Raw genomic sequence first — 53970 nt, forward strand, 5'->3', positions numbered from 1 at the left:
ATTTACAGTCACTGGTGTTAATGAGAAAAGATGGGGGAAACTTCGTGCCTGGTGAGGACTGGGTGCCCAGAATGGCCACGTGCTATTCAGGCACTGACTCTTCAGGGTCTCTCTAGGCTGGTGAGGGGTGACGCAGGGGGCAGGAAGTCCCCCCGCACTGTGGCCAAGTACCTCCGCCCCAGAGAACCAGTTCCTCTTTGAGTCCCCTGGACTGCAGACATCTGTGGTGAGAGCTTGCAAGGTCCCTTTCAGTTTGTATTTTGGTTGGTTCTGCAGGGGGCGGGTGTGTATATCCTGGGTCTTGAAAGGGGAGTTTGAGGAGTAGGCGATGGGGACGGGGAGGGGCCCATCTCAGGGGGAGGCACCAGCCCAGAGGGTGTCAGGGCTTCCAAACAAAGTCGGGGGTGAGCGTCCAAGGGATCAGCCTTCCCCGCCAGACCCTCCAGGACTCACTCCTCCCCTCAACCCCAGACATTGCCTAGTCCTGTTGGTCTCACCTCCTCTCTCAGCTCCCACCTCACCTGGCCCAGCCACCCTCACCTCTTCCCCGCATCACTATCCCAGCCGGTTAGGGATGTGCTAGGCCTGGCAGGTGTTTAGGTGTTTAGCGCTGATTAGGTACCAGGCAGAAGCCCTGCCTCGTGGGGGACGGAGGACCAACAAGGAAATGTAAGTGTATCATATGACGGAGCTGGGAGAAAAACAAAGGGAACAGGGGGAGGGGTCGCCTGAAAACTTCCCTAGGTCCTCAGGTGGGTCGGTGGCTCCAGGCCCCTCCGGGGAGGCCGGCCGTGAGGCAGCGGCCCACCCCCACCCCCCACCCACTGGCTCCTGGAGGGATCTGATCACCGAGGCTGGCAGCCCTATTGAAAGCTCCAGCCACAGTGGTGAGAGAGCCAACGCGGTGTGGCCTCAGGACAGGGGGCTTCCCAGGGGGCTAAAGAATCTGCCTGCAATGCGGGGGACCTGGGTTTGATCCCTGGGTCGGGAAGATACCTTGGAGAAGGGAATGGCAACCCACTCCAGTATTCTTGCCTGGAGAATCCCAGGCACAGAAGGGCCTGGAGGGCTATAGTCCAGGGGGTCGCAAAGAATCAGACGCAACTGAGTGCCTAACACTTTCAAGGGCAGGGGGAATCTCAGGAAAGCGACACATCCAAGGCCACACGCTTAGAGGGTGTGCCCTTGCCACTGGGCCCAGGCCGGATCCCTCTTGGCCATCACATGACTTGGTGTGGCTGCCTGACCTTGGGCAAGTCAAGGTCCAGGTTCTGAGCCTGAGAGTCCCCAGCTGTAGGATGGGCCCAGGGTTGGTAGGCAGAATCGCTGCAGGGACCCGGCAAGGTCTGAATCTTCCAGGGAGGCTGGTGGGGTACAGCCTAGGGAGGGATGAGTGACTGTCATCCCAGCCCAATTTAGAAGCAGCTCCTCTCCCCGCTCTGGAGCTGGAGACGTTGAAATCTCACGGTTGTTTGCAAACACAAACGTAGGACGTCTGTCCTGCTCCCTGCTCCCATCAGATTTCGCTGTGGGAGAAGTCCTGGGAACGGATGCCCCCACCTGCAGCCTCAGGGTCTGCCATGTGACCATCAGTGCCTCCTCCTGCCCCCAGATCCTGAGAGGCCTGGGAAATGGAGGCAAACAGCTGGGAAGGCTGGAGGCTGGCTTGGCATTGCTGGCCCTGGGCCTTCCAAGCCTCTCCCAGCCTCAGTTTCCACATCTGTAAAGTGAAGCTGGTCCCTCCCCAGGTGACAGGAAGAACAGATCCTGATAAGTAAACCATCCTCTGCCATTGTCTTGCGGGCGGGCGGAGTGGTGGTCCCCAGAAATGGGGTGTGGGGGGAATCCCAGTCCATGAGGCCACCCCAGTCCTCCTTTTGGCCTCAGAGGAACCATTTCCCCCGGGCTGCCGAGAGTTCGACCAGGAAGCTAAGGACTGGGTGCAATTCCAGGCCTGGCTCCGTCTCATTCCCGCTGTGTGATGTGGGCAGGTCACTCCCCAATCTCTGGGCCTCTGTTTTCTCTCTGGGGGCTGGTCTTGAAGGTAGCATGGGGCAGCCCTCTAAGCACCGGCCCCAGGACCTGGCTGCTTTGCACACCCTCTGCACTCCTGCCCAGGGCGAATAACGAGGTCTGCTTCAGTGCTCCTGGCACCCGCCCAGTCTCCTTCCTGCACAGGGATGACCCACAAATAAAATATGTGGGGACATGGCGAGACCGCGGGGGGTGAGCCGTGCACCTGTCCAGGCCCACGGGAAGGAGCGGTGGGGGATGGGGAGGGCAAAGCCGGGCATGAGGGTCGGCGTGGCCCCCCCAGTGGGGGACAGGTACGTACAGACAGATGGTCCCACAGTGGCCTCGGCACCCTCAGCCCCAAGTAGACAAAGACTCATCTCTTTCTCAAGGCTCCCCCTACACAAACCCCTCCTGTGCAGAAACGTGGTCCGACAGTCCCACCGGGGCGGGCTGAGCACCCTGTTTCTGGCAGTTTCTCAGACAGGAGACCCTGGGAAGAGCTGGTGGGTGAGGGGAGGAAAGCCTGGCACTAGGGGAGCACGCGGGCTGGGCACTGCCCTTTTGCTGTGTGTCCTGTGGACTCAAAGTCCCCCACCCAGGGCCCCTTCCGCTCAGCCCTCCATACCTGGCCTCACCCAAGGGACCCTGGGCTGCAGGGGTCTGGTGGGATGAGCAGAGGGGTGACGACGGATGGCCTTCTGCTGACCCTGAGGAGCCTGGGCAGGGACCAGTGGCTCATCTCCATTTCTCCCAGACAGGAAAGGACTTGGGGGTGGGGACGGAGGACAGGCAGAGGGCCACAGGCCTGAGTGGAGTCAGGGAGTCACCTTGCCTTTCGGCCTCACTCTCTCCTTCTCTCACCTGGGGCTCCATCGTATGCCTCACAGGATGGTTGGATGCTCCCAAGCAATGGTGTACCTATGTAGACGTGGTGCCTAGTTGGTCCCTGAAGCCATAGCCTTGGAGAGCGTCCTGGTGTCTCCAGGTCCCTGGAGACTTCGGCCAGCTTGAGAGAGTTGCCTGATTCAGTCCTGGAGACCTTTGTAATTCAAAAGACCCTAGGGACTTCCTGGTGGTCCAGCGGCTAGGACTCTATGTTCCCAGTGCAGGGGGCCCTGGGTTCAATTCCTGGTTGGGGAACTAGACCCCACACCCCCCAAGTAAAGATGCTGGGTGTCGCAAGGAAGATCAAAGATCCCATCTGGTATAGTTAAGACCTGGTGCAGCCAAATAAATACAAATAAATATTTTTTAAAAAGACCCAAACTCCAGAAGTCTGGTGACTTCCTGAGATGGAGGAAGAAAATGACCCTCTATACCCTCCGCTCCAGACTCCTCAGCAGGTTGGATGGAAACAGCAGTGCCCACCACACTGCTGCCAGAAAGAGATGGGGAGGGACCATCGTCCTGCGTGGCAGGGCTGTTAGCCCAGGGAGCCCCACTTCCACCCTGGGAAGCAGGAGTAGACGAGACTCCACAGCTCATGTTTCTCCAACACAACCTCTGGGCCAGCCTCACTCTGCCTCCTCACTCTAGGCCACATGGTGCTACTGTTATCCTTGCTGGGGAGGAACCAAGACCCAGAGAGGTATTGTTAACTGGTTCAGGCCACCAGAGGAAGCAGGACTTGAACCCAGTGGGATTGACATGTTGCTGAGATCTTGAGATTTCGGGGCCTTAAGATTGATGACTAGAAGTGTATCGGCTGTCTACTGCTGCATAACAAACATGCCCCAAACCTAAGTGTCTCAAAGCAACCACCAGCATGGATCTGCTCACTACTCTGCAGTTTGGTATGTCCAGGTATGGACCGCTTGGCTCTGCTGTGGCAGCCTGGCCGGCCTCCCTCACATGTCTGGTGCTCTAGGGCTTCTCAGAGCAGAGTAGCCTCTCTCTAGGAAGGGAATCCAATTTCCTTAAATGGCTTCCGGCTCCCAAGCTGAGAAAATGGGTGCTTCAGGGCCTCTGGAGGCCTAGGCCTGGAATGTTATCCCATTAGTCACAGCAAGTGGTACACAGGCCACCCAAATTCCAGGGTAGAGGAGAGGGTGGGTCTCACAGCCAAGTTACAGGGTTGGGAGCAATTGCTGGCAGCTATCTTGGCGGACTTGCTTCCATCCAAAGGACTTGGCCTGAAGGCGACTGCTACCGGCTGACAGGCTCCTGTGCGGAAGAGGGTGGGAGACAGGATGGAGAGCCATGAGTATGCGGACAGGGGAGAGCCAGGAAGCTGGAGGCTCAGCAGGGGGAGACAAGAAGGACAGGCTGGCCCTGGCCAGGTCCAAGGGGACCAAAGACCCCTGAGCCCTCTCTCTCCAGGCTTCTGGGTCTTTCCTCCACTGCGCCCCGATGGCCCTGCCCCTGAGGAGAGAGGCGGATGAGCCCCAGTGGGGAATGAAGCCAGGCCTGCTCGTCCTGTGGGTGACAACACTCTGCACCCTGCCTCGGCCCTACGGGGGGTGTCCTTGCTGGCAGGGAGCAATGCTGTGGCCCTGCCTGCCACTTGCCACCCACCCTGCCCTGCCCCTGGGCCTCCCTGATTCTGAGAAACTTTCTTCCAGGAGCTCCACCTCAGCCCCACCCCAGCCTCACAGGTTCTGAGGAAGTGCTGTCCCCAGACAGTGACTGTGCAAACCCTTCCCCAACCACCAGCCCCCCCGAGGACCTCAGGAAGCGCACAGCGGCCGTGGATTCAGTCCCGACTCTGATGCTCATTAGGTCTAGGATCTTGGGAAAGTTACCTCTCTGTGCCTCAGTTTCCTTATCTGAAAAATGGGGAGAAGAGAGGACAAAACATAACCAGGCCCTGTTCTCAGCACTTTACATCAAGCAGCTCATTTAACCCTCCCAGTGACTCTATGTGGGCTGAGGGCAGGGCACTCTGTTATTAGTCTCACTTTACAGATAAGGAGATGAAAGCCCAGAGAGGTCAAGCAACTAGCATGGGGTCACACAGTCATCATTCTGGAGTCTACGCTTCATCACTGCTGCAGTGTCTGCTCCCCATCTCCTAATCCGTTCTCTTTTTTTATTATGGAAAAATATACATAGCAAGTCAAGGCTGTGGTTTTTTCGGTAGTCATGTGTGGATGTGAGAGTTGGACTATAAAGAAAGGTGAGCACTGAAGAATTGATGCTTTTGAACTATGTTGTTGGATAAGACTCTTGAGAGTCCCTTGGACTGCAAGGAGATCCAACCAGTCCATCCTAAAGGAAATCAGTCCTGAGTGTTCATTGGAAGGACTGATGTTGAAGCTGAAACTCCAATACTTTGGCCACGTGATGCAAAGAACTGACTCACTGGAAAAGACCTTGATGCTGGGAAAGATTGAAGGCAGGAGGAGAAGGGGACAACAGAGCATGAGATGGCTGGATGGCATCACCGACTCAATGGACATGAGTTTGAGTAAACTCTGGGAGTTGGTGATGGACAGGGAGGCCTGGCGTGCTGCAGTCCATGGGGTCGCAAAGAGCTGGACACGACTGAGTGAATGGAACTGATACATAACAAAACTTACCATTTTAGCCATTTTCAAAAATTATTTATTTTGGCTGTGCGGGGTCTTTGCTGCTGAGCGGACTCTCTCTGGTTACGCAAAGGGGCTGCTCTCTAGCTGCTGCACTCTGGCTTGCGGTTGCCGTGCCTTCTCCTGCTGCAGCCCATGGGCTCTAGATCTCAGTAGCTGCGGTGCATCCGCTTAGCTGCCCTGCAGCACGTGAAGTCTTCCCGGACCAGACATAGAACCCGTGTCCGCTGTACTGGCAGGCAGATTCTTAACCACTGGCCCACCAGAGAAGTCCATATTCACTATTTTAAATTGCATAATCCGGCGGCATTGTTGTACAACCATCACCACCATCCATCTCCAGGACGTTTTTCTTCTTCCCAAACTGAAACTACCCACTAAACAGTAACTGCCCATTTCCTGGCAACTGCCATCCTGTGTCTATGAATTTGGCTCCTCATAGAACTACAATCATATGCTGTTTGTCCTTTTGAGACTGGTTCGTTTCACTTAAATGACTCAATGCACATGAGTTTGGGCAAACTCCGGGAAATGGTGAAGGACAGGGAAGCCTGGCGTGCTGCCGTCCATGGGGTCACAAAGAGTCCGACACGCCTGAGTGACTGAACAACAGCAACATTTCACTTAAAATGCCTTCAAGTTTCACTCATATTGTAGAATCTGTCAGAGCTTTTTTCCATTTTTTGGCTTTGGAATCTTAGTCCCCCAACCAGAGATGGAACTCGGGCCCTCAGCAGTGAAAGTGAAGGCCTAACCACTGGACCGCCAAGGAATTCTCTAAGAATTTCCTTCTTTTTCAAGGCTGAATAATATTCCATGGCATACTTTCACCATGTTTTTGCTTATCCATTTATTCCTCAATGGACGCCTGAATTGCTTCTACATTTGGCTATTGTGATTAAAGAGGCTGTGAACATGGACGCACAATGATCTGTTCAAGTCCCAGCTTTCCGCGCTTTGGGGTACGTACCTAGAGGATAAATTGCTGGGTCATAGGGCAATTCTCTGTGTAATTTTTTGAGGAGCTGTTGTGCTGTTTTCCATGGCAGCTGCACCATTTTACATTCCCACCAGCAAGGCACAAGGGTTTCTGATTCCTCTTTGCAATCGTCCAAGCCCAGGGAATGCTGGCAGCCCCACTGGGCACCGGGTAGGGCTGGGTAAGATGCTGGCAGAGATTGTCCAGCAGCTCCTAAGTGAGGAATGTGTGGGGTGGGGCAGTGATGCCGGCCCTTTGGGCAGGCACCGGGGGAGCCTGTCGTGCCGGCATCCTCACCCATGGATGCCAAGCCCTGGGTTCAGTCCTCTGGCTCTGACCTTTCCTGACCCCGACCTTTCCTGACCCCGCTCTGCCAGGCCACCTTAGACCAGGGCAAAGGGCATGAGAGGGGCCAGCATTGGGGACCCTGGCAGGCTTAAAGCCATGGCACAGTCAAACCCTGGGGCAGAAGGGTCCCTGCTCAGCAGGACCTCACCCTGCCCTGCCACACCCCTCATTCTGCCATCACCCCTCCCTGGCCTCAGTTACCTCTTCTGCTTTGTAGGGGCAAGCATGAGAACCAACTTGTGACCCAGGAGATGCCAGGCTCCCTTTAGGAATTCCCAAGACCAAGCCCCTCACTGGGCAGGTGAGTCAAGGCGGGGTGGGTGTTCTAGAACCCTGGCTCCAGGCTCCCACCCTGGCTCTCTCCACACCCTGCCCAGGCTGCTAGCATCTTCCAAGAGGGGTGAGGCGATCAGGTCCTTGAAAGTCTGAGCTCATTGAAGGCTCTGGTCCCAGGCTGAGGGTGGGTGCTCTGCCCTCCAGAGAAGATGTCAGAAACAGAGCCTCTTCAGGTCCTCTTCCTGTCTCCTCACTGGTGTAATGGGGTTAGACTGGGACTCAGTAGCCTTTAAAGGCCCTCCCATCTAGAAGATTCCATGACCCTAAACCTTCAGAAGAGGAGGAGAAGTCACTGAGGAGGGTGGCTGCAGTTTCTGGACCACATGCATGCTAAGTCGCTTCAGTCATGTCTGACTCTTTGAGACCCTGTAGACTGTAGCCCACCAGGCTCCTCTGTCCATGGGATTCTCCAGGCAAGAATACTGGAGTGGGTTGCTATGCTCTCCTCCAGGTGATCTTCCCCACCCAGGGATCGAAACCGCAACTCTTGCGGCTCCTGCTTTGCAGGTGGATTCTCTACTGCTGAGTCACAGGGAAGCCCTTCTGGACAGTAACCATCTGCAAACAGGAACAATGGCACTAGCTGCGTTTTCTAAGCATTTTGACATGTATAAACTCATTCCATCCTTACAACAACCCTATGCACAAGATACGAGTCTTATTCCTATTTTACAAAAGAGGAAACTTAACTGCAGGTAGCAGCTAGCAGGAAGTGTATAAGAGAGGCCAGAAACCTGACCGCAAAAACAGGCCACACAGAGCTCAGGGTTGGCCTGTCAGGGGAGGGAGAGGCCCTCGGGCTGTACTAGTCACGTCGTGTCTGGGGAAAGGCAGGGGCAAGTGGGAGAAAGGCCGGGATGGAAAGTTCTGACAACCCTGCATTGGAGGAGCCACTAAAGCTCCTGGGAGAAGTGGTGCAGGGACTCCAACCAGTTTCTGAAGGATGGTGGTGCCAGTGAAGAAGCTGACAGGCTTGGACCAACTCCAGGCAGTGGGATCTAGGATTTCTAGTAGCTGAAGCTGTCCCACTGAAAAGAGCTGTCAAGGGAGACAGGAGCAGCACATCACAGGAGGCATGTAAGCAGAGCCACGTGGGACAGAGGTCAGAGGAGATGATCTTGAGCGTGAGGCTCAGTCGAGCCACATCTAGGCAGCCCTGGCAGCCTCACGGTGCACATGGCCTCAAGGTTAGCAGCTGAACCCTTGGGGCTGGCTCAGGTCCCCAGGTGGAGTGCCAGCCCCGCCCGGGGCCTTTTCTGCGGCCAACCCACAGACATATTTCTGGGTGAATTTTTCTGTTCTTCCACTCCCACCCAGCAACCCGGCTCCAGCTGGACAGCCCAGGCTCCCCGCAGCACCCACATTATTTACATTTTTGGTCATCAAAAGGACCAGAAACCTTGCTGACCCAAAGGACCTCTGAGACCCATCAAGGACCACCTGTGGGCCCAGGGTGTACAGGCTCAGACAGGGAAACCAGTCTGGACATCCTGAGGTTGCCTTCCAGGTTGGGGAGAGGTGACCAAGGGGGTGTGGGCCAGGTGGTGGCTCAGCAGCTGTGAGGCTGGAACCTCGCTGATGGCCCAGGAGCGGAAGCTGCCGGCGGTGGACAGGCCGTGAGTCAGCAAGGTGGGCTGGTGGCCCCACCTCTGTTTCTGGAGTTTCGAGGCACCCTACTTCGAGGGTAGGTGCGGGGGCCGCGGATGGGAGCAGCGGCCACAGGCCGGAGGGGCCTCCAGGTGGGCCCAGCCCAGTCCTGGCCTCCCGGCTGAGAATGGAAGGCATGTTGTCATGTGAGTTTGTGGGGAGCGCCCAGTAGGGTTTTGAGGGTTGCAGAGTGTGTGTCCTCTGTGAGTGTACAAGGGGTGTGTCCGTGGGTCTCTGTGTCCAAGGCTGAGTGAGTATGTGTAAGCGGCCCTGAATGGGAAGTCTCCTGGTGGGCATGACCTGCTCCAAGCAGGTGCCAGGCATAAGCACACAGGTGTGGTTGTGTACCTCTCTCTGCTGGTAGGACCACTGATGTGACCCAGAGCCATGCCCTCGGGGACCCAGCCCGGGGCCTCCCTCCAGCAGGCCACCCTCCTGGGCTGCCATCTGCCACAGGGGGTGTCCCTAGCTCAGCCGGTGACTTAGCCCAGTGTTCAGCATCTCTGGTGTCTTTGGAGCTTGTGGAGACCCTCGGGTTGACTCATTCCTGCTTGTCCCCTGCACGCTTTCTGGCTCTAACTAGTCCCTTCCCTGTCCAGCCTTGTATTGGATGCCCATCTCCAAATCTGCCCCAGCCTTCGAGGCCTGGCTGAGATGCTGCCTTTACCTTCCCAGCCCCTGGGGGCCTGGGGCTGTCTCCTGTTGTGTTTCGGTCTTGTCCTCGGCACCCCACTGGCCCAGCTTCTCCTGGGGGCAGGGATGAGTCTGACTGCTCTAGCCCAGGGCCTGACGTACAGTAGGTGCTCCATCTGTGAACAGATGTAACCCTGCCCTCCCCCTGCCCCACGTGATCGCCTTCCTCTCTGGATGGGGTCAGCTGTGAGGATGAGAGGACTCGGGGAGGGACCCGGGCCCTGGTCACTGGAGCCTTGCCCCTGGGCTTGCGTCCTGGCTCTGCTCTCAGCTGTCGGGTTGGGGGGCTCTGTCAATCAGTTTCCTCGATGGGGGATCCAGTGTGCAAGGCTTGGGGGCCTCCAGGGAAGGCAAACGTGGTGGAGAGGGAACGGGCTCCCGAGTTTCTAGGCGAGGTTGCCAGGGTCCAGCTAAGTGTGCGGTTCATGGCACAAGACGTGACTGGGCTGCTGGGTCGTGTTGGTTTACAACCACACAGCAGCCTTGGCCCCAGTGGGGGGAGTCTTCCAGTCCAGAGGTCTTCCCTTGCCCGGAAGGGTGGCACTTCTCTCTCTGGGCTCCCAGCAGTCTTCAAGCCCCACACAAAATACATTTGCAGATGACGTGTGCACGCATGCTCAGTCGTGTCCTACTCTTTTCTGACCCCGTGGACTGTAGCCCTCCAGGCTCCTCTGTCCATAGGATTTCCCAGGCAAGAATACTGGAGTGGGTTGTCATTTCCTCCCCAGGGGATCTTCCCCACCCAGGGATCAAACCCATGTCTCTGTGTCTCCTGCTTTGTAGGCACGTTCTTTACTAATGGCGCCACCTGGGAATTTCAGGGGTGACCCTCAAACACACACGGTGGGGGGCGGGAGGGAGGCTTCCTTCCTATGAACAGAGATTACCAAGCCGCTGCTGTGTGCCAGGCTTGTGGGTACTGAAGAACCAATAGCTGGGTCAGGACAAATATCACTGCGCTGCTAAGGGTTATGTCTAGTGGGGGAGACAAGCAAAAGGACAGGACACAGGAAATTACCTAGTATGGTGAAGGTGAAAAGTTCTAAGAAAAAAGAAGAGAAGGCAGAGTGATCAGGAAGCCTGCACCTAAACAGGGTGCTTGGGGAGCCCTGAGTCTGCACCGAGACTGGGAGGAGGAGCCATGTGGTATCTGGGGAAGAGCATCCGGAGGAGAGAACAGCCCACCCCAAGGAGGCAGATGCGCTCACGGAGCATGGAGGGGATGGGGCGGGGGGCAGCAGGCGGGCCCTTGTGGCTCCTGAAGGACTCTGGCCTCATGCTGGGTGAGATGGGAGCCACCGCAGGATTTGAGCAGTGGATCTGCCTTGTTGCTTTCTAGAAACACACTGACTGCCCTATAGGGTGGAGCAGACACACCAGGGGCAAAGCTATGGCAAGCATGCCAGTGAAGGACTTCCTTGGTGGTCTCGTGGTTTAGACGCTGCGCTTTCACTTCGGGGGTGCACAGGGTCGATCCCTGGTCGGGGATCTAGGAGCAGCCAAAAATAAATAGAGCAACAACAGCTATTTAAAACAAAAAGGAATGCAGGTGAGAGCCTGGCACATAGCAGCGGCTTGGAAATCTCTATTCATAGGAGGAGAGGACTGGGGAGCCCACAGGACCCTCTGCTGTGGGAAGAGCATGGGAGAATTGGGGGAGGGGCCTCTGAAGGGCCAGGGGAGCCCAGGAACCCCTCAGCTGGTCCCCAATCCTTTGAGGACTCAGTAACACCCATGGGCCCACTTCCACAAAAGCACACAGGTGCGCATGCACACGCCCACAGGCCACGTGCGCTCATACACATTCACACGCACAAGCACAAAACCACATCCTCACACGGGTATACTCACACCATGTTTACCCACATATGTGCACACTCACAAACACACACCATGCCACAGGAAATGTTAGGAGATTCCTGGACCCCCTGACCTCCCAGGTAATGGACTCCTGTCCAATCTATCCCCTCCGCTTGACAAGTATGGAAACTGAGGTTTGCAGAGAGAAAGGGGACTTATCCAAAGTCACCCAGGCAAAGAGGGTCTGACCAGCAGCATTTGGCCCAGACAAGACTAGACTCCCTGCCTTGGGGCTCTCTGTCCCCCTGTACTGAGCAGGGTGACCCATCTCATTTTTATGCCTTAAGAGCTCACCAGGATGCACGGTGATGACCCAGAGAGATGTTATGGGGAGGGAGGTGGGAGGGGGAGTTCATGTTTGGGAACTCATGTACACCCGTGGTGGATTCATGTCAATGTATGGCAAAACCAATACAGTATTGTAAATTAAAATAAAGTTAAAAACAAACAAACAAACAAAAAGAAAGAGCTCACCAGGAGGCCAGTCATGGAGGTCAGAATATCAGACAGGAAGTGCTGAGGGGCCTAAGAGGGCCCTGGACACAAGTAGTGGGCCATGAAGGTGAACTTCAGGAAGGGGAAGTCAGAGAAGATTCCACAGAGAGGAGGCATGTGCAACCTCACCCTGGAGGACTGGATGGGTGGAATAAATACTTAGAGATGAGGCTGGGGAGGGCATTGCAGGCAGAGTCTTGTAGCACCAGAGGCCTTGAGGTGGAAACTCTCCAAATCAGACATGAGCAAGGCCTCTGTTAGGGGTTACGTGGGTTGGGTCTTGAAGGACGAGTAGGAGTTTTTTCAGAAAAGCTCTCTGGGCAGGACTATTATATGTCAAGGCGCAGAGACAAGGAAGGCTGGAGAAACTGCAAGCATTTCAGAGAGCTGCTTGCTGTGTGCTTGGGAGATGAGCTCAGTAATGAATGAATGAATGAATGGGGTGCATGTAGGGGAGGGCAGGAGAGCCAGTCTGGTGACTTCATGTGGCAGGTGATGAGGAAGGAAGGGGACTAACATCCTGCTGCTGCTGCCAACCCACAGGCTCTCAGGCGGCCACCTCATGCCCATTACACAGATGAATAAGCTGAAGCTTCTTTTTTCTTTGGCTGCACCACTGTGAGGCTTGCAGGCTCAGTCCCAACCACCGGACAGCCAGGGAATTCCCTAAGCCATAGCTTTGAGCCAGCTCACACTGCCTGTGGCATCACAAGGCTCCTGGCCCCTGAGGAGCCTTGGCAAGGCAGGTGTTCGGGCCTCATCACGGCTCAGGGGACTTCTCACCTGGAGACCTAGGGCCAAGTGAAGGAGGTGGGGAGTATGGCTCCCACCGGTCAGGCAGCAGCTGCCAAAAGGGATAACAGACCTAGCAATTGTTCCCAGAGCCAAACAGGCCCCAGGTGAAAGGGGACAGCAGATCTGTAAGGCGACACCTGTCTTGGGGTAGATAATCTTGTACCTGGACCTCTCTCAGCCCCAGGCTCCCACAGCCTCCTTGTCAGGTGGCCTGGCCCCACGGGAAGGGTGGGGAGGGAGGAGCACTTCCCAAGCCTCTGCCTCTCCCACACCCCGTTGGATGGTGTGGAGACAGGAGAGGAAGTAAGCAAGTGGGAGGGAGAGGATGGAACTGTCCCGGTTCCACTGATATCAGTGTGATGACTGGGCAGCGATCATTCCCATTTTCTGGATGAGGACTTAGTGCAGCGACATGAGTATAACAGGCAGAGAAGCTGATTAGAGCCCAGGCCTCTTTTATTTATTTATTTGGCTGCACTAGGTCTTAGTTGCAGCATGTGGGATCTTTGATATTCATTGCAGCATGCGTGATCTTTTTTAAAACCATTTTTTAGTTTTGGTTGTGCTTGGTTTTCGTTGCTGCATGTGGGCTTTCTCTAACTGTGGCAAGCCGGGGCTACTCTGGGTTGTGCGGGCTTCTCATTGTGGTGGCATGTCTTGTTTCGGATCACGCTTTGGTGGTTCTGGCTCCCAGGCTCTAGAGCACAGGAACAGTAGTTGTGGTCCGTGGGCTTAGCTGCTCCACGGCATGTGGGAATCTTCCTGCACCAGGGATTGAACCTGTGTCTCCTGCATTGGCAGGCAGATTCTTTACCACTGAGACATCAGGGAAGCCCCTTTGAGTGGCCTTATGAAGGAAACTTCCTTATTCCCATTTTACAGATGAGGAAACTGAGGTTTAAGTCATTGACACAAAAACTCAGACTGAAGCCAGATGTCTCTGGCTTCTGAACCCAGTTACCAACATGCAGCGACCTGCCCACACCCTTATCTCTCACTCAGCCCCACGGGGAGGGCCTGGGGGCTCAGTGATAGACGACCACATCTATTTTGCACATCGTTAAAAAAAAAACAAAAAGGAGTCAAGCTACAAGTGTGATGAATTAGTTTTTAGGTCACAGCAAAATGGCTTCACATCAAATGAGCTGCATCAAAAAAAAAAAAAGTGTCACAAGGGTAAAATCCTTACATAGAGGGGATCTGGGAGGGCTGGGCTGGGACTAGGAAGCTTCCTTTCCACTGGCCACCCTTCAATAATTTTCAGATTTGCACTGTGTGGAATTATTCTCTACCCACCCAAATCAATCAAATGATTTCAAAGGACAAAAGGCATATTTGTGGCTCAGGCCTTGATTTGGAATTGTGGGGCTCGTGGTCTTGCGGGGCACCAGCGCTTGTCAGGGGCTGAAAGAGCACACATTAAGCGACACATGACGGCTGTGGACCACCCACCAGGAGCATCCTGGCAAAGAGAGTGAAAACTGAGAAAGCCCCATAAACCTGAACTTGAGCCCGGGGCTCGTCACTTTACCTCCTCCCCTTTGCTGGGAGCTGTGAAAAGCGAGGGATGTGATATTTTGTGCCCAGCTTGGTGCTGGGCCAGCATCCAGGTTTCTGGACAAGTTCGCTAGGGGAGTCAGACCTGCAACAGAGCTTCTCTTTTGGGCCGAGGGACGTCCACAGTGTTGCAGGAGGTCTGTGGGAGAAGATTCTCCTGCGGAACATGGCCAGGCAAGGAAAAGTGTCTCTGAGAGGGTCCTATCCAGATGGCAGGAATCCCCAGGCAGAGGTGGAGTGATGGCTACGGCAAGGTGGAGGTGAGTGTGTGTGAACAGTGGTGAGGATTCTGTAGGGGTTGAGCAACAAGGGAGGAGTGTCTGCTAGCAAGGCAAGTCGGGGAGAAGCGGAGGCTGACATTTTTTTTTAGATTACTTAGTTGTCACTTGTTGCAATGCACTTTATTTATTTGACCTGGTCTTAGTTGCAGCATGTGGGATCTTCGCTTGCAGCATGAGAACTCATTTGTGAAATGTGGAATCTAGTTCCCTGACCTGGAATCGAACCTCGGTTCCCTGCATTCGGAACACAGAGTATTAGCCAATGAACTAACAGAGAAGTCTCAAGACATATTTTCAGGGTAGAATAGTTGGGGTCCGGGGGAAGGGCTAGTGACAGAGTAACTGAAGCAGGTGAGTCATGGAGATGATACGTAAGGCATAGTATGGCTTCCCTGATGCCTCAGCAGGTAAAGAATCCGCCTGCAGTGCAGGAGACACAGGAGACTCGCGTTTGATCTCTGGGTCAGGAAGATCCCCTGGAGGAGGGCATGATGACCCACTCCACTATTCTTGCCTGGGAAATCCGAAGGACAGAGGAGCCCGGTTACAGTCCACGGGGTCATAAAGAGTTGGACAAGACTGATTGACTAAAGTTTCTTTCTTTTTTTTTTTTTTTTAAGAGTAGTGCCAGCTAGGAATGGTTTTTACATTTCCAAGTGGTTGGAGTAAAAAATCAAAAGAATAATGGTTTACCTTGAGTGTCCCTAAATAAAGTTTTCTTAGAACACAGTCATACTCATTTCTGTATACAATATCTATGGTTGATTTTATGCATTAATGGCAGAGTAGAGTAGTTGAGACAGAGACCCTATGAGCAACAAAGCCTAAAATATTTACTATCTCGCCCTTGCAGACAATAGTTTGCTCATTTTGGGCTTAGACGGAACTAACCAGCAGAGATAAATAGCAGAGGGTCTAGGTCACGAAGGCCTCCTTTTCTGCCCAAGAACTGAGCTTAAGCTGAAAGCAAGTGGGAGCCATCAGGTGTTCAAGGAGGAGAGTGTCCTACTCAAGTAAATGTTGGAGAAGATTGACTGGCTGCTTAGCAAGAATAGACAAAGATGGGCGAGGAGCACCTGAACCAGGAAGAACAACAGCAGGAGAGGGCTCTAAAGGCCCTCTGCAAAGGCTCCAAAGGCTGCTCTTGAGCAGCCTAGCTGGGAGGCAGCTCACTGCCCTCCTGGTGCCTTCGCCACTGGTCCACAGCGAGGCTGCTGCATACCCGGACCCGCTTACACGCATACCCGGACCCGCTTACACGCATACCCGGACCCGCTTACACACATAGGCGGAAGTGATTGCTAGAGGGGCTCACATGAGCGGAAGCCGGAAGCCCACAGCCCTAAAATGGCGGGAAGGACGCGGAGGCAGCCTCGAGCCCAGTGCAAAAGCATGAGACAAGGTGTGAAATGGTGGGCGCTTGGAGAACCGCGGCTGGTTGTGCAGCAGAAGAGGAGACGCAGGAGGTGGGCAGGACCGTCGGGCTTTGAGTGCCCGCGGAAGGGGACGGATTAGGGGTGGGGAGCAAAGGTCTCCACCAGGTGTCAGTGGGCCAGGCCTGGAATAGAGGGAGCACAGAATTGCATTGGTCATATGCCTGGATGGAGGGGGTCAGAAGGATACAGGCGGGCCAAGGCCCAAGGCCCACAGGCCAGTGTACATCGGCGATCTTCACAAACACACAGACATGTGTAGAAGCGGTCACAGGCCCGCAGCGATACACACACCACAATACCTGGCCCTTTGCACACGGTCACAGCAGCGTGTACACATCATCTCAGCCGACCAGGCGCGCACACAACACAAGACCCAGAGGCCTCTCTGCATAGTCACAGATGTGTGCACACAAACACGCAGGCACAGCGGCTGGGATCCACGCCCGTGTACACACAGGAACAGACTCGGGTACACGCCGCAGGTCACCCAGACCCATACATACGTCAAAACAGACACATGCATCCACGCGCAACAGAATCGGACACGCAGATGCATGCACATGCCAGACACGCACACGCTCTGACCCGCTGCGCCTCTCATCTCGTACACACACACACAACCGCACAGGACGCACCGGGCCGTGGGTCGGCGCACGCACGGTCACAGGCAGGATCGCGCGCTCCCAGGCACGCGCGCGCGCGCGCGCGCACGGACACACACACACACACACACACACACACACACACACACATTTGATCGCACACGCGGGAGGCGCAGAGCAGCGGCGGCCTGAGACTGCGGTCCTAGGCGTCCCCGGCCCCGCGCGGCGAGCGGAGCCCGGCTGGCGGCGGAGGGAAGGGGGCGCTGGTGGGGGCGGGGCGGGGGCCGGAGCCGCCCGAGCCCGGCGGGAGCTGCCCCTCTGCGCGCCGCGCTCGGGCCTCGCCTCCGCACCCCCCGCCTGCCTCCCGTGGGGCCCTCCCCCGCCGGGGTCCGCTCGCCGGGTCCCCGCCGCGGCCCCCGGGTGCAGACAGGCGGCCGCGCCGGGCCCGTGGGACGGGTTGGAGGTGGGGGCGGGGGCGGCGGGGCGGGGATCGGGGCCGGGCCGGGGCCGCGCTGCCTGCGATGCCGGGCGCCCGCCGCAGCCGCCGCCGCCGGAGCCCGGGATGGGGCGAGAGGTTGCGGCGAACGCCAGCATCTCCCCGCCGGGGGCCCCGGGGGCCGCGGAGCCGCCGCCGCCGCTGCTGCTGCCGCCGCTGCTGAGACCCGGCGGGCGATGGGTGAGTTGACCCTGGCGTCCTGGGGGCCCGCGTCGCAGCCCCCCGCATCCCGGCACTCCCGGCCCTGCGCCTCCTCCGCGCTCGCTGCGCCCCCCGCCCCCGTCACAGCTCCTACGGCCCCCCTCCCCGAGCGTGACCTTTGGGGCGGGGGCGGGAGCACTAGGCTTGGGGGTCTGGGTGGGGGCCGAGATTGGGGGCGGATGCTGGGGCGGCTACTCAGCTCTGGCACCCCCTCCCCCAACCTGGCTGCTCAGCTGAGCTTTTTGTGGCCCGGGAGGGCAAAGCCTCATTCCCTCGACCCCCCCACTTCCCCGACCCCCGGCCTGGGCAGGGGGCGTCCCTGAGGCGCGGGTTTTGAGCTAGGCTTTGTGCACCGCGCCCCCGACAAACCTCCCGCGCGCCGCGAGGCTGGGGGTGGGAGGCCTCGGCTCCCGCCTTCCCCTACCCCCCGACCCCGGGCTGCGGCGCGGCCGCGGCCGAGGCCCTGGCGCTGTCGGGGTGCTGGGCGGATGCGGAGGCCGGGATCAGACCGAGGGAGGTGGAGAAAGAACCCCAACCCTCTCTGGTGGGGGGGCTCCCGCTCTTTCCACCGCACTGCCCAGGGCGGGGGAGGGAACCTGGCTGGGGGAGGGTGCTATAAATATCTGCAAATAGTGAGTTCTGGAACTGGGGGTGGGGAGGGGACTGCACCTGGGTTGTATTGGGGAGGGGGGGTCTGTGCCTGAGCTGGAGTGCCAGAGGGGCAGAGATGGGTCTCAGCCAGCCCTAGTGACCTGAGGTCGGGTGACTCTCTAGGCTCCAGGAGACTTCCTAGAAGTGGGCAGGACCACTGCCCCAGTGAGCTCTCTGGTCCCCCAGCCCGGCTCTCTCTGGGTTCACATAGCACTCCACTCCTGGGCCACCAGCTCAGATCTGCCTCGATGGGGAAGACTTGTGTCACCTCCCGGGCAGTTACTAAAAATCCAGGCAATGGGCCAAGCCTGGGGATGGAAGGAAGAGCAAGACAAGTTCCTCCCCCCACCCCACCCCACTTCCCCCAAAGCCCCACCGGCAGGAGCTGACCATTCCGCGGAGTTATCAGTATTCCTGCCAGCTGAAGAGATAGACACAGGGTCCTGGGAAAGTTTGAAAAAGGGGCCCCCAGCATCGCCCCCACCCCTGCTGCCCCCGGAGGAGAGGGAACTTGCTGGAAGACGTAAAAGGAAGCTAGAAGGGTTTGCTTGGGAGAGAAAGTGGGAAGGGTATTCTGGGCGGAGGGATGGATAAGGCAAGGCTCCAAGATGTGCTGAGTGTATGCGAGAGCTGGAGATGGGGGACAGCCAAAGCCCTGCTGGGGGCTGACAGGAGAAGCCACTGAAGAGAGGGGAGCTGAAGCTGGAGGAAAAGGAAGGCCAGGTGGAGGCGAGGTGGTGGGCCACCCCAGGGAGCTGGCATGAGGACAGCAAGGAGACCGGCTGGGATGGCACCGGCTGGCCCGGCTGACCCCTTGCTGTGGGTCTGCCTAGCGCCCTTGATGTGGTCAGGGCTGCTTGATCCACATCGCTGATCACTTTCACTGAGATAGCCGGACCACCTCGGCTGGACAGCCTTCTGAACCTCAGTTGCCATGGCTGACAAATGGGGAGGTCCCTTCCCTAAGCTGTGGCAAGGACTGCATGGCATGCTGCATCTACGTGTACAGGTACGCCCAGCACCTGAGAAGCACCGAGGAAACGGCCGGCGGCTCCATGGGTATTTTGACCTGTGTAACAGGGACGCTGATACCGGCTGGCAGGCCATGTCCACTTCATGGTGAGGATCCTGTGAGGGCTGGTTGTGACCAGGAGGAAACTGAGGCTTGGGGGAGCTGAGTGTCCCTGTCCTCCTTCTCGGAGGAGACAAAAGTAGCAGTGAAGAGTGACCCGGGCAGGGTGGTCTGCATGGACAGCCTCCTCTTGCCTGTGTAGACACCCACCACCTTCTGGCCCCCGGCTGTGTCGAGCAGGGGACTCTGCTCTGCTCCCCAAGGCCAATTTTTGTTCCCTATGCTGCCGCACAGCGCAGGACACCCCTTCCCAGCCAGCTCTCTCATCTACCACATGGGACTAGGGCTCCCTTCCAGAAGTTTCTTCAGATATTCTGGCCAACAGCATGATGTCCTCCTGTGAGGGGCGCTTTGCTGGGCAGCCTGGTGGAGAGGATACAGGCCTTGCCCGCCAGAGATTCAAATTGAGTTGGGCAGCAGATACCCCCGGGCACGTGGGCGCAGATACCCATGGTCTGCCTAGCTCTGTGCTGGCTGCTGGCAGGTAGGGAGCAGTCTCAATAATTGTGCCATGAGGCAGTCAAGTGCAGAAAGAGCAAGAATTTCAGATCCAGTGGCCCAGGTTCAGATTCCGACCCTGTCGCTTCTTATTTCGTGACAGTAGGCTAGTGACTCTCCCTGTGCCTCAGTTTCCTTGTCTCTAATGTGGGGAGATGCACAGTATTGCTCTTTGAAGAGCTCCATTCAGTTTCCAGTGGGCGTTCGCTGCCCCCCTTCCAGAATGAGTCTCCCTATTCGCCCAGCCTGCCACAGTCGATGTGTGGTTCACTTTCTTGTTGTCTTCCCCTCTGTCTGTGAGTCCCCATGGGCTGGGTCCTCCCTCTCTGTACCCATTTCTTGGGCAGGGGGGGCAGTGGTCTGCTGGTTCGCCGATGAGCAGTGGTGGCCAGTTTCCGTGGTGTAAATCTTCCCAGCAGGACTGATTTCAAGCTGCCAACCATTTAACAGTCTCACAATGGGAGCTGGTACAGCACCCAGGCATTCAGTAGGTGGTTAATAAACAGTAGAACAAGGAGGAAAGTCCCCGGGAGCTGTTGGTCAGATAGACTTGGGAAGCGGCCACCTGATTCTGGAGCTGCGGAGGGCTTGTTGGAGAGCGCTGGCTAGGCAGAGGGTGGGGCGAGAGACTACCCTGAGTAAGCATCCACAGGGAGGAGGGGAGAGGGAACGGCGGCTGTCTCCTTCCCTCCACACCTCTGAGCCTGCCTCTCTCCTCTCTAACCCCTCTCCTCCCAGGGGCTCCCCTTGACCTTGGCCTGGGCCTTAGCGTAGAATGGCCCAGCTGGACCCCATGCTTTAGCCAAACAGAGCTCTGAGATGTGGTCCCACAGGCCCCAAACCTCAGATTCTATTCCTTTGCCTATGCCGTTCTCACCACCCGAATGTCTGTTCTGCCTTCTGTCCCCTGGCACTCTGGCTCTCACCAGAAGCCTCCGTGTGATGCCAGCGTGTTTGTTATTGTGTGTTTAGCCCCGTGGACCTACAGGAGCACGAATGAATGAGTGAATGAGTGAATGAGTGATTCTCAGCCAGGGGAACATCCCTGCTCTTCCTTCCACCTCCTCCTCCCTCCCTGACCAAGGACACTGAAGCTCCAGTGGGCAGCCTCACTTGCAGCAGAATGGTCACAGGGACCTTGCTTGTCCCCATTTCCCAGAAAGGGAAAGAGGCTTCAGGAAAGGGTAAGAACTTCCCAAGGGCTAGAAGGAGGCCTGGGGGGGTGGAAGAGTAGTGGACCACCCTCGCATGGTCTAGAATAGGCTGACAAGGGTTCCAAGACCTTGCTTATAATCCAGAAAGTTAACAGGGAATACTTTTCCTTGCATTGCTGAAATTCTCCTGTTGGCTCACTTCTTTTCATCTTTTCTATAAAAGTAAAATCGGAACAATAGGAATCATTCACACACCTAATTACTCTGTTGTCTTATGAGTTTAGAGCTTATTTGGCTAAGACTTTGGTTCCCACTGAAGTGGGAATCCCGGGGGTGGGGTGGGGTGGGGTGCGGGGTGAAGGCCAGGACAGGAGGTAGGAGTCTGTGCTGATGCTGGGGTCTCCTGAGGGCCCAGCCTCTGGCTACCCCTCTAGGCAGGCCAGGAATTTCCCAGAAGGAGCAGGCCCGGAGGTCTGAGGTCTGAGTGAGGGAGGGTGGCCAGAGGCCATCTCTGAGAGTCTGGATGCCAGAGACCCGCAATGAAGAACTTTGCAGTCATAATAATTTGCAGCTATTTATCGAGCACTTACTATGTGCTGGGCGCTGGGCCAAAGCACTTTGTCTGCATTATCTCAGAGACACCTCCTAACTTCCCACGAGGTAGGTACTATTATTATCCCATTTGGCAATGCGAAGGGGCTGGGGACCCAAGGCCGGGAAGTGGCAGGGCTGGGATCCATTATATCCAGCCTGTAAGTCCCCAGCCTGTAGGATGGGGCTGCTTGTCCAGACCCTTCCATCACCCAGAGATGACTGCTGTCTGTGGCTCATATGCCTTGGAGTGCCGCCTCCCCCCACCCCGCCCTCCAGAGGGCCCTGGGGCTGCCTGCTTCCTTCTCATAGGCCTGGGACCCTGTTTCAGGAAGGCCTGCTCAGCCTTGCCTGGGCAGCAGGGGGTTAGTATGGATTTTCCGGGCTCCCCTCCCCGCCCCACCGAGTCAGAATCCCATCCTGGGAGGGAGGGTTGGAAATCTATAGTTTCGAATCCCCTGGAGATTCTGAGGCCTGTGGACTCCAGGAACCACTGCTTGGCCCCACGAATTCCATGCTGCCTTACGAGACCCCTTCAGCCTCTGTGACTCAGCTGCTTCCTGTGTTCTCTCTGCTCCCCCAGCTCTGCAACAACCACACTGTCCCACCCCTCCCATCCCTCCCTTCCCAAGCCCATTGCTTTTATCTCAGCACCTGCTGCCACCACCTCCTCCAGGGATCAGATCCCAGGCTGACTGTGGACCCCCCAGAGCTTGCTTACCACTTTGGACAAGCCCCTTGTGGCCGCCCTCCTCTTTTACTGGGGGCCTGGCACGCGGTCTGGGTGAATCGAGGTGACTGGGGAAGAAGGACCGGGGGGAAGCTGCCCATTAAGTGAGGGCACTGGTTCCTGAGCTGGGCACACGGGCACTCTCTGGGGGGCTGGCACCTTGCCTCACACGAGGAGGCACTTGAGCAGTATTTGAGTGTTTGCTGAATGGTGATTTTGAGAATGGCGGGTGAGGGCCACTTCCGGAAACAAGGCAGATTAGCCGGCTTAGGTGAAAGGTGGAGAAGGCGCCTTCCCAACCATCACCTGGGACTGCGGGTGTCACAGTTCATGTTTATGGCGTGAATGGGAAGGAGACGCTGGTGCTTTACGGCGTGATTTCATTTCAGCACCTCAGGGCCGCTGCACCAGCTCTCCCCCCGACCCAGACAAGCAGCTCTGGGGCCGGCTCCCCCTGCGGCCTGTCCTGGTGCTGTCCCTCTGTCTGCAAGTGCCCTTCCTCTCCTCTCCTGACTCATCTGTCCTGTAAGACTCTTCCAGGAAGCCATGCGGCGTTCGTACTACCCCACATTCCTGTCTGTCTGCCTGGGAGGAGAGCCTTGTGCAGGGAGGTCTTGTCGAGGGCCTGGTTGGAGGGGAGGGTGCCAGTGGTCGGGGGACTGGGGAGGAGGTCACCAGGGCCAGCCATGGGGCTTGCTCTGCTGTTCGTTGTGTCCAAGTGGCAAAGGGAGGGGGTTACAGGAAGGGTCAAGGGGCCTCCTGGCACGGCTCCTGGAAGCAACTGTGAAGCGCAGTCCAGCCAGGTGACAGTCACCTCAGCCTAGAGAGGGGGCCAGACTGAGGCCACCCATTTCACAGAGGGGACGTTGAGTCCCGGGGTGCTTGGCACTGACCCAGAGCTTTGCGGTCTGTAGGAGGCCCAGTACTGTGGGTTTGTGCCCCGCCCCCATTCCTCTCCCACGCTGGAGTGTTTCTCAGTGGGGTCCTGGTCGGGGGGTGGATGAGAAGGAGGCCAGGAGAGCAGAGTCCCCAGGGCTCAGGCCTGCCCTTGGGTCCTCTGGCTTGGAGACAGTGCTCCTCAGGAAAACTGCGTGTTGCCCCAACCTGGCAGGAAGCTCAGGAAAAAGTCTACAAGAACTTAGGCTACAATGTTAGGCCAGGGGTGGCAGGTTGATGAGTGGTATCATCCTGTCTCTTTCGCTGTGATGTCCAGATTTCCCAGAATGTATGAGAAACCTTTAGAACCAGAAGATGAAGTTAGGTTCTAAGAGAAGAAAAGGGGCCATGAGAACAGCCAGCTCCCCATTTGTTGGATTCTGGGGTCCCTGCTCATGAGTAGCCTCCAGGGAGGCTGGCTGTGGGGTCTCAGGGTGGGAGTTGCCCGGCCCCAGGGACATCCCCCAGCACAGGTGCACCGGGGCACACAGCTTTCCTCTCCCTCATCCCTGGAAACTGGGTCAGTGAGAGTCCAGGCCAGGGGGTACTGGGATGCCGCGCCCCGAGAATTCTGTCCACACCTCCGACCTCCTTCCTGTGGCCCCAGTCCGGCCTCTGCACCTCTTCCCCTGTGCACCCCACGTTCCTGCCTTGGGGCCATTACTGTGCTGGACTCTTCATCTGGAAAGCCAGCCACCTCCACCCAGGTGTTGCCATTCACCGAGGAAGCCACCTCTGCCTCTTCCAACCAGAGGCGCCCCTAGGGCTGTTGACATTACTGCCCCCCCTAACCCCTGTGCCCAGTGGATTGGCTGTCTTCCTGACTGACCCTGTCTCTGAGCGCATTTCCGGCAGTCCTGAGCCATAGTCAAGTTCTCACCTGTGGTCACGGGCTTCCTAATGACAGCTGAGCCCCGATCAGCTGGGGACTTGATCTCTGTCTCCACCACGGCCCCCTCTGTCCTTGGTACAGAGCACTTGTTCATCCACTTAGTACTTGATCACTGGGTGTCTTCTCTGTACCGGAGGCTGGGCTATGTGCCAGGGCAGGGTGTGATCATGTCTGTGATTGTGTGCTTTTTTTTTTTTTTTTTTTTTGCGAGTTACCTAGCACACACAGCAGGAGCACCTCCATCATACGAATGCATGTCCCTTAGGCTGTGCCCATGTGTAATCCTGCCAGTCCCGAACACGCCTAGCTAATTCATTCAGCAAGCGTTTATTCAGTGCCCACAAGGAGGTGCCAAACCATGACCCAGAAGCTGAGTGCCCCAAGGTCCCTGCCCTTGTGAAGTGCCTGTCTCGTGGGGCCATTATAGAGCAGGCTGGTGGGGAAGGGGGGCCAGCAGGCATGGGGGGTGGTCAAGATGGCATCCTGGGGTGACAAGGAGAGGGGTGGGGAGGGGCACTCCTGCCGGGGCTGTGGGTGTGCTCTGCGATCCCATCCCTGGGAGCCCGAGCGGGCCCTCCTTGCTGGTTTTGCTGCTCTAGGACCACGGAGCCCTGGGCTGTGAGTGCCGCCGCTGGTGCTAGGAGGAGGGCACGGTGCCCTGAAGAGGGAGTGTGTTGGTTGGAGAGCCTGGGCTGCAGAACTTTCTCCTTTTTTGTTGTTTGAATTAGTTTATTTATTTATTTTTGGCTGCACCGGTCTTCGTTGCTGCAGGGGTGTTCTCTAGTCGGGGCGCATGGGCTTCCCGTTGCGGAGCACGGCCTCTGGGCGCGCTGGCTGCAGAGTTGCAGCACTCAGGTTCAGTAGCTGTGCCGCACGGGCTTGGCTGCTCCACGGCCTGTGGAATCTTCCTGGACCGGGGATCGAACCCTTGTCCCCTGTGTTGGCAGGTGGGTTCTTATCCACTGTACCACCCGGGAAAGTCCCTCCAGCTATAGAACTTTCTATGAGAGGCGATCCTTGGAACTAGAACCCAGAACACAGCACCCGGAAAGTAGAAACCTCCCCCTGCCAAATTCAGACCAGAGAAACTGGAAGATAGTACTTGGAGAGGGAACATTAAGCAGCAAACCTAGAACTTGGCCTGTTGGAACGTGGAGTGTTGATGCGGGTCAAGCTGGAAGGTCATGTCTGCGCCCCCAGGGGTCAGTGGGAAACTGAGGTCCAGAGAGGATGGGGCGGCCCTTGCCTTGGGGAGCAGCAGTGGGCATGTGTGTGGTCTCCACTGAGCCAGTCCCTTCCCACGGCCTCCTTGGATGAGGCACGTCCCCTCTCTAGGCCTCGGTTTCCCCGTCTGTGAAGTGGGCTTGAGCAGATGGGCTAGGGTGAAGCGCACCGCCTGGGAAGGGGACGCTGCTGCTGGTGCCCAGGGTCTCCCGGGAGGTTAGCTGAATTGCTGGGGCCTGGACCCCAGCCCCCTGGCCCCTTCTCACCTGTGCTGACGGTTCTGTCTCTACTATTTCATCTTTTGTCTCCTGCCCTCTGATCAGTGGGAAATCTGAGCGCCTGCCGGCCTGTTCCAGAATGCTCTGTGGATCCAGCAGGCGGGAAGGACTAAGTCATTACCGGTGAGACCAGATTGGTAGCACCCGTGAAATTAAGGAGCAGGGGCCCAGTGCCGGCAGCCCTGTGTGATATCCCCTCCAGTGGTGAGGGCTCATGGAGAGCGCCTGGTGGGGACAGTCAGGTCCTGACCCAGGGATGCTGTAGGTCCTTGCAGGCCGGGTCGGACAGTGAAAAATCAAGGAGGGAAAAGAGAAAAGGCTCATTGTTCAGCCTTGAGGAGGCTCACCTCTGCCCAGAGCTGCAGAGCCAACCAGCTGTGTACCTGCTCAGGACTGCACCCAGCAGGAGGTTAATTATGCTGCTCAGGTTCCCGGGTGGCATGAGCCGCTGCCTTTGGGCCAGGTGCAGCCCCCAAACCCTCCTGGGAGCCTGCAGGCGGCGTTACCAGCCTCCCTTTCACGCCGCAGACAAGCCTGGAGAGAGTGGGAGTTTTGCTTGGGGTCGCAGAGTTTGGGGTAGCAGAGCCAGGCTCAAGCCCGTTTCCTCCCTCAGCAGCAGCTGCTTGAGCACCTACTGTGTGCCAGGCCTGGATCTGGGCACTGAACACACAGTGGTGAGCCATGGTGGGGAGGATCCTAACCTGCTCGAAGCGGTTGCTTCACTTTCCACCTTCCTGTCCCTCCTCGCGGCCATCAGGCATCACTTTGCTCCGAGCTCCCTGAGGATGGAGTTGTGCCCTGTGTCTCTCTTTACTACCAGCTCATTGGAAGGGACCCTTAGGATGCGTGCAGACGAGCCCCTTCACTGGGGCGTCCTGAGCCCGAGGTCACATGGCAGACAGAGCTAGGACTTGCAGCCACCTTGCCAAGCCCCGGACCAGGCCTGAGAGCCCAGCGGCACTCACTGAAAAGTAGTATGTGGATTTGGGGGCGGGGTCTTTCATTCATTCATTCTCCAAGCCTCTCTATCAGATGCTGGGCTGAAGCTGGGGACCCCGGGGTATTGGGGGGTTGGGCAGGCCAGGGTTGAGACGGCTTGGCTCTGTCCACAGGCCAGGGTCAGAGAGGCCTGGAGGAAGTCAAGTCCAATTCAGCTGAACCCTCTGAGCTCGGCGTGGGGCCGGGGAGTGTAAGATTACACAGAAACTTGGAGCCTCCTGAGAGATCTGGACTTTATCCTGAGGGCCAGGCTGGAAGGGGCAGCGTCAGATGTGGCTTCTGCCTGGCTCCAGGGCACCTGGCTGGGGCCCCCCTTAGGAAGGCCACAGCTGTTGTCCAGGTGAGCACTGGCAGTGGCACAGCCAGCGGGGAACGGGGCACAGGGCGAAGGGTGGGGCTTGAGAGGTTTCAGGGCACTCGGAATAGACCCGTCTTGGTGACGGGTGTGTAGGGTCAGCGAAAGGGAGGCTTTAGGGTGGCTCCTGGGGTCCTGGCATGGGCTCCCAGGTGGCAGCTCACGTCACTGGCGGGGCGCAGAAGGAGGCAAGTTGGTAACGGCCGCAGTTGTCCCCCTGTCCTGGGTGCCAGGCTCAGGTCACGGGTCATCGGCTCAGATTGTTAGAACAACCGTTGGAGCGAGTTCTTTGCTCCCTGTCTTGCGGCTGAGGGTGGCAGGCAGGCATGATGGGAATTGACTGTAAAGCCCAGGTGCCTGCCCTCCCTGCGGCCCATCCGGGATCCCGTGGAGCCTGCCCATCTGTGTCCCTCAGCCCAGCCCGTGCTCAGGCCTCCCGCTTGCACACGTGCACCCTGCCCCACCCCCCGCCCCCCCGTACACGTGGGGAGGTGCCCGTGGGAGGCCTTCCACTCCCACTGCCTAGGAACACGGGGACCAACCTCTGCCTCTGTCCTGTGCCTTGGCACCCCCACCACCCTGGGCATAGGCACCCTCTCGCCCCCCCGCCCCCCCAGCACAGGCACTCTCCCACCCCAACCTGCCAGGGTGCAACGCCTGGGACAAAGTTCCTCCAGCTGCAGCTTGACTCTTGCCCACCCAGCCTGAGCAAGAGAAAGCACCGTGAGGACAGAGAAGGGGTGGGGCGGACCCTCCCCTCCCCTCCCCTCCCCTCCCCTCCTCCCCTCCCCTCCCCTCCCCTCCCCTCCCCTCCCTTCCCCCACTCTCAGGCCTTCTGGGCTGGAGATGGAGCTGAAGTGGCCCTTTGTACATTGTCCCTGGAGGATGGGCGAGCCTGAGCGGGAGGGGCTGGCACTGCCGGGGCTGCCTGCCTGGGAAGGATGGCGCTGATCTCAGCGGGGAGGGGGCAGGGGGCTTTCTCAGCGCAGCGGAGAGCATCCTGCTAGGAGTGGATTCTGTGCTCACTCAGCAGCTGTTTGTGGAGCTCCTGCTCCGGGGTGGGCTTTCCCTTAGGGAGTGGGGGGCAGCAGGGACCTGCGACTGTGGCCCATGGTGACCCTGCTCTCCTGCTGTTGACATTCCAAGTGAGCAGGGTGTGGGTGGGGGAGACCGACCACCAACACGTAAACAAGGAGACGGATCGCTTCCGCAGTGGAGTGAGGAGCCCATGACGGGGAGGGGACCGCTGCTTTAGCTGGCTTTAGCTGGTTGGTCAGGAAGGCCCCTCTGAGCAGCAGCTGGCATGTGGAGATCCGAGGGAAGGGCATTCCAGGTGGAGGGAACAGCCAGGGTGAGGACTGTGAGACAGGTGAGCCTGGGGTGTGGAAGGGACGGGAGGCAGGGACTGTGGCTGGAGTCACGTGGACGAGGGACATGAGGTCAGCAAAGATGCAGGGACCAGATGGCCAGGGCCTGTGGGTACAGAAAGGAGTTGGGATTTTATTCTGAGTGTGATGAGGGTTCAGAGCAGGGGGATGTGGCCCAACGGGGCCTTTGCAGTGACAGAACTGGTGGGGCTCAATGCCAAAGGAAAATGTAGGGCCCTTGGTTCAAAAATCGAGAATTTCAAGTGGTTAGGACTCTACGCTTTCACTGTAGCGGGGCATGGGTTCAATCCCTGGCTAGGAAACTAAGATCCCACTTGTCTGGAGGTGGCAAAAAAAAAAAAAAAAAATTCAAGACGGAAAAAGATACAGGCAAGAGGGAGACCAGTGAGGAGGAAGAGGAGGAGGGGCCTTTTGGAGGGAAGTGCCAACTGGCCTACCAACATCCCTGCCAGGCCATCCAGGCACACGGAGGGCATGTGGAAAGCAGGCATTGACCCTAGCCTGGAAGCTCGGCGGACTGGTCTCTCTCTTTAGGTGTTATCCTGTTTAATCCTCCTGGGGTGAGGGGCTAGGGCGGTCCCACATTGCAGATGGGGGACTCTGAGTTTCAGGGATATTAAGTGACCTGCCCAGGATCGCACAGGAGTGCAAAGGCATGGGGGCAGGATTTGAGAACAGTGCCTCTGGATTCTGGATCCCGGGCAGCTGCTGCCCGAATTGCAGTGCCCTGCCCACCTCCTGAGAGATGGGGCTGGGGGCATCTCCTACTGTGCTGGGCCTAGAAATGAGTTGCCTCTCTGTCTCTCATAGAGGCAGAAGGTGCTCAGCCCCAGCCTGACCGGCCTTGCTTCTCCTCGCTGTGAGCCTAATCTCTGTTCCACAGACATGGACACTGAGGCAGGGCAGGGCCATCTGCTCTGGCCACCCTCTTGTCCTGCTGGGCCAGAGTGGGTCGTTTGGGTCTGGAAGGATGAGTGGCTGGGAGGTGGGCCAAGAGCTGCAGGCCCAAGATGCAGGGGTCTCTGGGGAAGTCTCCTCCCCACTGGCTTTGGTGGGCTCCATAAAGATATGGGTAAACTCCGGGAGTTGGTGATGGACAGGGAGGTTTGGCATGCTGCAGTCCATGGGGTCGCAAAGAGTCGGACACGACTGAGTGACTGAAGTGAACTGATAAAGATGTGAGCAATACGTGAACTATGAACTTCCAGATGTTCAAGCTGGTTTTAGAAAAGGCAGAGGAACCAGAGATCAAATTGCCAACATCCGCTGCATCATGGAAAAAGCAAGAGAGTTCCAGAAAAACATCTATTTCTGCTTTATTGACTATGCCAAAGCCTTTGACTGTGTGGATCACAATCAACTGTGGAAAATTCTGAAAGAGATGGGAATACCAGACCACCTTTGACCTGCCTCTTGAGAAACCTGTATGCAGGTCAGGAGCAACAGTTAGAACTGGACATGGAACAACAGACTGGTTCCAAATGGGAAAAGGAGTACGTCAAGGCTGTATATTGTCACCCTGCTTATTTGACGTATATGCAGAGTACATCATGAGAAACACTGGGCTGAAAGAAACACAAGCTGGAATCAAGATTGCCGGGAGAAATATCAATACCACCCTTATGGCAGAAAGTGAAGAGGAACTAAAAAGCCTCTTGCTGAAAGTGAAAGAGGAGAGTGAAAAAGTTGGCTTAAAGCTCAACATTCAGAAAACGAAGATCATGGCATCTGGTCCCATTACTTAATGGGAAATAGATGGGGACACAGTGGAAACAGTGTCAGACTTTATTTTTTGGGGCTCCAAAATCACTGCAGATGGTGATTGCAGCCATGAAATGAAAAGATGCTTACTCCTTAGAAGGAAAGTTATGACCAACCTAGATAGCATATTGAAAAGCAGAGACATTACTTTGCCAACAAAGGTCTGTCTAGTCAAGGCTATGGTTTTCCAGTGGTCATGTATGGATGTGAGAGTTGGACTGTGAAGAAAGCTGAGCGCCGAAGAATTGATGCTTTTGAACTGTGATGTTGGAGAAGACTCTTGAGAGTCCCTTGGACTGCAAGAAGATCCAACCAGTCCATTCTGAAGGAGATCAGCCCTGGGATTTCTTTGGAAGGAATGATGCTAAAGCTGAAACTCCAGTACTTTGGCCACCTCACGCTAAGAGTTGACTCATTGGAAAAGACTCTGATGCTGGGAGGGATTGGGGGCAGGAGGAGGAGGGGACGACAGAGGATGAGATGGCTGGATGGCATCACCTATGCGATGGACAAGAGTTTGAACAGGCTCTAGGAGTTGGTGATGGACAGGGAGGCCTGGTGGGCTGCGATTCATGGGGTCGCAAAGAGTCGGACATGACTGAGCGACTGAACTGAACTGAACTGAACTGAGATGAGGAGACTGAGGCCTGGACAAGTGGGAGGAGGTGGAGCCAGGAAGCCAGGCCCTGTGAAGGGCAGAGCTGGCGCCAGGCCAGGCCGAGGCCAGCTCATCAGGTAGCCACCTACCTGCGGCCTGCGCTCGGCCTGGGGGGTGGGGAACCGCCCTCAGGGAGGAAGGAAGCAGCTGCTGTCCTGCCGTGTGGGCCGGGGACTGGGTCGGGCAGCGCCTTGCAGCAGCTGGGACAGGACGCTGCCTCACCTGTGGCTTGCCACCCCGGGGTCCGAGGCAGGTACCGGATTGGGTGAGGGGAGGGTGGGCCTGGGGGCTCTAGGGAGGGGCCAGGCAGAGAGCAAGGTGGGGGGGTGATGGCGGGGAGTGGGAAGCCCCAGGGTCTAGGTCAGACACTCTGCCGCTGCTTAGAGGGTGGGTCAGGCTGGGCACTCTGACCCTGAGCCTCCTTCCTCACCTGTGATGGCACTGGCAGCCAATGAAAGGATCAGATTGTAACAAAAATACTTAGTGCCCCTGCCAGGGGGTGGTTCTGGGAGAGGCCTCAGGTGGGCCCGCTTCTGCCCATATTGCCAACAGGCTGGTGGCGATGGCTGTGGGCACAGGAGTCCGGGGGTCCCCAGGCCATGTGGTCAGGCCCAACTGGCAAACAGCAAGCAAATGGAAACGCCCAGCAGGGGCGCAGTTGTGTGGCACCCTTACTGTCTGAATCCGGGCCATTAGGGCCAGGGAGAAGACAATGGGGAAGCTGGGGATAAAAACTGATGAGAGAGAGCGTGTGGGCAGGGGGCAGCAAGAGTCAGGTCCTCTGTGAGGTTTCAGGCCCCCAGAGCTCCTGAAGTCCAGGCCTGGCCTCAGAGTTTCCCCAACTTTTTGGAGCACCAGACCCCCTTCAAGCTCCTGGAGACAGCAAGATGGGACCCTGTTCAGGGTGATCTGTTCCCATTGGAGTTGGATGAGGGGCTGGGAAAGGGCCCTGGGGCTCCCTCAGCCTTTCTCAGGGAACCCTGAGTTTTGTGAAACGTGTTTTTTTTTTTTAAAAAAAATTTTTATTTATTATTTCGCTGTGCTAAGTCTTAGTTGAGGCACGAGGGATCTTTAGTTGCGACATGCAAACTCTTAGTTGCGACATGTGAGATCTGGTTCCCTGGCTAGCGATCGAACCCGGGTCCCCTGTGTTGGAAGTGCAGAGTCTTAGCCACTGGACCACCAGGGAAGTCCCTGAAATACAGTTTGAAGTCAACACAGGCCAACCTTGCAGAGTATCTCATGGTGGGGTGGGAGGACTCACATCGTTACAGGGGGAAGGAAAGGGAAGGGAAGGGAAGGGAAGCTGCCAGCCATGGGGGTTTGGGAGGGTGCAGCTGTCCTGGGCACGGGGCTCTGGTGGCTGGTCCGGGCACATGCCAGAGCCAGGGAGGACTGTGACCCACAGACTCAGGCCCACGGGCTCCTGCCAGAGGCCCCTCCCCGGGTCAGGCTCAATGTGGCCTCCTAGCCTTTGTCCTGGAAATCCTGAGTGAGGAGTCGCGGACGTGGTGTATGGGCTCCACTTCCTCCCAGCTGGGTGGTTTCTGGCAGAACTTTCCAAGGTTGATGGGAGGCTACCTCTGATCAACATTATCAGTTTTCTATAAATCCAGTGTTTATAGGAAGTCAGGTCTCCTAGTCCTTAAGTTTGGTCTCCCTGAGGGTACATGTGTGAGAAACTCCACTTTGTATCTCCTCTGGTTCTACTTTATTTATTTAGTTTTGGCCACATGGCATGCAGGATCTTAATTCCCCGACTAGGGATCGAACCCGTGACTCCTGCCTTGGGAGCACGGAGTCTTAACCACTTAAGCCCGCGAAGCCCTCCTCTGGTTCTATTTTAGGCTGAAAGTTTGGCACAGCTGCCTTGGGACTGCTGATCCCAGAGGGTGCTGACCAGGATGCGGAGCCCAGGCTCCTGCCCTAGCCACCCCCGAAGTGTGGGGAGTGTCTGTGCCACCCCTCGGGGCCCCTCACCCCTCCCCAGGCTCGAGGCTCCTGCTTTGCTGCCCCTGCACTAGGCTTCCCGACACGTTGGCTTCTGAGCCCTTGGCCCCACGCTGCTGTCCCCACGCTGCACGGTGGCTCCTTTTCGATCTTGGGTCTCCGCTGAAGGGTCCTCTCCTTGGGAGGCCCTCCCTGACACCTGGCAACCTCCGTTGGTCGGTTTTCTCGTTTGCCCTCTGTCCCTCCGCTGGACTGAGCTCTATGAGGACCTCCTTCCCCCACCTGGCTCCCTACTGTACCCCCAGCTCTCACCCACCCCAGGGCAGGCAGAAGCACCAGTGGCCTGACGGTGGTCCGTACATCTCCCAAGGCCCTCTCTCAGCCCCCGGGTGCCTTCCCTCTGCCCTGCTCCTGCGCCCCGCCCCCCAGCGGCTGTGCGGTGCTGCTGAAGGGCACAGACGCAGCCGGGTCCTTGGGCCTGATATCCCAGCCTAGCACGCCTCTCTCTGCTGGCGTTGCCATTCAGTTGCTCAGTCCTGTCTGACTCTTTGTGACCCCATGGACTGCAGCGTGCCAGGCTTCCCTGTCCTTCACAATCTCCCAGAACATGCTCAAACTCATGTCCCTGGAGTCAGTGATGCCATCAAACCATCTCATCCCCTGCCACCTCACCTCTCAATGTTTCCCGGCATCGGGGTCTTTCCTAATGGTCGGCTCTTTGCATCCGGTGGCCAGAGTCCTGGCCAAAGCTTTTTGCTCTGGCTTGCCCCAAACACTCGCTGAACGTCTGTCTGTCTGGGCCCCGGGCTGGCTGTGGGGAGCGCAGGCCCACCGGACTTAAGAGAGCAGCGTGGGGACAGAGGTGGGCAAGGCAGGGGACAAGGCCTGTCGCCGCCAAGGGTGACGCACCCAAAGCAGGGTTGGAGGAGACGGGACTGCCCCAGGGTGGGGCAGTTAGGGTCAGGGCTGGGGCACCTTGGGGGCGCCTTGCTCTGGGATCACCTGTTTTCAGTGCCCACAGAGCCCTTTCTGTGGCTTGTTTGTAGGTGTCTGTGTCCAGCCCCTCTCCTCATCCCCAGGGCCACCCCAGAGTCCCCTCTGCCACCCCAGAGGCCTCAGTGGTCTCCCTCCTCCCGCGACAGACGCTCCCCACGTACCCCTCACCAGCTGTTGTCTCACACATACCTCCTGGTCCAGGTACTTCAGACACGCAGACCCCTCACCACTGCCTCATGACGGCCACATCATCACCCCATTTCACTGGTGAGGAAGCTGAGGCCAGGGAAGTGGCGAAGCCCTGCCATCTGGCTGCAGGGTCTGGACGCTGTCTCAGGAGGCCTCTGTGCAGATCCAGGCCTAGTCACCCCCCACCCAGCCCCCCGGCTTGGATCAGCCTGTGTCCGCGCCTGGCACAGACCACGGGCACCGGCTGGTCCCTGACGGCTCTGCTCCTGCTCTCCCACCTTCCCAGACCTTCCCCAGGCCCTGCCTTCAGCCCCGTCTTGGTCCTGGCATGTCTGGGCTCCCCTCAGAGCACCGTGCCTCCTCCAGCTCTCTCCTTCAGTCACCTAGTTCTTAGCAGTTAGTGTTAGTCGCTCAGATGTGTTTGACTCTTTGCAACCCCATGGAATCCTCTGTCCATAGGATTCTCCAGGCAAGAATACTGGAGTCGGTAGCCATTCCCTTCTCCAGGGGATCTTCTCGACCCAGGGATGGAACCCTGGTCTCCCGCATTGCAGGCAGATTCTTCACCATCTGAGCCACCAGTCATTCCGTAGTTCTTAGTCCAGGCTGGCCCCCCAGAGCCAAGCCAGCAGAGAAAGCGGGAAGTGCCCAGGGAAGTGGCCTCAGTGCCCCATCTGGCTGGTCCAAGAACTGGCTCCCGGTGGGGCTCTGCCTGGCCGCTCGGGTCCCTTATCTGTGGATGCGGAGAGTGGTAGCTGTGTCCCACCCCCACCCCCCGGTAAACAGGTTTTGCCAGGACATTCCGGTCACCTGGGCAGATGGAGTCCTTCCTTTGAGCCGATTCCCTCTCTCCAGGGGATGCCAGGGGAGCAGAATTCCTGGGGACTGAGGGTACACCACACCCACCCTCAGCCATTCTTGTCCAGCCCGGGGCAGGACTGCCAAATCTGCAGCCCCACTCCAGGTCTACTTGTTGGCAAGTGCAGGGTGCTTGGGGAGCCTCAGTTTTCCATCTCGTCTTCATTCCCGTAAGCCCTGGGTGGCGGAGTGAGTAGCTTAACTTCTCGAAGCCCCATATTTCCTCATTTGCGAAATGGAGACACACGAACCTTCCTTCAGGCTCTGCCCCAGGCATCTGCCCCTGATTTTTTCTCCAGCCCTCGGATCGGCAGCACCTGGCTCATAGCAGGTTCTTGGTAAACGTTCACCAGCAGCCTGGGTCATGCGCTGGCTGTTGAGTGACCCCAGGTCTAGGCTTGTTTCTTGTGGAGCCGGCCTGATGGATATGAACCAAAGGAATGAATAAAACAAGGAGAGATGACTCAGCGTCAGCTGTCTCTCCTACCTTGCCGGAGCTCTGGGATCCGTCATGTTCTGTAGCCACCTCCTCGGCCCATCTCTTCTCTATGTGGAATTGGGGAACCTCACATCGGAAAGACCTTTATTTAGTTCCAGACTCAGTGGGAGGTGGTTGCTGTCTTCTGGTCCCTAAGACACTGGTTTCCTCTGCTGAGCCGCAAGGAAGAACCCGGAAGTGGTGGCAGAAGCTCCAGGGAAGCTGATTAAGGCCAATAGAAGAATTTCTAGCAGCCCAAATGGCCCGGAATGGGCAGTACTCAGAATTGGACAAGCAGAGGCCAGATGGGCACTCGGGAGGGGCACTGGCATGGGGCAAGAGGTTTGGTTCTGAAAGCCAGATAAGTCACTGAGAATGCACTGAGGTGATGGGTACCAGTCAGCAGTAAGGAGCCCCCCCACCTCCCAAATTGGCCCAGTCATTTAACAAAGCTGGCCGGGAGCAAAGCCTGGCACACGGAGCTAGGCAGAGCCCTTGGGTACTATAGAGCAGAACTTGGATGGGGTGCAAGGCAGACTTTGGCTCCGTCAAGATGCCTGCTGAAGCACATGGGAGCTGGTGAGAGTCCATTTGAAGGTACTCTTGGGTTGGGGGTGTAGATTCCTGCTAGGAGTGGAGACAGGGTGGGCTGTGCAACCTCCGAGATTTCCCCCATGGATATTCCAAGAGTGCCCTGAGCACCTCCTAGGTGTCAGACCTGTTCGCTGCTGGCCCCTTCTGTCAGCCAGAGGAGTTGGGTGCCCTGTGGCTGCTCGCAAGCTGAGGACACCAGGGATCACAGCTGTCAGCAAGGTGTTGCAAGGCAAGACGGGGAAGGGGGCCAGAGGGTGGTGAACAGGGGACATGGCCGTTAGGACAGAAGCTGCAAGACCACAGCAGAGGCTGGCAGGGCCTAGGGTGAGGCCGGCTAAGGGCCGAGCTAGGACCCTGGTCAGCGCATGTGAGCTCAGGACCATGGAGAGCGCCACAGGAGCCTGGTCGCCAGGTGACAGCTGTCAGGGTGCACCCATACCCAGGAGGCTGCCGCCCGCCTGATGAGCACACGAGTCACAGCCCGTGGCCTCCAGGGAGCACCTGTCTTTTCTCTGGCTGGCAGCCTCCACTGGATGCAGCCTGAGCCCAGACCCCAAGGCCGTGACTGGGTTGTGGGCTTTGGGCTCATCTTCCTTCTCTCACCTCATAAGCTTATCAAGCAGAGGCCGGGTGAAGAGGTCACAAGAAGGAGGGAGGAGCAGGAAGAGGCAGGGTAGAAAGACAGTCTGCCCAGCTGGAACCTTCCGAGCATGGCCATGGCTGAGAGTCAGTACAGAAAGAGGAGGCCCAGGGCGGGCTGGTCCTGCCAGCATCCTGGGTCTGGGTCAGCTTCCTGTGGCTGATCTGACTGTCAGGAAGCACCAGTCCACTCCCATCACCTTCCTGCAGGAGACCCAGGGCTCTGAGGCTGGTGCAAACCTACAGAGTGAGTGAGTGAGTGAGTGTGTGTGTGGCGGGGGGTCTTTTGGGGAGGCTGGTGCAACCTACAGAGAGTACGTGTGTGTGTGCGCGCGCCTGGGGGTCTTTTACGGAGGCTTCCAGAGAGTCTCATAATTCTTCCCTCCTTTCTGTAGAGCCCCAGTGGAGCCCAGGGAAGCCGGGCACTGTTTCCCAGCCCATCTCCCATCAGAACTCAGGTTCTGACCAGGCTCCAGTTGAGCCCCCCACTCAACTCCTTGCTGCTGTTAAATAAGAAAGCACCCACCAGGCCCCAGGCCCTGCCAGGGGCTCAGCTCTGGTTGAGCCTGTGCACCTGCTGCCCCCTCCCCCAGCTGAAGGCTCTCCCTACTCTTCTTCCAGGTGGGGGAATAACAGCGGTAAGAAGAGCTAATGCTTATTGGGCTCTTACTCTGTGCTAGGAGCTTCACATGGGCTATTATTGAACCCTCATTTTCTCGGTAAGCCAAAGGAGGAAAGTTATTTTCACCTGCCAGGGTCACGCAGATAGGAATGGAGAAGGCAATGGCACCCCACTCCAGTACTCTTGCCTGGAAAATCCCATGGATGGAGGAGCCTGGTAGGCTGCAGTCCATGGGGTCGCTAAGAGTCAGATACGACTGAGCGACTTCACTTTCACTTTTCACTTTCATGCATTGGAGAAGGAAATGGCAACCCACTCCAGTATTCTTGCCTGGAGAATCCCAGGGATGGGGGACCCTGGTGGGCTGCTGTCTATGGGGTCGCACAGAGTCGGACACCACTGAAGTGACTTAGCAGCAGCAGCCAAGGCCACGCAGATAGGAAATGGCAGAGCCAGAGGTCTGAGCCGGACTGTCTGGTTCTAGGCTCTGTGTGCACACAGTTGGCAGCTCTGGCTGAAGCTCGCTCCCTGGCGGCTCGCTGCCCCCAGAGGCTCGTGTCCAGAGATGAGGAGACAGATGGGGAGATGGGCTCAGCACTGGGAAGAAGGGACAGGGTGGGGCTGCAGATTGGTCTCTCTGATTCGGTGACTGAAATGGGCAAGGCACTTAGAGAGGACCCTGCAGAGACAAGAGCTACCTCCAGCCCAGCTCTGCCATTTTCCATCTCCATGGAGGTAGTTGAAGGATGACTTCCGCCCCAGTCAAAGGCTGGTCCATCCTGCAGGTCCCGGAGCCACTGAGTGTGACTCGTCACTCACACTTCACGCCAGGTCTGACCGCTGCTTGCACCCCGGCCCTTGCCCAGACAGTGCCGCGGCCTCCTTGCCGCTTTCCCTGCTCTGTTCTTCAGGTGACTGCGCTCTCAGCAGAGCAGCCCAGCTGAGCCTGGACACTTAGCATCCTCCTGTGAAAGCCGCACTCCAGCACTTCCGTTCCGCCGCCCCTCCTTCCTTGTCTGCTGGCCTCACTCTTTGTAAGGCCCACCTTGGCCACCTGATTACCTGCAAACCTGCCCACTCCTAGTCTTTACCGCTTTATTTTTCTCCAGAGCACATTTTTCTAACATACCGTATGATTTGGCTCACTTTAGTGGCCACAGCCCCGTGCCTGCTCACCCTGCGCCAGCTTCACGAGCTGGGGGCTCTTGTGGTCCTCATCTGCTGCGCTCCCTGGGCCAGTGCAGAGCCTGGCACTCAGTGGGCTCTCAATAAGTAGTTACTGAGTAAATGGAGGAGACGGGCTGGGTGACGCCCTGCAGGGGGTCACATGGGTCAAATGCAGTGGTAGCTGTTCCGTCCACGGACTGCCTTCACTGGTCACTGGTGGACTCTCCATGGGACCCTTATCACCCCACTTGTGTTTCACTCCACTTGGGCTGAACTTGGCAGATGGAAGGGACCCAGGACAGCTTTACCACTGGATGAAATCCCACTACTGACCCCACAGGATTGAGTCCGACCCTTACTGATTGTGTGTCACTAAGTTATACCATCTCTCTGGCCTCGGTCTCCTCATCTGTAAAATGGGACAGTGGTACCTGCTGCATGGTGGGGGGATCTGGTGAGGACGTGCATGTGATGTGCTCAAGACAGTAGCTGGCCTGTAAATGTCAGTGACCATCAGCTTTATCGGTACACCTGGTGATTCTAGATGAAGCTTTATAATGGAGGCAGAGATGCTGAAGCAGGGGTCTAGTTTGGTTCCCGCAGCCAGGCCACCAGCACCAAGGAGGGCTGTGGTCTCAGATGTAAGGAGGCAGAGGCTGGTTCGGAAACCAAACTTACCTTGAGGTCCTGATTTGATCGCCTTCCTAATATCCTTTGGGGAAAGTCTTGCCATCTTTCTGAGTCTCAGTTTCCCCATCTGTGAAAACGGTGATCACAGTCCTGTCTCCCTGGGTGGGCAAGACTTATGTGAGACCCCAGGGCCCATGCTTATTTATTTATTCGGTTTCTTGTTTACAGGCCACTCAGTCTATAAAATGTATTTGAAAATACTTGAAGATAAGATAAAAAGAGAGCAGGCCAAGAACAAGTTCAAGGAAAAAAAAAAACCCAGACAGCTGTGTGTAACAGTGTCCCAGAAAACTTGGCCTGTGAGGCACTGCCTTGCTCTGGGCCAGCCTCTGTGTCTGTCAGCCTCCCAGCAGCCCAAGCCACGAAGGATACACACTCCATTCCGTGATTCTTGGCAGCAAGCCGGGCTGGGGCCTTATCACATGGCCTTACCCTGAAGGCCCCTGCAATTCAGAGGGGGGACTCCCAGGCCCTGGCGAGTCTGTTTTCCAAAGGGTGCAGCTGGCCAGAGGTAACTAGATCCTAAAAGCCTGTCTGACCAGGGAGCTGAGGGGCAGCTGGGTCAGTGTGACCTCAGCAGGGCTGCGGGGGCCCCTTACCTGAGTTTCTCTTACCTTCCTGGGGCCCGTGTTCACGGCTGCCAGGAGGTTTCGTCTGAGTGGCGGCCCCAACCTTGCCTTGCACCACTCACGGCCAGTTCAGTCCAGGGAGGGCTATGATTGGGGTGTCCCATAGAGACAGGCTCCAAGTGGGCAGAAATGATCTGCCAGAAGGTGCAGGGCTGATTTGCCAGGCCCTAAAAGCCCTCAGGAGGGCGCTCTGGAGATCTCTGCCATGCTGACCTCTTGTTTGCTGTGTTGCCTTGCGCCAGGTCCCTGCCCCAGCAAGAGCTCGCATCCTCCTGCCTCTCCTGGGCCTCAGCTCTCGGCCACTCCACTCACCCCGCCGGCCGGCCGGGTCTGCCTTTGCCAGAGCAGGGCTAGAATCCGTGGTGGGGACGGGAGCTCCCTCCCGCCTCCCTCAAAGCCAGTGGAGACCAGTCCCCGCCCGCCTCTGGCTCTGCCCCAGGGCAGCTGACATTTAGCAGAGGTCAGGCCCCAACCCCTGACTGTCCTGCCTCCTGCAGTCAGCTGTGCCGACCCCCACCTGAGGCCGGGCTCCAGGGTGTCTGCATTTAAACTGGAGGAGGGGGGACATATGAGGGCGCAAGTATCACCCTGGCCAGCAGGATTGGCAGACCCAGCTGCTCCTCACTAGCGTGCTCAGGACTCCTCACCAAGGGGAGGCTGGGGAGGGTGGCCCCTCCTCCCCGACATGAAAGGGTGGGAGGATATGGTCCTTAAAGCTTGTTCTAGATCAAACATTTCATGATTGTGTGCCTTATAATCATGTAGTTTAGAGAACATTTATGTTGGAGTCTTCCAGCCTTGAGCTTTGAAAGAAGTAGAAACCTGTTGAATACCTGCTGTACACCAGGAACTCTGTACTCATTTCACAGATGTAGAAACCAAGGTTCAGAATGGTGAGGAGCCTGGCTTTAGTTAGGAAAGGAAGGGGAGAGTATAGCAAGTGAAGTGAAGTTGCTCAGTCGTGTCCAACTCTTTGCGATCCTGTGGACTGTAGCCCACCAGGCTCCTCCGTCCATGGGATTCTCCAGGCAAGAATACTGGAGTGGGTGGCCATTTCCTTCTCCAGGGGATCTTCCCGACCCAGTGATCTAACCCAGGTCTCCCGCATTGCAGGCAGACACTTTAACCTCCGAGCCACCAGGGATGCTCAAATGACCCAGAGGAAGAACCAGAAACATAGGGAGAGGCCACAGAAAGGAACATTTTAAGGGAAAGGACAGTGCGCCCCCCCCCCCCCCCCCCCCCCCCCACACACACACACAGGAAGGGAAATGAAAATACCAGTTTCTGTCCCAGCCCCTTCTCTACCTCCGTAAGTCACTCCAGCCAAGGCACTGGTCATTAATTCAGTCATGCCTGACTCTTTGCAGCCCCATAGACTGTAGTCCTCCAGGCTCCTCTGCCCATGGAATTTTCCAGACAAGAATATTGGAGTGGAGTGCCATTCCCTTCTCCAGGCGATCTTCCCAACCCGGGGATCGAACCTGAGTCTCTTACGTCTGCTGCGCTGGCAAGCAGATTCTTTACCACTCAGTGCTACCCGGGAAGGCACTGGTCTGACTTGGCCAGGTGGGTGTAACCTCCTGGCCGGTGTGCCCTCTTTCCTGGGCTGTGTGGTGAGAGTCAAAGGTGCTGCACAGGCTCCCTCATGAGATAAAGAGCATGGCTGAGTTAAGTGTGGAGTCCAGTTTAGAGTAACGTGAGCCTTTCAGTTTCTTAGTTGTGACCACATACTGTGGCAATGTAAGTGTCCACACGTGGGGAGACGGGGTAACCAGTGTAAAGGAACCCTCTGAACTATCTTTGCAACTTTTTGATAAGCTACAAATATTCTAAAACAGAACTTTGTTTTAATTATGAAAAACAATATATATGGCTTTCCATTCCACAACCATAAACTAATTGATAAACTGTGCAAACAAGTAGAGAATGGTCATAATCACGATCCCTCATAGAGAATGATTCATTCCAAATGAGTATGGAATATGTGAAATTTAAAAGGAAATGGTACATTTATTTCTACTGACATGAAAGTCTCTTTAACCTGTGGTTGATTGAGGAAAACCACTTGATTGGATGAGTGTTCAATAGAATAATAATTATAAAAAAAATATTAAGCTGAGAACAGAAAAAAATGCATATAAAACCAGTGATGCACCTCAAGCAGAAAATATTATGGCTGGATATCAGTCAACTGCCTTGCATGGGGCAATGAAGGAGCTGTTATTCAGTCACTCAGTCGTGTCTGACTCTTTGCAACCTCATGGACTATGACGCCCCAAGCTTCTCTTGTCCTTCACTATTTCCTGGAGTTTGCTCAAACCCATGTCTATTAAGTTGGTGATGCCATCCAACCATCTCATCATCTGTCATCCCCTTCTCCTCCTGCCTGCAATCTTTCCCAGCATCAGGGTCTTTTCCAATGAGCCGACTCTTCGCATCAGGTGGCCAAAGGATTGGAGCTTCAGCTTCAGCATCAGTTCTTCCATTGAATATTCAGGGTTGATTTCTGTTAGGATTGACTAGTTTCACCTCCTTGCTGCCCATGGGACTCTCAAGAGTCTTCTCCAGCACCATGATTCAAAAGCATAAATTCTTGTGTGCTTAGCCTGTTTTATGGTCCAACTCTCACATCTATATATGACTTTTGGCAAAACCGTAGCTTTGACTGTATGGCCCTTTGTTGGCAAAGTGATGTCTCTGCTTTTTAAATACATTGTCTAGGTGTGTCTTAGCTTTCCTTCCAGGGTGCAAGCATCTTTTAATTTTGGGGCTGCAGTCGCCATCCTCTGGAGAACTTTTTCTTAATTGTGTTTATTAAATATGTTAGAATTAGAAGTGTTCCCTTGAGACCTGGAAATTTTTTTCAGTGAAAAAGGTTTGTTAATATAGCCACACACACACACACAAAGAGACAGACAGATGGACAGATAGAAGGAGAAAGCATCCTGGACAGTGCAGGAAAGGGACCTCATGTCTGCAGCCTACAACCCACTCTCCCCCTCCCTTAGGGCCTGTAAGCCCCTTGAGGCAGGTTCCACATTGTAGGGTTGAGCTTCTCCCAGGATGCATTCTGTTCTGGAGTAAAGCCCAGCGATGCAGCTGGCACAGTCATGGTGGGGTGGGCCAGGTGCTGGAGCTGGTTGCTGTTCTGCCAAAGTTTTACTTTCCTTTTAGTAAACTTTTTCAAAGGATTCATTTGAAACCACTCTAGCACACAAACAATTTCAATTTTTTATAGAAGAGAAGAGAATTTCAATATACAGTCATTAAAAGAAAAAAATAGAAACAATAGAAGTAAGAACATACATCACCACATTGGGGCAACAACCTACATCCAGACTTGACCATCATTGGGAGGTCCCTGCAATCTGGAGTCCCAGATGGGAAGGGTTTTGGGTGGTGCATACACCCTATGGGTGATAATCCAAATTGCAGCTTTGAGGGCTCCTGCTTATAATCCCAGGCCACAACCTGGTACTATAAGCAGTTTGTGTTCAAAAATGCAGCTCTAGGTTGTCTTTTTCGTTTTTAACTTTTACAATGCTATTTGTTTCACCTTTTGAGTCACAGGATTTCATTAGACCCCAGGGGGTTGGCCAGACCTCCAGGGGCTCAAGAATCCCAAGACCCACTCCCTTTCTTATTTAAAGTGCTGCCTGACTTGCTTTGCTTTCAGGCAGGCATGGAATCCAGGCAGTGTGCAAGCAGGTCAGAGGCCGGCTCTCCTTCTGAAGCCTGAACACGACTTTTTCTATTTTAGTTTCTCTAAAAGTTGCATTCCTTCCCTCGGGAGAAGAGCCTCAGGCTCCCCTCGCCAGGTCTGCAGACTCCTAACTGCTCTGCTTTCTCCCCCATTTCCTGCAGGATGAAGATGAAACGCTACAAGCTGTTTCTCATGTTCTGTATGGCCGGCCTGTGTCTCATCTCCTTCCTGCACTTCTTTAAGACCCTGTCCTATGTCACCTTTCCCCGCGAACTGGCCTCTCTCAGCCCTAATCTGGTGTCCAGCTTCTTCTGGAACAATGCCCCGGTCACGCCCCAGGCCAGCCCGGAGCCGGGTAGCCCCGACCTGCTGCGGACCCCACTCTATTCCCACTCACCCCTGCTCCAGCCGCTGTCGCCGAGCAAGGCCACGGAGGAGCTCCACCGGATGGACTTCGTGCTGCCCGAGGACACCACCGAGTACTTCGTCCGCACCAAAGCCGGGGGCGTCTGCTTCAAGCCAGGTACCAAGATGCTGGAGAAGCCCCCATCGGGGCGGCCAGAGGAGAAGATGGAGGCGGGCGACGGCGCGTCGTCGTCGGCGCGGGGCCCGGGCCGGCAGCTGCTGAGCGCCCGGGAGCGAGCGGGGAGCCGCGGCCCCGGCACGCGGCGCAAGTGGGTGGAGTGCGTGTGCCTCCCGGGCTGGCACGGGCCGAGCTGCGGCGTGCCCACCGTGGTGCAGTACTCCAACCTGCCCACCAAGGAGCGCCTGGTGCCGCGGGAGGTGCCGCGGCGGGTCATCAACGCCATCAACATCAACCACGAGTTCGACCTGCTGGACGTGCGCTTCCACGAGCTGGGCGACGTGGTGGACGCCTTCGTGGTGTGCGAGTCCAACTTCACCGCGTACGGGGAGCCGCGGCCGCTCAAGTTCCGCGAGATGCTGACCAACGGCACCTTCGAGTACATCCGGCACAAGGTGCTGTACGTCTTCCTGGACCACTTCCCGCTGGGCGGGCGGCAGGACGGCTGGATCGCAGACGACTACCTGCGCACCTTCCTGACGCAGGACGGCGTGTCGCGGCTGCGCAACCTGCGGCCGGACGACGTCTTCATCATCGACGACGCCGACGAGATCCCCGCGCGCGACGGCGTGCTCTTCCTCAAGCTCTACGACGGCTGGACGGAGCCCTTCGCCTTCCACATGCGCAAGTCGCTGTACGGCTTCTTCTGGAAGCAGCCGGGCAGCCTGGAGGTGGTGTCGGGCTGCACGGTGGACATGCTGCAGACGGTGTACGGGCTGGACGGCATCCGCCTGCGCCGCCGGCAGTACTACACCATGCCCAACTTCCGCCAGTATGAGAACCGCACGGGCCACATCCTGGTGCAGTGGTCGCTGGGGAGCCCCCTGCACTTCGCCGGCTGGCATTGCTCCTGGTGCTTCACGCCCGAGGGCATCTACTTCAAGCTGGTGTCGGCCCAGAACGGCGACTTCCCCCGCTGGGGCGACTACGAGGACAAGCGGGACCTCAACTACATCCGCAGCCTGATCCGCACGGGGGGCTGGTTCGACGGCACGCAGCAGGAGTACCCGCCGGCGGACCCCAGCGAGCACATGTACGCCCCCAAGTACCTGCTGAAGAACTACGACCAGTTCCGCTACCTGCTGGACAACCCCTACCAGGAGCCGAAGAGCACAGCGGCCGGTGGGCGGCGGAACAAGGGTCCGGAGGGAAGGCCACCCGCCAGGGGCAAATTGGATGTGGTTGAAGGCTAAGGCTGCATGATCTTACAGGGCCAGGGGCAGGGTGGGGGTGGGGTGGGGTGTTGGCCCCTGCCCCTCCTGTTGTTACCTTTCTGCCTCCTTCCACCCTCTGGGTGGTTCGTCAGAGGACCAGGAGTGGAAGGTGGGGGAGTCTTTCCTACTCAAGCCCCTGTGAATCCAGGGTCAGGCCTGTGAGCTCAGAAAACACCCTTACCCCACCAGGGGAGGAGAGCAGGTGCCACCGCCCCTAGGAGTGCTGCGGCTGGGAGGTGCCTGCAGAGAGCGCAGGAGGGTTACTGGGGAGCAGGGGTGGGTGGGGGAGGGAGCCTGCAGGAACCCTGGGGCAGCAAGAGGGGTGCCGCGGTCCCCTCCAGGGAGAAGCAGCCCACCATGTGGCCTCCTGGGGCTTTGGACCCACGGTAGGAAGGGAGAGATGCCAGGAGTTCCCAGGGCTCTGTAAATAGTTGCATTCGGGCCCTGGAAGAAGCAGGGACACCAGGGTGGGAGGGAATGAAAAACGGCAGCTGGAAAGAAGCTCCAATGGATGCTTTGTAGTGGCCTCAGGAGTGCCGGGCCAGAGGGAGTGGGGACCTCCACTCTCGTCTCACAGGACATACAGCACAGATGGCCCTGTGCCCCTCAGCCCCTCTGGAGATGACGCAGGTGTGGGGAAGCCCGGGGAGTCTTCTTCTAGGTTCCAAAGCTGGCCTTGACATTTCTTCTTACTTTTTATATCACTGTCTTGTGGGCTGCCCACCCAGTCCTTGCAAGTTTCAAGAGTCCAGTTCTCAGGCTGGGATGGGACTGTCAGCTAGCCTAGTAGGTGAGATGTGGGGAGCCTCCTCCCCCATCACCCCTTCCCACTAGAACCCACAGCCTCAGCTCTCCACTGTCTCAGGTGGAGGCACCCTTGTGCCCCTTTGGGGGCTGGCTTGGGGCCAGGAAGGGGCCACAAGGCTGCTCTGGGCCCACGAGGGACATTAAGGCCAGTTGTTTGTCGTCTCATTCCTTAGCTGCCTCGGGGGAGGGGGGTGTATATGTTAGAGTAGATTCTAAGCTGCTGTAATTAAGAGACCCCAAAATACAGCGGTTTCGGCAGACAGAAGCTTGTTTCTAACTTACCTCTCTGGAGGGTGGTGGTCTGGAGGGCAGCTCTGCTTTCCTGCCTCATGCCTTCCATCTCTGGATAGAGTGGTTGCTCCAGCTCCCACCGTCTCGTTTGCATCCATGTCCGAGGGAAACAGAGGACGTGCATGCCCCATCTGTTGAGAGCGTGAGCCAGAGGTGGCACAGTCACTTCTGATGGCATCTTGCAGGACTACGTCACTTGGCCACCAGAGCTGCAAGGGAAGCGGGAGAAATGGTTTCCAGCTGGGCTGCCCCTGTCACCTATTAAAGGAAGGAGGGGACAAAATGAAGGCGGAGAGGATACTTACAGGGACAAGGGGCATCTCTGACCCTGAGGGAGGAGGGGAGAGGGCGGAAGTGACTGTTGCCCTGGTGGGATCCTGCTGACATGCTCACAGCTCCTGCATCGGCCTGTCCCTGCCCGTCTCACTGGCGACCCAGGGCTGGATCACTAAGAGCATGCAGTGGTGGGCAGGGAGCGGCGCCCCCTCCCAGCGGCCCCCTCGGGTGTTTACCCAGTGATGCTGAGCCTGCCTGTGGAACGGTACATGTCTTTGCGTGCGTGTGTATTTATGGCATGGGTGCATGCTTGGTGTGTACTTGTCCGTGTCTGTGTTGGTGTGTCCCTGTATATATATGCCTGTGTGTGGGACGTGGGAGCAGGGCCCAGGCCTCTCCTTGCTGGGACCTGGAGCCTGTGGCCATACTTCCTGCAACTCCCCAAAATGACTGAGGCAGAAAGGCAACCTGGGGAGCCAGAAAGCCAGGCTAAAAGGGATATGGGGGTCCGTCTGTCTGTCTGTCTTTCAGTCTAAGGAATGAGAATGCTCTCAACCTGAGGGCTGTACCGCTGTGAGACCACGACCTCCTAGCCTCTTCCCTCTAAGCCTCCAGCCAAGACTTTCTCGGCGTGTCTTACTGGGGGGTTTCCCGGGGAGCTGGTGTGGTGTGGGGAGCTGGCTGCGGAACAGCCTCAGGCAGGCGGGCATGAAGCAGGCTGGGGGGCCCCCACTGTCCCTCCAGTTGAGGGGGTGTCCCAAGGGAACCAACCCCTCCCTCGGAGTTAGAGCAGCGCCCCCTCCAACCCCCCAGCCCCTCTTGGGGCTGAGAAGTGGCTCAAGAGGTCAGGGTGTCCCTGTGGCTCCAGGTCACTCCAGGCCAGGGCCTGCCCGCCAGCCACCTCTGCCCACCTCCTGGGCGGGCATCTCCGGGGACACATGCCTGAGCCCCAGCCCAGGGCCTCCCACCTTGACAGCCTCCTCACCCCACACCCCCCACACCTGTGGGGAGGTCCCCCCTCCAGGCTGGCAGGGGTCCCTCGCTTCCAGTGCCAGCTCAGGGGCAAAGGTAGAAAGAGGGAAGGAGCTTGGACATGCCAGACCCCGCCTTCCCTCTCAGACAAGGAGGGCCAGGTGTGTTTGTGGTCACCCCCCAGTGGAGGCCTGGCCATGGAGAGCAAGCCCAGCCATCTGCAGGGTCAGGGGACCAAGGCATGGGGTTGCAGAGTTTCACTCAGAGTCACATCATACACTGGGAACTTCGGGGACAGGGGATCCCTGGGCCACTCCCCTCCATGAAGGCAAACCAAACTGTGAAAGGGGATGCCAGCAGGCTGCTGGCCCTGTCGTCATAGCCACCTTCCTTCCTTCCTTGGGAAGCCCTGGCCCGGGGGTCTCCAGACTCATGGAGGCCCAGCCCACCCTACGGGGGTTCCCTAGGGTGTGGTGGTTCCCACAGCAGGCGTGGGAGAGCTTTGGGGACAGGTGACAGGGTGGGGAGCTAGGACTTGCCCCAGCAGCAGGCAGGGCCCTGGGAAATGTGGAATTTAAGGACACCGATAATAATAATAGTATTATTTTTTTTGTAAGGGAAAATCAATATGTACATTCTGAAATCATTTTCTCTGTAAATGGTTGGATTTCATTTCACCCTTAAAGGGATGCTTAAAGGAGAAGATAATATTAATAATAAAAACAGCTACAAAGTCTGAAGGTTGTACTTGAGTGGCTGCTTTGGGGGTGCGCTGGCACAAGAAGGGGTGCAAGTGGGTGACTCTGGTCTTGCTGGGTCGGTGGGGGGTGGTGAGCCTTCCTGAGGACTGGACAGGCAGTGGGGGGGCATTCCAAGCATCTTCATTTAGGGATGCAGTTACCCCCACCCCCGACCCCCACCAAGGGAGCCTCTGACTTCCCACCAGTGGAAACGGGCCTGGAAAGGGGGTGATGACGGGTGGTCCTTCACAGAAGGAGGAAGTGGGTCCGGGCCTGGCCACTTTCCTGAGGTGGGCAGGGGACCCCTTTGGGGATCTAGATGAAGACCCCGGTGCCTCTAGGGAGAGGGGAGTGATTTTTCCACTATTGTGCACCTGTCACGGGTCCTAAGGCCACACACTTAGTGGGTGTGGGGTCAGACCTGAATTAGGGGTACCAACCCTCCAGGGCAGGTGGGAATGGCAGCCTCCACAGTTGGTCATCTCCCCTATGGAGCTAACCTGGACTTGTGCTGTGATGGCGCCCGGGTGGTGGAACGTGGGGACTTCCTGGAGGCTTATTCCAGGTCTTTTGGATCCTGGCATTGTCCTGCGGAGGGGGAGCCTCTGGATAGTTTCTAAGGAGAGTCTCAAAGGTGAACTCTGCCTTGGTCCCTCGTGGGGTGGCTGTGCAGCCTCTGTCCTAGATGGAGAAACTGAGGCTAGAGACGGGAGAGGAGTGACCACAGTGTTGCTGACCAGAGCAGGGGCTCACGTCTCCTGAGCACCTGGGGAGTGCCGAACCCTTTATGCCCATCACTGACGCCTGCACTCAGCCACACCCCAAACCCAGGAAGGCGCCCGCAGGTGCGGGATTGAGCGGGAGTGGGAGAGATGGAGATGCTGCCTCTATCTGGGGGATGCAACAGTGACCCAGCTGCCAATTAAGGTCAAGTTTACAGCCTTTAAATCGTGTCTGATAATGAATCATCACCATTGTAATCCTTCACAAACATTTTTAATGAAATGCCTATTTTGTGCCAAACTCTGGGCTAAGAGAGTTTCCTCCCTTATCATTCCCATGTTTTAGATGTGGAAAGTGAGGCTTGGATACATTCAATAAGGCAGGGAAGGGCAGTTTGCTTAACTCCAGAAACTGAGATCTTAACCGCCAAACTTCATCTCTGAGTCCATTCGGGGAGGAGGAGGAGGGTGGGGGGAGAGGTGGAGAGGATGGGGGTGAGGCCAGTGCCATCATTCAGACATCATCCAGGCTTCTGATAGCCAGGCACAGTGCTGGGTCGTGGGTCGCCGAGAGAGAGGACAGTTCCTGTTCTCAGAGGGACCACAGTCAGTGGAGAACACAGGGATGCATGACCTCGGGACAGGGAGGTGAGGCTGGCACAGAGTCCCCAGAACCCAGAAAGTGGCATCGTGCAGGGACCAGTGTCGCTGTTTGTCCGTGAGCATCAAGTAAAACACATCCCCTCCACTGGCCATCTAGTAGGTGTGCGGGCATTGATGGGCTTCCTGACCTTGAAGGGGGGACATATATTTTCTTCCAGACTCAGTCTCCTCTCTATCAGAATAGCCCGTAGAAAGCCTTACTGCATGCAGAGGATAAAATGAAATAAAGAGAAAAGCTTGGCAACCTGGTAAGCTCCATTAGGTTGGAAGAGACAAGAGCAAACGTGATCACTGCAGTCAAGACCCGTTGTTAAAATCCTCCCAGTTTGCTTTGCGAGTGGGGGATTTGCCTGTGTGCAGATAAAACCCCCAAATCCCAAAGGCCCATCATCCTGGAGCCCATTGGAAGTCTCCACCCATGTGCCCCAAATCATGAAACACTCACACATGTTTGGGGTTAAAACAGATATCTGGTTAAAGCTCTAAGGAGTGAGAGGCCTTGCCCAGGGCCAGCATCCTTGACTCTTCACCTGCTGTTCCGGTGAATTCCCAGTGACTCAGTTGTAATAGGAGAAGGCAATGGCAACCCACTCCAGTACTCTTGCCTGGAAAATCCCATGGACGGAGGAGCCTGGTAGGCTTCAGTCCATGAGTCAGTCGCAAAGAGTCAGACACGACTTCACTTTCACTTTTCACTTTCATGCATTGGAGAAGGAAATGGCAACCCACTCCAATGTTCTTGCCTGGAGAATCCCAGGGACGGGGGAGCCTGGTGGGCTGCCGTCTGTGGGGTCGCACAGAGTCAGACACGACTGAAGCGACTTAGCAGAGCAGCAGTTGTAATAGGAAACTAACTCTTTCAAATTAATACAGTTTTTAAAAATTATTTATTTGTTGGTTTTGCTGGGTCTCCGTTGCTGCACAGGCTTTTCTCTAGTTGTGGCGAGTGGGGGCTACTCTCTAGTTGCAGGGCAAGGGCTTCTCGTTTCAGCGGCTTCTCTCATTGCAGAACACAGGCGCTAGGGCATTCAGGCTTCAGTAGATGCGGCAGGTGGGCTCAGTACTTGCAGCTCCTGGCCTCTACACAGAGGCTCAGGAGTTGAGGTCCACAGGTTTAGCTGTCCCATGGCATGTGGGATCTTCCAGGACCAGGGATTGGAGCTGTGTCTCCTGCATTGGCAGGGAGATTCTTTACCATTGAGCCACCAGGAAAGCCCCCCAAATCTTCTAATAGCCTTTTTTTTAAATGCTGTTGCTATTTATTGCTGCAACACAAATCACCCTGAAATATAGTAGATAAGACAACAATCTATTTGCTCCCAGTTCTACAATCCAGGCTGGGCTCAGCTGAACAGTTTTTCTGATCTGCAGTGGGTGGGCAGCTGCTATAGAGACACATCCACCTGCTCAGACCTGACCTGCATTGTTTTGACAAAGGAAGGGATGGCATACAAAAGAATGAGCCTGCCAGCCCATCAACAGTCACACAGACAGGACTCCCTCAGCCTCACAGACCCACTGAAAAGAGGCTCTGAGAAGGACCCATTGCCCCCATGAAGTCTGCTGCGGAAAAAAACCATCGCCTGACTATGATCCCAAGGAAGCATCACACAAACCCAAATTACGGGAAAAAAACAATCTGGCCCCTAATCTACCCTTCCATAGCCTCCAACCCCTTCCTGCAGTATTTGTAAGAAAAGCTCAACCCTCCATCAGTAGCACAGACCATCTGTGAAGCACCTATCCTAGACTCCTGAAAGCTTCCAGAGACAAAACGTCAACAGTGACATAATCGTATCACTGGGGCCTCTACATGTGGCCTGGCTGTCTCCATCACCCCACTGGTCAAGGCCAGAGGACTTCCCAGTCAAGTCCAACCCATCAATCCAGTCTCATGAGCTGAACTGCTTTAGCCACTAAGCTATGGGGGTGTTTGTTACTCAGCCTAATTGTGGCCCTACATAACTGATAGAGTTTGCTTTCAATGAAGGATAGAAAATCCAATGCAAACTAGAAAAGCAGAGGAAGAGTTTATTGGTTTGCTGGCAATAAATGTCAGTAATGGTAAAGCCTTCAGCTGCAGCTTGAGGCAGAGTTCAATGTCACATGGCCATCCAGCTCTCTCTGTGGCTCAGCCCAGCTCCACATCCTAACCAGTATTGCCCTCATTCTCAGACGGTTTTACCCCTCATGCCTGTAAGATGGCTGTAGCAGCTCCAGGGCTCACACGATCTCATCTTGTGTACTCAGCACAGAAGAAATAGAGCTTCTAAAAGTCCTGGGTCTGGATCTCACTGACTTGGATGAGGTCATGTGATCGTGCCTTGACCACTGAGAATGGAGACGGGTTGGCATATACTGATTGGCTTAGATCAACCAGAGCCCACTCTACATTGACTGAAAAGGAGGGGAGATGCTCCCCCAAACTGGGGGCAAAGATGTCACCACTGGTACACTCTCAGCTGCCTCCATCAAGCCTTTCACCAGCCCTTGGTCAACCTGCTCTCCTAGATCATCTGTGAGCTGAGGATCTTCATAGAGCAGGCTTCTGGAGTGGGTGTGAGGATGCCCAGAGTTTGGGACTGAGCCTGGAGCGCTGAGAGAGCTTTGCAGGTGCCAGCCAGCATGATGACCATGTCTCCTCCCTGCATTTCCTCACGTGGTGCGCTTGACACATGCACCATGCGTCTCTTCTCAACACTCCTCCCCTTAGCCTCTGGGCATTTCTCTTCCTCCTCCTTGTCATTCCTTCTTGGTTGCCTTCCTGGGCCCCTTTCACCCCATAGGGCTTTCCTGGTGGCTCAGATGGTAAAGAATCTGCCTGCAATGCAGGAGACCAAGGTTCAGTCCCTGGGTTGGGAAGATCCCCTGGAGAAGGGAATGGCAATCCACTCCAGTATTCTTGCCTGGAGAATCCCATGGACGGAGGAGCCTGGCGAGTTACAGTGCATGGGGTCTCAAAGAATCAGACACGACTGAGTGACTAACAATTTACCCCATCAGTTCAGTTCAGGTCAGTTCAGTCGCTCAGTCGTGTCTGACTCTTTGCGACCCCATGAATCGCAGCACGGCAGGCCTCCCTGTCCATCACCATCTCCCGGAGTTCACTCAGACTCACGTCCATCGAGTCAGTGATGCCATCCAGCCATCTCATCCTGGGTCGTCCCCTTCTCCTCCTGCCCCCAATCTCTCCCAACATCAGAGTCTTTTCCAATGAGTCAACTCTTTGCATGAGGTGTCCAAAGTACTGGAGCTTCAGCTTTAGCATCATTCCTTCCAAAGAAATCCCAGGGTTGATCTCCTTCAGAATGGACTGGTTGGATCTCCTTGCAGTCCAGGGGACTCTCAAGAGTCTTCTCCAACACCACAGTTCAAAAGCATCAATTCTTCGGCGCTCAGCCTTCACAGTTCAACTCGCACATCCATACATGACCATTGGAAAAACCATAGCCTTGACTAGACGGACCTTAGTCGGTAAAGTAATGTCTCTGCTTTTGAATATACTATCTACGTTGGTCATAACTTTTCTTCCAAGGAGTAAGTGTCTTTTAATTTCATGGCTGCAGTCACCATCTGCAGTGATTTTGGAGCCCAGAAAAATAAAGTCTGACACTGTTTCTACTGTTTCCCCATCTATTTCCCATGAAGTGATGGGACCAGATGCCATGATCTTCATTTTCTGAATGTTGAGCTTTAAGCCAACTTTTTCACTCTGCTCTTTCACTTTCATCAAGAGGCTTTTAGCTCCTCTTCACTTTCTGCCATAAGGGTGGTGTCATCTGCATATCTGAGGTGATTGATATTTCTCCCAGCAATCTTGATTCCAGCTTGCGCTTCTTCCAGTCCAGCGTTTCTCATGATGTACTCTGCATATAAGTTAAATAAGCAGGGTGACAATATACAGCCTTGACGTACTCCTTTTCCTATTTGGAACCAGTCTGTTGTTCCATGTCCAGTTCTAACTGTTGCTTCCTGACCTGCATACAGATTTCTCAAGAGGCAGGTCAGGTGGTCTGGTATTCCCATCTCTCAGAATTTTCCACAGTTTATTGTGATCCACACAGTCAAAGGCTTTGGCATAGTCAATAAAGCAGAAATAGATGTTTTTCTGGAACTCTCTTGCTTTTTCCATGATCCAGTGGATGTTGGCAATTTGATCTCTGGTTCCTCTGCCTTTTCTAAAACCAGCTTGAACATCAGGGAGTTCACGGTTCACGTATTGCTGAAGCCTGGCTTGGAGAATTTTGAGCATTACTTTACTAGCATGTGAGATGAGTGCAATTGTGCAGTAGTTTGAGCATTCTTTGGCATTGCCTTTCTTTGGAATTGGAATGAAAACTGACCTTTTCCAGTCCTGTGGCCACTGCTGAGTTTTCCAAACTTGCTGGCATATTGAGTGCAGCACTTTCACAGCATCATCTTTCAGGATTTGAAATAGCTCAACTGGAATTCCATCACCTCCACTAGCTTTGTTCGTAGTGATGCTTTCTAAGGCCCACTTGACTTCACATTCCAAGATGTCTGGCTCTGGATTAGTAATCACATCATCATGATTCAGCCCTTCAATAAGGGGTTTCTCTGGGGCTTGGTCCTGGGCCCACAACTCTGCTTACAGTTAATGATTCTTATCAAGGTGGGATTGAGGGATTTTCCTGGTGGATACAGTGG

The 53970-nt window shown here is 56.2% G+C and overlaps 1 protein-coding gene across 9 annotated transcripts; it reads left to right on the forward strand.

Moving 5' to 3' along the window:
- Nucleotides 1–8021: 8021 nt before the first annotated feature.
- On the forward strand, nucleotides 8022–47913 carry MGAT3 (beta-1,4-mannosyl-glycoprotein 4-beta-N-acetylglucosaminyltransferase). 9 transcript variants are annotated; one of them, XM_042247756.2, is made up of 2 exons: nucleotides 8022–8283; nucleotides 43196–47913. In XM_042247756.2, coding segments are annotated over exons 1-2 (1617 nt in total). In that variant the 5' UTR covers nucleotides 8022–8281; the 3' UTR covers nucleotides 44811–47913. The 9 variants fall into 9 exon arrangements, with proteins under 9 accessions (XP_042103690.1, XP_060269541.1, XP_042103691.1 ...); XM_060413558.1 differs by lacking the exon at nucleotides 8022–8283 and adding an exon at nucleotides 8289–8393; XM_042247757.2 differs by lacking the exon at nucleotides 8022–8283 and adding an exon at nucleotides 8617–8890.
- The last annotated feature ends 6057 nt before the right edge of the window (nucleotides 47914–53970 follow it).

Source organism: Ovis aries, chromosome 3 (genome assembly GCF_016772045.2).
Source record: "Ovis aries strain OAR_USU_Benz2616 breed Rambouillet chromosome 3, ARS-UI_Ramb_v3.0, whole genome shotgun sequence".
NCBI lineage: Eukaryota > Metazoa > Chordata > Mammalia > Artiodactyla > Bovidae > Ovis > Ovis aries.

Coding starts and splice junctions, on each gene's coding strand:
- MGAT3 (XM_042247755.2), top strand. CDS start 18,855: ATGGCTGACAAATGGGGAGGTCCCTTCCCTAAGCTGTGGCAAGGACTG. Junction 19,040..43,195: donor CAGGCCATGTCCACTTCATG/GTGAGGATCCTG, acceptor CATTTCCTGCAG/GATGAAGATGAAACGCTACA.